The sequence below is a fragment of the Rutidosis leptorrhynchoides genome, chromosome 5 (genome assembly GCF_046630445.1).
Source record: "Rutidosis leptorrhynchoides isolate AG116_Rl617_1_P2 chromosome 5, CSIRO_AGI_Rlap_v1, whole genome shotgun sequence".
NCBI lineage: Eukaryota > Viridiplantae > Streptophyta > Magnoliopsida > Asterales > Asteraceae > Rutidosis > Rutidosis leptorrhynchoides.
In genome coordinates this window covers 461,865,436-461,937,524 of record NC_092337.1, presented here as the reverse complement: position 1 = coordinate 461,937,524, position 72,089 = coordinate 461,865,436, and the positions used below count along the sequence as shown (strand labels likewise).

Sequence of the window (72,089 nt, the reverse complement as noted above, 5' to 3'; positions counted from 1 at the left end):
GTTAACCAAAAGGTTGGTGAGTTCATAGGTTTATCATAACAACTATTTCAATATGTTAATAGACCACAAGATTTCATAATCATAAACATAATACACTCGCAAGTGTATGTAAAGTATTCTAAGTGGTTGAGCACTTGGTAACCATATTTAACATTTAATCAACGTCACATATTCCCTTTATTATGAAATCTCACTACACCGTACCAAGTGTAGTCACCAAAACGAAGTACTGTGCAACCGTTGAATACTGGTCGTCCAGTCCGGTCGGGGTTGTCAGGCCCGATAGATCTATCAACAGGATTCGCGTTTACAATACCCATGTAAATAATAGTTACCAAGCTATATGGAAATATGCCAGTGGTACAACTCAACGTAGAATATATTTTTAAGTACTTTTGTCTATTTTGTAAACATTTATAAAAGCAGCGCATGTATTCTCAGCCCAAAAATATATATTGAAAAAGCAATTAAAAAGGGAGCAAATGAAACTCACTTTTGCCTTGAAGGTATTTAATTCGACTTGGTCTCCGATAGATATCACGAACCTAACCATATATATAATATATTAACATATTTTCTTTTTAAGTAATCGTTACATATATATATACTTTTAATATTTTTCTTAGTCCGTAGTTAGCAGTCCGATGTTAGTGGTCCACAATTAGTTGCTTAAATAAAATAAATAAAGACCCCATCGTATTCGTATTGATCAGAATTAATCTCGACCCATGGTACCATGTTGTCAAATGACGTGTTGCGTACATAAAGTACCGTGTTGTCAAATGACGTGCTGCGTACAATCATGAGGTCTTATGATTAATCTTCTCGTGTTGTTTGCGGGTGGTCCTGAAATATATAAAATCAAATCATAAGTAATTATATATAAAATATCATATTAATTAGAAAAGATATGATTAATTTACTCTTTCTCCAAATATTTTCGTAGCTAAACTAGCTTCGGATACCCAATCTTGTTTTAGTCGTAGTTTCTTCATTACAACTCCGTTTTTGTTGGTTCAACTTGCCACTTCCTTGGATCGAGTCAAATTTTAAGAATATGAACTGAAAATACCTTAGTTTGTATTCGAAATTATAGGATATAGGTCAAACTTTGGTGAAACTTATGAAAGTGATCATTTTCCATCATAAAAACAACATTTAATGATCATTTTTCTAAAAATAATTACACTTTGAGTTAAACCATGAAATTTTTATGTGTTAACATATTCATAAGAAATATCATTTTTTAAAACATGAACTTCTAATTCAAATTTCAAGATGGTTTTTAATTATCCAACCCAAAACAGCCCCCGGTTGCACTCCGACGACGTAGATTCGGTTTTTAAGATGTTCTTTGTAAAACCAAGTTATATCTTGTTAGGTTAGCATATCATTATGATATATTACAAGTCTTGAAGTGTTTTAAAAGTCAAGTTAGAAGGATCTATTTAGTTTGTGAACAAGTTTGAAATCATTCAAACTATGTTCTTGTTGTTAAAATTTTATACCACAAAATAAGATAGCTATATGAATATGAATTGAATAAGATTATGAACAAGGTTACTACCTCAAGTTACTTAGAAAAAGTTACTGCAAAAGATAAGAAATAATCATGGAATCAAAGAGTGGTGGAGTTAGATCAAAAGGTTGGAAGTGAACTTCTTTAAATGGGTGGTTATTTTGATATGTTCTTGAAAGAGTTTTCTTATGGTGTTTAAGGCTTGTAATTGAAGCTAAATGATGGGGAAAATGCTTGGAGATGATCAAGTATGAACTTAGGAGTATTTTGAGAGAGAAATGAGGGTGTAGGTATGAGAAAATGGAGTGAAGAAATGGTGTTCATTTATAAAAACGTTTTTAGTTTATAAAGAAAGAAAAAGATTCCTAATTTTGTTTTCTTACTAATAATTCATACTAATTGACAAATTCTAGTTACCTCATATCTAGGGCAGTAATAATGTTGATTAGGATGTTGATTTGATGTGTATATACCAATAGTAAATACGTATAGAAGCTGGGTATGATACGGGTACATATACCCTAGATATACGTATAGAAATCTTGAGGAAACGGAACGAGAATTCAAATATAGCTATCTTTTGTGAATATACTTATATTGTTTTATGTATTTAAGTCCTTAAAAAGTGATTAAATACATTATATATACGATACATATATAAGCATTATAGATTATAAGTATATATATCAAAGAATGTTACGTATAGTTATCGTTTTGAAAACTTAAGTTAGTAGTTTCAAAATATACTAATAACTCATTGTCATTAGTACACAATGAGATGTTAAACCATCCTTAGATCATGTTAAATATATATAAATACATATATATACACAAACGTATAATTATCGTATGTTATATAGTTCGTGATATCATCGGTCATATTGGACGGTCAAACGTTGTGTAAAACTCTTTTCAAAAACACAAATCTCAACAATTTGGATTGCTTATCATGTTAGTATGGTTTAATTTATGTAAATATTAATCTCATAAGTATAATTTGGTCGGAAAATTCCGGGTCATTACAGTACCTACCCGTTAAAGAAATTTCATCCCCGAAATTTGATAGAGGTTTTTATGGATAACAATAAGAAGGTTTTCATGACAAATATAAGGTGATAATGGAGTTTTATCATCATTGAGTAATGTAGCTAAAATGATTCGATTATGCGAAGAATATAAATGAGACTATCGTAAAAGAGTGAGATGAGTAAAATATATTCGTCTTAACCGATGACGTAGTTATGATTGATTTCCGAGATTTAAGGGATTTAAAGAGAATCTTACGTAATAAGATTTGGTTCTTTGGTGATTAAGGAAATCAGGATCTTCTTTGATTATATGCAATAATCTGTTTCGATTGCTCTGTCGGATATTTCACTATAAATTCACCCCTTCGTTTCCTTATTTTCCACGACTCACACCTTCTATTCTTTCTCCCTTGATTCTTATTTTAAAGCATTCATCAATATGCTCCATCCAGTCCTGATTCTTGATATTCTCCTAACTTTTATATCTGTCATTCTTCTTTTTCATCTACCACCAGAAGAATCTATTTACTTCTACTATACTCTTGTGTTTATAGTGTTTCTAATTCTCCCGTGTCTCTATATTGCTATCTGCATCGATATACACGGTTTGTAATTTCGGGGTTATTATCGAAGTTTATATTCTTCATTATTTTTCGGAGCTTCATGCTTTCGTTTTCTCTTCCCGACTTCGAGTCAAGCGAGTAATGGTCCGGAATTCATAGATATGAAATTCAGAATGAACATAGCTAATGCTCTAAGAAGAAAATGGTAATAGAACGATTTTGATTTGTTAAATTACCAGAATACCCTGGAGAGGACCGAGTCATCCAGAAAAATATTCTCTTGATATGTTTAGAGATTAGATAGAATGTAAGAGTCATGTAAATGGCACATGATGACGGTTGAATCATCATGCTTCATTAGAAACTCAGCATGACTTACTGTAATATAATGACGTTGATCAAGTGTCATTATATTATACTAATCCATGCTTCAGTTCCCAACACTACTTCAAAACATTCATATTTTAAACTCGAAGGTTTCAGAATTTAGAAACTAACACAGTTTCTTTTATGTTGCAGATATTACGGAGAGATAAATGATCTCAGATAAGAATAGTTGTGAAAATATCGCCAGAAATATGGAGGATATTTATAATAGAACATACGAGAATATCTTAGAATTTCTAATATCAATGGATGATGAAGAAGATTTGTCTGTGAAGGTTTAGAATGAGAAATAAGATGTTTGCTAACGATTTCAGCAGGCACAGAATCATTTGGATTCTTTGAAGGCAAACTCATTCTTTGTGATTTGTCCACGGCTTTCTTCATAGTTTCACATAATCCGCTTTTCGGTACTAAATTTTCTATCAAGCGTTCCTAACACTCCTTTCTTTATCATCAAACTTTTGGCCATTAAGATCATCTACAACATGCTGCTTCATCAGCATTTTCAAAGTTAACTGATCTGGGTCATCGGTTATCAAACCGAGGTAGTTTCAGGAGAATTGTGTTTTTAGAATGATTAATCGCTGATGGTAATATTATGGAATATAAAAGGTTCCCCAATAACAATAAAGAGTACGCATATATATCACGGTTATAATAAAGTTGTTTCGGATGAAAAGTCGGAGTTGACTTGCTGGAGCTGTGACAAAATTAGCTACTTTGGAAAAGGATTGCAAAAGGATCTTCGGTAATAACAATGTCAAAGGAACTAGAACAGATACGTGTCAAACGTTTACTCAGTTTCCGAGGGTTTTTCAGGTGCATAACTATATGCATCAATCTTTTCTTCCGTAGATGAAGTGCGGTTGGTTTATCCTCTCGATTGAGGTGTTTTTAAGAATCATGATAGATTTGAACGCTGATTGTAATCGTCGAGATACAATGAGGTTTAAGATGAAATCAAGTGGCAATCTTGAAGAAATGTTTAGTTTCATATGTTATTTTCAATATTTTAATTCATTTTAATTGTCCAATGTCATTAGTCCACAGTCGATAGTCCACAGTAACAGTCCAATAATTCATATATAGTTTAATATATAATATACGAATTAATTAATACGTGTCGTGACCCGTATACCTCTCAGACTCGATCATAACTCAAACTATATATATTATTGTAGAATCAACCTCAACCCTGTATAGAGAACTCGATCATTACTGCATATAGAGTGTCTATGGTGATTCCAAATAATATATATAGATGCGTCGATATGATATGTCAAAACATTGTATACGTGTCCCGATATTTAAAGTGCGTAAAATAATTACAGAAATTAAATGACGATAAATAAAAGTGCGATAATTAAATTGCGATAAATAAACTGCAATAAATAAAATGTAATCAGTTAGCTAGGAACAGTTAGCTGGAATAGTTAGCGTGGATTCTTAACAAAATTTTTCATAGTTAATTTGTTTGTTTCTAACAGATTTTATTTTGTCATATGTTTTCTTCATATGCCACTTGTTGGATTCTGGGAAGTCAAAATCCAAATATGAAATTGAATGAAAATGGTTATTCTGCGGTGAACGGATACGTATATCGGTGGTTGTAAGTAGGATAGTAAATGACTGTTGAATCAGCTTCGACGAATGTATAATGTAACTTATTAAGATGAAATCTAATTATTCATCGGGTATTACCTACCCGTTAAAAAAAAATTTCACCATTAATATTTTGTACAAAAGAACTTTTAATTACAATCTTTATGAAAACATATATACATATATATTTTCTTCAGATGAAATCATGAATTTAATGAGTTAATATGATATTAATCTCATTTGCTTTTTGGTTTGAGCTAGAATAAGAAATCTCTAAAACTTTTTGAAACCACATATTCTTCGCAGAATATCAATGAAGTTATGGATCAAAACTTCATCGTTCATTATTGTTGGTACTCCTTGGTATCTATGGTGCGTATGATGTTGATGTTTGTGGGACAGATTATGATGTCGAGACGTGTGATGCGGATGTTGTTTGTTAGTGGTGATGATGGTATTGTTGATGTTATTGATGGTGGTGCTGATTATGCCGTTGGTGCTGCTGCTGGTGTTTGCAACCTTCGCACCATGTTCTCCAAGCCGTCACGCGAGCGCGAAGTTCATTAACTTCTGCTAGTACACCGGGATGATTGGTGGTTGGAGTGAGCGAATGAACAAGATTTGTAATATGGGATAGTATATAATCGTGACGAGATACTCTAGAAATGAGAGAGAAAATGGTGTTTCAAATAGGTTCGCTGGTAAGTGCTTCAGGTTCATCGCCAAGAGGGCAAATTGGTGGATGGAATGGATCACCTTCTTCTTGTCTCCAGTGATTTAGTATATTACGAACCCATCCCCAATTCATCCAGAATAGATGATGGGAAATTGGTTGATCCATTCCGGTGATGCTGCTTTCGGAGCCCGAATGGAAATCTATATCGGCATAACTGTCGGAATCTGAAGAATTCGAACTAGATGCGGAATCCATCTTGTATAATGGGGAAAATGAATTTTTGGTATGGAATAGATTAAAGGAGTTAGATTTAGTACTCTTCAATACATAATTTACATATGTATATATAATACCAAAATCTCGTAAATTACGGAGAATCTTTGAAAAGATATCAGTCAAAGTTTGCAATAACTGATATGCTAAGATAAGAATTCGTCTATACACTATCAATGCAGTAAATACAGTAAAACGTGTCTAGACTTATGAATGATAAGCAGGTAATTTCCTAAGGATGATAAGCAGATGATTTCCGACTAGAAATGATAAGTAAAACTTTTGACATGTAGACACGGTCGAAGTCCAGACTCATTAATGCATCCTAACAACTACTAGTTAGACACACTAATGCACGACCTGGTTTTCTACGACCACAGCTCTGATACCAACTGAAAGGACCCGTCCTAATCCACCTGGACGAAGTCATCAACATTTGGTCCCATTGCGATGATCGGCTCCAAGTAATGTCCTTATATTGAGCAAATGCACAGCGGAAAACTTAATTCGTACCTGAGAATAAACATGCTTTAAAGTGTCAACCAAAAGGTTGGTGAGTTCATAGGTTTATCATAACAACCATTTCAATATGTTAATAGACCACAAGATTTCATAATCATAAACATAATACACTCGCAAGTGTATGTAAAGCATTCTAAGTGGTTGAGCACTTGGTAACCATACTTAACATTTAATCAACGTCGCATATTCCCTTTATTATAAAATCTCACTACACCGTACCAAGTGTAGTCACCAAAATGAAGTACTGTGCAACCGTTGAATACTGGTCGTCCAGTCCGGTCGGGGTTGTCAGGCCCGATAGATCTATCAACAGAATTCGCGTTTACAATACCCATGTAAATAATAGTTACCAAGCTATAGGGAAATATGCCAGGGGTACAACTCAACGTAGAATATATTTTTAAGTACTTGTGTCTATTTTGTAAACATTTATAAAAGCAGCGCATGTATTCTCAGCCCAAAAATATATATCGCAAAAGCAATTAAAAAGGGAGCAAATGAAACTCACTTTTGCCTTGAAGGTATTTAATTCGACTTGGTCTCCGATAAATATCACGAACCTAACCATATATATAATATATCAACATATTTTCTTTTTAAGTAATCGTTACATATATATATATACTTTTAATACTTTTAATATTTTTCTTAGTCCGTAGTTAGCAGTCCGATGTTAGTGGTCCACAATTAGTTGCTTAAATAAAATAAATAAAGACCCCATCGTATTCGTATTGATCAGAATTAATCTCGACCCATGGTACCATGTTGTCAAATGACGTGTTGCGTACATAAAGTACCGTGTTGTCAAATGACGTGTTGCGTACAATCATGAGGTCTTATGATTAATCTTCTCGTGTTGTTTGCGGGTGGTCCTGAAATATATAAAATCAAATCATAAGTAATTATATATAAAATATCATATTAATTAGAAAAGATATGATTAATTTACTCTTTCTCCAAATATTTTCGTAGCTAAACTAGCTTCGGATACCCAATCTTGTTTTAGTCGTAGTTTCTTCATTACAACTCCGTTTTTGTTGGTTCAACTTGACACTTCCTTGGATCGAGTCAAATTTTAAGAATATGAACTGAAAATACCTTAGTTTGTATTCAAAATTATAGGTTATAGGTCAAACTTTGGTGAAACTTATGAAAGTGATCATTTTCCATCATAAAAACAACATTTAATGATCATTTTTCTAAAAATAATTACACTTTGAGTTAAACCATGAAATTTTTATGTGTTAACATATTCATAAGAAATATCATTTTTTCAAAACATGAACTTCTAATTCAAAGTTCAAGATGGTTTTTAATTATCCAACCCAAGACAGCCCCCGGTTGCACTCCGACGACGTAGATTCAGTTTTTAAGATGTTCTTTGTAAAACCAAGTTATATCTTGTTAGGTTAGCATATCATTATGATATATTACAAGTCTTGAAGTGTTTTAAAAGTCAAGTTAGAAGGATCTATTTAGTTTGCGAACAAGTTTGAAATCATTCAAACTATGTTCTTGTTGTTAAAATTTTATACCACAAAATAAGATAGCTATATGAATATGAATTGAATAAGATTATGAACAAGGTTACTACCTCAAGTTACTTGGAAAAAGTTACTGCAAAAGATAAGAAATAATCTTGGAATCAAAGAGTGGTGGAGTTAGATCAAAAGGTTGGAAGTGAACTTCTTCAAATGGGTGGTTATTTTGATATGTTCTTGAAAGAGTTTTCTTATGGTGTTTAAGGCTTGTAATTGAAGCTAAATGATGGAGAAAATGCTTGGAGATGATCAAGTATGAAGTTAGGAGTATTTTGAGAGAGAAATAAGGGTGTAGGTATGAGAAAATGGAGTGAAGAAATGGTGTTCATTTATAAAAACGTTTTTAGTTTATAAAGAAAGAAAAGGATTCCTAATTTTGTTTTCTTACTAATAATTCGTACTACTTGACAAATTATAGTTACCTCATATCTAGGGCAGTAATAATGTTGATTAGGATGTTGATTTGATCTGTATATACCAATAGTAAATACGTATAGAAGCTGGGTATGATACGGGTACATATACCCTAGATATACGTATAGAAATCTTGAGGAAACGGAACGAGAATTCAAATATAGCTCTCTTTTGTGAATATACTTATATTGTTTTATGTATTTAAGTCCTTAAAAAGTGATTAAATACATTATATATACGATACATGTATAAGCATTATAGATTATAAGTATATATATCAAAGAATGTTACGTATAGTTATCGTTTTGAAAACTTAAGTTAGTAGTTTCAGAATATACTAATAACTCATTGTCATTAGTACACAATGAGATGTTAAACCATCCTTAGATCATGTTAAATATATATAAATACATATATATACACAAACGTATAATTATCGTATGTTATATAGTTCGTGATATAATCGGTCATATTGGACGGTCAAACGTTGTGTAAAACTCTTTTCAAAAACACAATTCTCAACAATTTGGATTGCTTATCATGTTAGTATGGTTTAATTTATGTAAATATTAATCTCATAAGTATAATTTGGTCGGAAAATTCCGGGTCATTACAGTTGTTGTTGTAGTTGTTGCTTGATTGGGGGGCTTCCCATTTTCTTTTGTTGCCACCCGATTTATCCTCGGCCTTAGGTGCCGGAACTACGATTTCGTCAAGCGTTTCGATCAATTGGCGGGCCATGTTTAAGGCTTGTTGTAGGTTAGCGGGTGATGATGTAGCGTGAGGGTACGAAATAGTATTATTTTTAATACAAAATACTACAAAATATGACACAAGTTTTATTAATTTACGGATGGGATATACCTAAACCTTGCTACAACACTATAGGCAGTGTACCTAATCGTAGAGTAGTGTAGTTTTTAGTAAGTCCGGTTCGTTCCACAGGGAGCTGGTGATACTTACTATATTTTTAACTATATTTATACAAAATATATATAATTATATAAGTAGTAATATTATTATAAAAGGGGGGTTTTACTGTTTAATGACCGGTTTGTCGATTCTATATTTTAAGCGTAAAGATAAATGACGATAATTAAAGTGCGTAAAATAATGACAATAAATAAAATGACAGTAAATAAAATTGCGAGTAATAAAATGACAGTAAATAAAGATACGATGAGAAATATAATAAAAGGATTATGCTTATTTAAACTTTCGTAATCATGATGTTTGACGTTTTGATTTTAATTAATTGTTACTCGGGTTAATTGTCCTTTGTTCTGGTTTATTTGATACCTATCTGGTTTTTGTCCATAATAGTCCATCGGTCATAAATATAAAGTGCGAGTGTCCTCGTCAAATTACCCTTATACCCGAAGTCAAATATTCCAACTAATTAAGGATTTAAACTGTGACGCAGTTATCACTTCTGTCAACAATTACACCAGTTATCACTATATGTAATCCACCCCTGTTTTGATTAGATATGAATATTAATTTACCCACTTGATCAGTTTGAATAATCAATTACCCAACCCGAATAATTAATTAAATGATTATAATAGGACAACGTCACTAAATAGGAGAACCATAATCATTATTAATTATTAGGTTAATTAATTTGAAGATAGGTTCGACAGACTCCAATGAGTTGTCACTTAATTAGACAATACCCCCCATCTATTAATAGTCAATAGTCCAATTTTCACAAGTGTCGGTCTTTTGCCCAAACCTTAATTATGGTACAAAGTTCAATAACCCCGTCTTAATATTTTAGCCCAACATCACGATTACTTCGGCTCAAATAAGCATAATAATAACTTAGTTACGAGACATTAATTTAAAAAGGAAGAACATAACTTACAGTGATTATTAATCGTGTAGCGTTACACTGACAGAGTTTCGACTTTAAAACCCGTAAAATATTTCTTACAATAACCCAATTATTATTAAACTTAAATTAAACTTAATATTATAAATATAAATATATATATTCTTACAGAGGGAAAGAAAGAAAAATGAAGTGAAGGTGTTCTTTTTCATTACTACGTGAATTCCATTTTATAGGCAAATGTTGATTTGAAATTTTCACTTATGACCCCTTAACTATGCTCAATTAACAACTTTTTATTATTTATTATTATTCTTATTATGAATTATTTAAATATTATATTATATTCTTGTGCATAGTTGACTTATACTTTCAGCTCCGTTGTGTCGAGCGTTGATAGTTGGCTCGGGTACCGGTTTCGGATTTTCGAACGTCCTTTCGTATAATTTAATATCTTGTACTTTGCGTTTTGTAACTTGTACTCTTGTCATCTTTAGACGTTTCTCATCAATAAATTGAACCTTTTGAATTGTATCTTGTACATTTGAGCTTTTTGGACGTTTTGGTCTTTCAAATCTTCGTTTTTGTCTTTAAATCTTCATTTTCGAGCGATTTGCGTCTTTCGTCTTCGCACTTATTTATTTAACTATTACAACTAAAAATAAGGAAATTACATTTAAAAACTTTACATATTGGAACGATATTGCTACTAAATATATGTTCATTTGGAGCACTATCAAATATCCCCACACTTGAGCGTTGCTTGTCCTCAAGCAATACAGAACTTGAAATAAAAACATACATGAATCACTTTTTTATTCATCACATTTTGTACATCAGTGATTTTGATATAGCGGTATAAACAATGACAGTAATGATGGTTAAAGGTGGGTGTGTCATCCACAGTTGCCTCGGGTTTAGGTCAACGACACTTGCAATCAAATAGCCGATTTACTTTCGGTTTCCAAAGCAAAGTGCACATTTGAAAGGTGGTTTACAGTCCCACATGACTATGAAAATGTAGATCCTTAAGGAAATTGGATCTTTATGAAAACATTTGATCTTTTTGAAAATTTAATCTAGCTTTTACCCTAGATAAGTTTTCCGGAATAACCCTTCACCGGTGTTTGCAAAATATTTTTGTGGGTTGTGTGGGTTTCAGATTTGAAAATTTTAGCTCAACACTTGTGGTTTTGTGTTACCCACTTGCTAACCTTGTATTAGGAAAGCAACACGTCCAGTTTACTTGTCCCGTATATTACCTTTCGGCAAACTACCGTCCGGTTGTAAAGGAAAGCGATGAACAAGAAACTGTTAAGGCAATGTCTAATGACAAGCATATGATTATGGTCTTAAAATGTGTCGGATGCTAGTACTATCCTTTGTAGGAGCAATAGTAAAGATCATCCTATGATTTTTCGGTCTGGCACAAGGTCCTGTCTCCGACCATGCTATGCAACCACCGTTCTTACGGTTGACACCCGATTTGGTTCAGGTGACCTAATGAATTTTAATGAATTCTCAGGATTTTACGTTCAATGGTAATGAACGTATTGAAAATAGGTTTTCAGAAAACAAATCGGTTTTATTTTTGATCAAAATATTTTCTCGTTCAAGCTCGAGTTTAGATATCATTGAATTCCATGAGTTTGTAATTCTCAATCTTTAAGGTCAATCTCAAGGATTGAGTAATATCAGTCTTAAAAGCTGATTTTTAATCTTTAAGGAGATTATCCTTTCTGGGGATTTGATTCATTAGTCTTATCAAGCTAATTTGCACGGTGCTCCCCCCCATTATGCGAGATAAATCCTTCTCATGGTTAGGATAAATCTGACCACATGGCGACCCTGTTTGATGCTGAGGTCCGTGGATTTCCTGCTGATTTTAGAGATGACTTTTCTAGATTTTTCGTCAACCTACCGCTGGTCTGGACGACAACTTCTTGACCTAAATCAAGAAGCGCGTGTCTTTTTCGGAAGACTTTACTTCCTTTTAATGATGGAATTGATTCATCGTGTAGATCCATCTTTCTTTAAAATATATTACAGTAAACCGGGTAAAACTGATTAGTATCGTCCAAAGCAAAAGTACCTGCAATAACTTTACAGAAACATGTGATAGATAGTTTCTAATTGAATAACTTGGTACATTCTCCCCACACTTAGTTTCTTTCTTTGCCTTTTTATTCTCCTTTATTCCATTTTAAATGAATTCAAGCGTTTTAGGTTGTTTCTCAATTTATGCCCTTTCCGAGGTAACGATAATTTCGGTATTAACACCTAGTTTTCACCGTTCATAAATATGTATAAACATAATTTTGACTTCATTTAATTGAAAATTTTTCAAATTTTCACAAAATTTGGCAAATAAACCAAGTGCAAACCCGAAAGAATTTATAACCCTTCCCCACACTTGAGATCTTGCAATGCCCTCATTTGCAAGAAATCAGTAAAAATTTAAATTCATGAGGGTGATTAGTGTATAAAAATGATTAAAAATACCGAGTTTGCAAACATATTGTTGTTATTTCACATTTGATATTTTGTTTCTTGTCGTCAAAATTAGTACCTTTTTCTGAACTTAATGACAGTCTTTGAAAGTGCGTTATTTTACCCTGTTTTGTATATAACATAAAATACAAACATACATAATTTTGAAGTTGGGTATATTACCCCACGTTCAAAAATTTATAAAATCTAATATTTTTTTTTTGGCATACTTTAAATCAATTAAATTAAAAATAATGATAACAAAATTTCTCGTCCCGCCCTCGGTTAAAGTAATTTCGGTTCAACTACCTAATCTTCAACTCACGACGAATTTTAGAAATCATTTTTTTACTTAATGAAATAAAGTAAATTTTGTTTTTAAATTCACACAAAACTTAAATTTAAAAAGCATATTAATTTCATATAAAACCTACAAAATAAAAAAAAATCAGAATGGGGGAAGAAAACTAGTTCTTTAGTGTCTGCTAGCGGAAAAGACCAATCGAATTCCATTCTTGGAACTACACGAGAACAGAACAACTAACTCCAAACAGCATTTTCTTTTTAGAATATTTGAATCTCCTCACACTTAGGTAGATGTGGTGTCGAAATTGTGATTAACTTCATCGTCAATTTCTCTTGGACCATAATCAACTTGCATATCTGTGACTTTTGCTTTAAGCCAGTGACCAGCTTTTTCCTTAATATCCACAAATTCAACTAGCTTCGCCTTTTCTTTAAGCGACAGATTGGATACTAACCGGTTATATAACTTAAAGTTTCCCTTACTTTTAGCATCAATAACCCGTTTAAAAAGTTTCTTCATTGAACTGTTAATAACGGGGTTATTTAATTTCGTATCAACAACGGGGTTCTTTGTTATCATTTCATCATTAGGTGTTACTTCATCTTCCCCACACTTAGGCGTTTTATTATTGTTAAGCACTACCGTTGGAGTTGGTAAAACAACATGGTTCTTACCAATCGTTTTTATTGGTTCAACGGTTTTGGTTTGTGGATATTTAGACTTTCGAATCATAAAGGTGATCGATTTCTCATCATTACTAAGTGTCATTCTACCCTTTCTTACATCAAATAACGCCCCGGTGGACGCTAAGAATGGTCGACCTAAAATTAGAGGAATGTTTGGGTCCTCTTCTATGTCAATGACAATGAATTCGACTAGAAAGGTTAAATTGCCTACTTGAATGGGTAGGTTGTTAGCAATTCCAACTGGGTGCTTAATGGTTTGATCAAGGAGTCGAACACTCATATCCGTTGGAGTTAACTCACCTACACTTAATCTCTTATATAATGAAAGAGGCATAACACTCACACTTGAACCTAAATCTGCTAGTGCATCATACATGACACAGTCACTAAGTAGACAAGGAACAATAAATTCACCCGGATCACCTACCCTAGGTGGAGGATTTGGTGGAACTGTCTTCACCGGGTTTACTTCTACTGTTTTTGTTTCTTGCACTTTTTTATTCTTCTTCTTCTTCTTTCCAGAGGTATCACAAATTTTATTACCTATTACTTGCTCATACTAAACTCCTTTTCTTGGAAACGGGATGGGTGGTCTGTATGGTGCCACCACTGGCTTTACATACTCGGGTGGTGGTGGTGGTGTAACTTCTTCATTGTTACTTACATCTAAAACTTTCCCATCTTCTGGTATTGGTTTTTCAGAATTTGTTGATATCATGTTAACATTTTCATTCCGAGGATTTACTTCATTATTACTCGGTAGCTTTCCTTGTTTCCTTTCACTCATCAATCTAACAAGAGTACCTACTTGTTTTTCTAGATTCAAAATAGAAGCTTGTTGAGTTCTAAATGACTGATCAAACCTCTCATTCATTTGAGTTTGAGTTTCAATAAATTGTGTTTGAGATTCAACTAGCTTAAATACCACTTCTTCCAGATTTGACTTTTTCTCTTCGGTTTGTTGTGGTGGTTTATACAAGCCAGGTCTTTGTTGATTGAAAGTGTTGTTTTGAGTTGGTTGGTTATTCGTACCTTGTTGGTTGTACGAGTTATTGTTGGTTCCATTTGGATTGTAAAGAATGTTTTGATTTCGATTGAAGTTTGGCCTTGGCGGTTGATAATTATTCTGATAACTATTTTCCAGCCTTTGGTTCATGTAGACAACATTCTCACGTTGTTCCATCGTTTGTTCAATGTGACAGTCTTTCATTAAGTGTGGTCCACCGCATTGCTCACAACTAATTCGTATTGCGTGAATATCTTTATTCATCTTTTCCATTCGTCTCTCGAAAGCATCTATTTTTGCGGAAACGGAATCAACGTTATGGCTAGAATCGGCTCTAGCCGCTTTAGATGAACGATATATATCTTTCTCTTGGTGCCACTCATGAGAGTGGGAGGCTGTGTTATCAATAATTTTGTAAGCTTCAGTTGCGGTTTTCTTCATAATGGAACCACCAGCTGTTATGTCGATGTCTTTTCGTGTAGCAACGTTGACACCTTGGTAGAATATTTGTACTATTTGATAAGTGTCTAAACCGTGTTGAGGACATCCTCTCAACAACTTTTCCAAATCTTGTCCACGCCTCATATAGAGTTTCATTTGACTTTTGTGTGAACGTAACAATTTCTCCTTGAAGTCTCACGGCTTTAGATGCCGGAAAGAATTTTTGAAGAAATTTCTCAACTAAAACATCCCATGTGTCAATCGTTCCTTCAGGTAATGATTCTAACCAATCTTTGGCTTCTCCCTTTAAAGTCCATGGAAACAACATGAGATAGATCTGTTCATCCTCAACTTCTCGGATTTTGAATAGTGTACAGATCCTATTAAACGTACGAAGATGTTCGTTTGGATCTTCCTTCGGCGCACCACTATATTGGCACTGATTAGTTACCATGTGTAGGATTTGTCCTTTGATTTCATAATCTGGCGCATTAATGTCTGGCTTAATAATGGCGTGACCTTGGCCCGTGCGTGTGGCTCTCATTCGGTCTTCCATACTTAGAGGTTCCGTTACTTCCATAATTGAATTTGTTGAATACGAATCACTAGAAGATTCTGATTTAACGGTTTGTGGTTCAGGAGGAATGATTAGTGGTTCTGGATCTTGGAATTATCCCTGAATATTCTCCGGATTCTCAATTGTGAGAGCCTTTATATTTAGGGTTTAAAAATTGGATTATCGGAAATTTGAGTTGGAGTACTTGGTCGACTAGATGATGATTCTAAAGAAAAATCAACGGCGATAATATTGGCTAGATGTCTTGATCGAGTTACAGGTAGTGAATGTATGAAAGGTGGTGAACGTTTTGCTCGGTGCATTCACTGAATATCCTATTAGTTTTTAAAAGGAAAGAAAAATTATATAAGTTATCCAATTAATAGACTTTTCTGATTTTGCCCACGTTTCGAATAGCCAAAAGATGCAGCAGAGGGGCAGGATTCGTTTGGTCTCAATATAATTGAGTACTGTTTGGCTCCAATAACCCGGTCCACGTACAAATCCAACTATTACTACGAACCAGAAAATTTTGATATCTATCAATTTAACCACTTAAAATAAATTTTCGTAATTTTAAGAAATTTAGATAAGAAGTAGAATAAAAATCTATGTCCTAAAACTAGAATAGCGAGAAATAAGAAAGAAAAAGATTGCGCGTCGAAAAAGGTCGAAAAATAAAAGGTCGAAAAATAGGCGTCGAAAAATAAAAATAAGAAAGTAGCGCGAAAAACGGCGTCGCAAAATTCTAAAGCACCTAAAACTTAGTCTAAGGAATAAGCACTTAAGGGATTTTACGGCAAAGCCTAAAAATTCTAGAAGTAAAAATAACTATGGCAAAACTAAACTTAATACTAAAAATTGTAACTAGAGTCTAAAAATCTAAAGGTAATAAAACTTAAAAAAAAAAAAAAATTATTATTTATTATTTTAAAAAAAAAAAAAATTTTTAAAATTTTTTTTTTTTAAAAAAAACGAATTTTTTTTTACAAATGTTTTTTTTTTTTTTTAAAACAAATTTTTTTTTCTTAAAAAAAAAACGTTTTTTTTTTTTATTTTTTTTATATTTTTTTAAAAAAAACGAAATTTTTTTTTCTTAAAAAAACGAATTTTTTTTTTTTTAAAAAAACTATTTTTTTTTACAAATTAATAATTTTTTTATAATTATAATTTTTTTTCAAAACTTTTTTTTTAATTCATTTACTATTCATGAATAGTAAATGAAAATAAATTAATTAATTTACTATTCACATGAAAGCGACATGATAGAAATTATTAATTATAAGTTACATAATATACCCCTGAAGTATTTAATAAATACGACTTTTTAAAACTTTACGTATCAAATTTTGATTCTAAAATATTATTATATTATTATATTCTATTTCAATATTATTATATTATTATATTCTATTTCAATATTATTATATTATTATATTTTATTTCAATATTATTATAATTAAAAATATAGCGTTTTAGCGCTCCCCGGCAGCGGCGCCAAAAACTTGATGATGTAGCGTGAGGGTACGAAATAGTATTGTTTTTAATACAAAATACTACAAAATATGACACAAGTTTTATTAATTTACGGATGGGATATACCTAAACCTTGCTACAACACTATAGGCAGTGTACCTAATCGTAGAGTAGTGTAGTTTTTAGTAAGTCCGGTTCGTTCCACAGGGAGCTGGTGATACTTACTATATTTTTAACTATATTTATGCAAAATATATATAATTATATAAGTAGTAATATTATTATAAAAGGGGTGTTTTACCGTTTAATGACCGGTTTGTCGATTATATATTTTAAGCGTAAAGATAAATGACGATAATTAAAGTGCGTAAAATAATGACAATAAATAAAATGACAGTAAATAAAATTGCGAGTAATAAAATGACAGTAAATAAAGATACGATGAGAAATATAATAAAAGGATTATGCTTATTTAAACTTTCGTAATCATGATGTTTGACGTTTTGATTTTAATTAATTGTTACTTGGGTTAATTGTCCTTTGTTCTGGTTTATTTGATACCTATCTGGTTTTTGTCCATAATAGTCCATCGGTCATAAATATAAAGTGCGAGTGTCCTCGTCAAATTACCCTTATACCCGAAGTCAAATATTCCAACTAATTAAGGATTTAAACTGTGACGCAGTTATCACTTCTGTCAACAATTACACCAGTTATCACTGTATGTAATCCACCCCTGTTTTGATTAGATATGAATATTAATTTACCCACTTGATCAGTTTGAATAATCAATTACCCAACCCGAATAATTAATTAAATGATTATAATAGGACAACGTCACTAAATAGGAGAACCATAATCATTATTAATTATTAGGTTAATTAATTTGAAGATAGGTTCGACAGACTCCAATGAGTTGTCACTCAATTAGACAATACCCCCCATCTATTAATAGTCAATAGTCCAATTTTCACAAGTGTCGGTCTTTTGCCCAAACCTTAATTATGGTACAAAGTTCAATAACCCCGTCTTAATATTTTAGCCCAACATCACGATTACTTCGGCTCAAATAAGCATAATAATAACTTAGTTACGAGACATTAATTTAAAAAGGAAGAACATAACTTACAGTGATTATTAATCGTGTAGCGTTACACGGACAGAGTTTCGACTTTAAAACCCGTAAAATATTTCTTACAATAACCCAATTATTATTAAACTTAAATTAAACTTAATATTATAAATATAAATATATATATTCTTACAGAGGGAAAGAAAGAAAAATGAAGTGAAGGTGTTCTTTTTCATTACTACGTGAATTCCATTTTATAGGCAAATGTTGATTTGAAATTTTCACTTATGACCCCTTAACTATGCTCAATTAACAACTTTTTATTATTTATTATTATTCTTATTATGAATTACTTAAATATTATATTATATTCTTTTGCATAGTTGACTTATACTTTCAGCTCCGTTGCGTCGAGCGTTGATAGTTGGCTCGGGTACCGGTTTCGGATTTTCGAACGTCCTTTCGTATAATTTAATATCTTGTACTTTGCGTTTTGTAACTTGTACTCTTGTCATCTTTAGACGTTTCTCATCAATAAATTGAACCTTTTGAATTGTATCTTGTACATTTGAGCTTTTTGGACGTTTTGGTCTTTCAAATCTTCGTTTTTGTCTTTAAATCTTCATTTTCGAGCGATTTGCGTCTTTCGTCTTCGCACTTATTTATTTAACTATTACAACTAAAAATAAGGAAATTACATTTAAAAACTTTACATATTGGAACGATATTGCTACTAAATATATGTTCATTTGGAGCACTATCAGCGAGTTTGGATGACATCACCCCTTGTTTGATGCTCTTTGGAAGACCATCCATATAGAGTTCAACCCTTTGAGATTCGGGGTTCACGAGGTTGGGACACATCAAGGATAGTTCGGTGAATCGTTGATTGTAGGCCTTGAGATCGTTTTCGACCGCCTTTAAAGTTCTTAGCGCTTGTTCGAGCTTTCGGGTTTCTTCATGAGGAAAAAATTCGACGATCAACCTTTCCCTTAAATCGGCCCAAGAGAGGGCGTGAGCTTCATCGGTATCCAACGATTGTACATAAGTGTTCCACCACGTGAGGGCGATACCGGCAAAGGTGTGGGTGGAATATTTGACTTTATCTTGGTCCCGACAACCGCTTATGCTAAAAACGGCTTCCGTTTGTTCGAACCATCGAGTGAGTACAATCGGTCCCCCGGTTCTATCAAAAGTGTGAGGTTTGCACCCCATGAAGGCTTTGTAGGAGCACCCTTCGCTTGAGTTACCGGCCCCTTGATTGTTGTTGTTGTTGTTGTTATTATTATTGTTGTTGTTGGAGGAGTGATCGGCCAGGGCCGCATCCACGGTGGTGACTATCATTCATTGTAGAGCTTGTTCGGGAGTCTCATGGCGTGGCATACGACGAGGAGGCATTGTTCCTTCAAAACACAAGAATACCGTTAATTAGTTTTTTCAATAATACTAATCATGATATGGAATAAGGATAGAGAAAAATTTTCCTTGACTCGCCTTAAATTCTTTATGCCACAATGTCGGAACGTTCATATGAGTCACCGTAATATAATCCCGGAAATTATATTACCCTAATTCATATGTGCATTCGACATTATTTCACTAAGTCAAGGTGGCGTGTCAATTAAATTAAATAACGTGAGATTAAGATTGAATAAGAATTAGATATGATAGAAGAGTTCGAGTATAATGCACAAGTAGTCAAGTAATTCTTACTTCAAGTCTATATGCCGGTTGTAGTCTAGGCTCACCAATGTACCCTATGACTCGGGGTTGACACCAATGAACTCTAAATCCCTACAACCAACGCTCTGATACCATCTGTAGCGACCCGACCAAATCATGTTTGACGGCGCCGACTACTTAGGTCCTGTTACGTGGTCATAAGTCTTTATCATGACGTTTGACCAAAATATGTCGCATTCATTTCATAAGTAAAAGGTTATTTTAAGTTTACAAATGTATTTCAAAAGACTAGTTACTTATAAGGTTACGTACGAATGAAACCTATGCGACACAATTTAAAGTAGTCAAAAGACGCTCCAACTATGCATGTATACTCGACATCCAAGCAAGTATCAAAAAGAGTGCGGAAGCATGTATCAAGTAGCGTTCAAGGACCTGAGAAAACATATAGAAAACTGTCAACGAAAACGGTGGTGAAATCATAGGTGTTTTAATAAACGTTTCATTTGAACCACAAGATTTAATATAAGATGATTATCAAAATCATTTGCATTCCCAAGTTGTTGTTTGTTTCGCGGGCACCCAATTATCAAACTTAACTGTTTTGTACCCTGTTACGTAGTGTTAGAACATACACTATACTCGAAAATATATTTCATCCGCTAACGGTAGCGAACCGTCCGAATGAGGCTCGTCAAGCCCATGTGATCACATAATATAAGTTCTCGTTTACACCCTGCAAGTGTAACTAATGATAATTGAATTGAGGATTTTTGTTCAAACCCGTACGTGAAATGTTCGTTTTCGTACTTGTGTTCAAAGTGTAAAAGTATGATACGTATATGTTTCTCATCCCGTAGTTTAAAGCATAAAAGTTGTTCGAAAGATGGGACTATGATCTCACCTTGAGTGCACGTATGAAAAGTACTTCAAAAAGTAACGTGTGCAAAGGATAATGCTAGTCTTGACCTAAACAAATAGGTCGTATCAATAACGGTAAACACAAAAGGTCAAAGATGTTCAATTAGTCATATGGCTCGTTACGACTCGATTATGTAGCATGTGAATCAATTTGTCAAGTTTCATGCAAGATACAAGTATAGAAACAAGTTAGGAAGATTGCACAATCATTTGGTGAAGTTTGACAAAAAGTCGAACTTCGGTCGGTCAAAGTCAACGAAAAAGTCAACACGTTCGGGTCGGGTCTCGAACTATTTTTCTATGCTAGTTATTCATATATAAGCATGTTAGAACAAGTCCCATGTGAATCGGAGGTCCATAGCATGCCAAACATTTTTCGTATAATTGACAAGTAGGTCAGAAGCTGAACACGTTATATGTCGCGCCGCGACCCAAGACTGCCGCGCCGCGGCATATAACGTGTGCTGGTACCTGGTCAGTTTCAAATGTCCAAGTCTTTTTCCGAACTTCGATCAAACACAAATCACAAACCGTAAAAACTTATGACACGCATCTTATATCGTTGGAAAGGTAATTTGACAAAGAACACAACTAAGCACATTTCGTCAACCAAAAACATCAATTGTAATAATCGACTTTCCAACTTAAATGCCAAATTAATGCTCATCATTTAATGCTCAAGTTCATAAATGCACATTTATGATTTGGGCATTTAATGCATACATATAATATGCCGTTTCGTAGGTAATCAAGCATACAATACAACTAACTACTTACTAACAACAATTCATGGCATTCAATACATTAAATGTTCACACTTAAATCTATCAAACCCTAACCAATATCATCAAAATCACAAATCGAGTTTATGAAGTTTTCTAAAGTAACCTACTCATTAAGTTGAAGCTAGTGATGTTAGGAACACATTTAATACATGCATTTATAACCTTTAACAACAATCAAACAACCAAATCACCAAATCAAACACACCAAAGTTTATGTTCATGCTAGTTACTTCAAATAAAAAAATAGAACATTTAAATCATATATTCATGTTAGACTTGAGCCATAGACACTAATTAACAACTTTATAAGTTAAAAACATCAAGAACACAAAATCTAGTGATTTTAGAAAGTTACCCAAACGTAATGAAATCGGTATGGAATCGAAGAGGAAGTTGCAAGGATTCCAAATATGTAATTTGTTTTGCAAGGCACCCGCTAGCTTGGATTTAGATGATGATTCTTTGAAATGGATAATTGAAAGAAAATGGAGAAGTAGTGAAAGAAAAGGAAAAATGAAATGGAAAAGAAAGAGGAGGTGGGGTTGACTAGTCAAATGCTAGTCACCTCTTTGGCGCTTTGGCGAAACTAGTCCCTCGAGTTCGGTTGCGGGTGCGTAAATTACCTAAACGAGATAATTTAAAAACGCGTATTAACGAAGGATGTTATAATCATATAACGGACTTTAAATAGTTAAACGGAAAAGTAAATGGAAAAAGGCGGGATGTTACATTACCTACTCCTTAAAAGAAATTTCGTCTCGAAATTTAAGTAGGCGTAGTAGTCGTTGTTTCTTCCTCGAAATCTTGCGTTTCCGGAACCGGGAACAAGTGAGGGTATTTCTTTTGCATTTGGTCTTGCCTTTCCCAAGTAAACTCGGGTCCCCTTTTGGCGTTCCAACGGACTTTAACAATCGGAATTCGGCTTTGTTTCAATGTCTTGACGAAGGTGTCTACAATTTCAACCGGTTCCTCCACAAAATGAAGTTTATCATCAATAGTAAGCTCCTCGAGAGGGATGATGATATCGGGTTCGGCAAGACACTTTTTCAAGTTAGATACATGGAAGGTAGGATGAACGGAGTTCAATTGAGGCGGAAGATCTAAACGATAAGCAACGGTTCCAATACGCTCCAAGATTTCGAAAGGACCAATATACCTCGGATTTAGCTTCCCGCATTTCCCAAAATGGATTACACCTTTCCAAGGTGCGACTTTTAACATTACTCGGTCACCGACTTGAAATTCGAGGTCGTTGCGTCTTTTGTCGGTGTAGCACTTTTGACGACTCCGGGTCGTCCGAAGCCTATCTCGGATTTGCATGATCTTCTCGGTGGTTTCGTGAATGAGTTCGGGTCCGGTGATTTGTGTGTCGCCTACTTCGGTCCAACAAAGAGGTGAACGACATTTTCGGCCATATAGCGCTTCAAAAGGTGCGGCTTTAATACTCGCGTGGTAACTATTATTGTAAGAGAACTCGGCGAGAGGTAAGTGCTTGTCCCAAGCTTTTCCAAAATCAACCACGCAAGCTCGTAACATGTCCTCCAAGGTTTGAATTGTGCGTTCGCTCTGTCCATCGATTTGAGGATGATATGCGGTGCTCATGTCTAAACGCGTTCCCAACACTTCTTGCAAGGTATGCCAAAATCTAGAAACAAAACGGCCATCTCGGTCGGAGATAATCGATAAAGGTACACCGTGTCGGGCTACGATCTCCTTGATGTAAAGTTGTGCAAGTTTCTCCATTTTGTCGGTCTCCTTCATGGCGCGAAAATGTGCGGATTTGGTGAGACGGTCAACAATAACCCAAATGGTATCATAACCGCCCGTCGTTTTTGGTAGTTTGGTGATAAAATCCATCGTTATACTTTCCCACTTCCATTGCAGGATCTCGGATTGTTGAAGTAATCCGGACGGTCTTTGGTGTTCGGCTTTGACTTTGGAACATGTCAAACACTTGGAAACATAAGTAGCTACGTCCCTTTTGATGTTCGGCCACCAATATTGTTGTTTAAGGTCGTGGTACATCTTATTGGCACCGGGGTGAATCGAGTATCGTGACTTATGGGCTTCATCTAAAATAAGGTTTCGTAGGTCCCCATAACTAGGCACCCAAATCCTTCTGGCGAAATATCGGAGTCCGGTCTCCCTAATTTCGAATCGAGAGACGAGAATGTTCAAGAGCTCGTGTGAAACGTTTTCATCCTTGAGAGCCTCATCTTGGGCTACCCGAATTTGGCTATTAAGGTTGGTGTGGATGGTGATGTTTAAGGCTCGGACACGAAGAGGCACCGCTCTTTCTTTTCGACTTAAGGCATCGGCTACTACATTTGCCTTTCCGGGATGCTAACGAAGCTCGCAATCGTAATCGTTTAAGGTTTCAATCCACCTTCGTTGTCTCATGTTTAATTGCTTTTGATCGAAGATGTGTTGGAGACTTTTGTGATCGGTAAAGATAGTACTCTTGGTTCCATAAAGATAGTGTCTCCACATTTTAAGTGCAAAGACAATGGCTCCGAGTTCGAGATCATGTGTCGTGTAGTTTCGTTCATGAATTTTGAGTTGTCGAGAAGCATAAGAAATGACTTTCGTTCGTTGCATCAACACACACCCAAAACCAAGTTTTGAGGCGTCGCAATACACAACAAAATCATCGTTGCCTTCGGGAAGTGACAAGATAGGAGCGGTGGTTAGCTTCGTTTTCAAGATTTGAAATGCGGATTCTTGTTCGGTTGCCCAAACGAATTTTCTTCCCTTATGAGTTAACGCGGTTAGAGGACGAGCGACCAAAGAGAAATCTTTGATGAATCTACGATAGTATCCGGCGAGACCCAAGAATTGACGAATGTGAGTAGGAGTAGTAGGAGTCTCCCATTTACTAATGGCTTCGATTTTTGATGGATCGACTTTAATACCTAGATCACTTACAACATGACCAAGAAATTGAACTTTCTTCAACCAAAATTCACACTTGGAGAATTTGGCATAGAGTCGTTCTTGTCTTAAAAGTTCAAGCACAAGTCAAAGGTGTTCCTCGTGTTCTTCTTCGCTTTTAGAATAAACCAAAATATCATCGATGAACACGATAACGAATTTGTCAAGATACGGTTTGCATACGCGGTTCATAAGATCCATGAACTATAGTTTTAAAATAGTTTTAACAAGATACGGGATCAAACTATAGTTTTAACAAGTTCTAAAATTCAAATTACATCAGAAATTGAAACAGAAACATCCCTTAGTAAGTGATTTAATTAATTTAAAACAAAAAAAATATACATATAGAATCGAGCTGTAAATAAAAAGAAAAGAACGATGAACAACTCCTCATATGATTTTGAATTACAGAAGGTTTTAGCTTTGGACTTCTACACGAATTAGATTCTAAATGACTCCTAGAAACTTTTTGGACATTCAATTACACTTAAAACATAACAGAAAGTTTGAATTTCTCAAGAATCAAACCGTTTGACTTTTTAGATTAAAACTTTGACTCCAAAATTGAAACTCGATACTAAAAATTGGACTTTAGAACTTTGCAGATAGTTTGAACATATGATTCCCAACAGAACTGCATTTAAGGTTTTTAAAATTACTTTAGAAATCGAGCTTTTAATAAAATTGGTGAAGAATAGGGCAGTTCCTGTTTTCTTCCCCTTTTCTGATTAATTACGATAATTTGAAAACTGTAAAGGGTATTTGGAGTTGGTAATTGATAATGTATGTCGAATGGTGTCACTTACACAGAATGTAGTCGAGATTATAGCCTTTTAAGGGTCGACAGGAAATATTCTACCAGGTACAGAAAAATATTAAAAAAATAAAAAGAGAATCGATAGCCAACTGATTTTGGCGTGTTTATCTGGATTGGAATCGATTATAGGATAGATTATAGACAGGAAGGACGATAAAATATCACTGATGTTGATGTCAAACGGATTTTTAGATTTCATGGTGTTTAATTGCTTATTTAATTATTTATTTATATATAAGATCGTGTTTATATTTATATATGTATATATATATATATATATATATATATATATATATATATATATACCAATATCTGTATCTGTGTTTATACGTATATAATTCTGTATTTTTTTATATATGTATATATATATATATATATATATATAAATATATATATATATATATATATTAAATTCTTTAATAAAGCAATTAGTAATAATAATTGATAAATAATATTATTACTTAGAAATTATGATAATTTTAAATAATTTAATTATTATTATTAATATTAAAATGATAGTATAACCTTATTAGTTATAATAATGTATATTTTATTAATAATAAATATAGTATAATAACTTTTACATATCAAGTTTTATATATATATATATATATATCTTTTGTATTAAAAATATTAATATTAATTGTACAATTTTTAATATTTGTAAAAGTAATGATAATAATATTAATAATAATGTAACAATTTAAATGTATCAAATTTCATATAATATTATTTATAATACTGATATTAATATTAATATTAATATTTATAATGATAATGAAAGTATTAATATTAATATAACAACTATATATTACTAATTGTGTAATATTTAATAATCATATATAATACGATAACCTTTATTAAATATTTATTATTTATAAATTATATATATATATATTACAATATACCTATAATAATTTAATCATAGAAATAATATATTTTCATATATAGATTCATTTTAAATTTACACTTAATTATTTTTGTATCCTATTATTACATTTTTAAATTCTAAGGTTTATTTTATAATTTTGAATTATTATATATAGTTTCATATATATATATATATATATATATATATATATATATATATATATATATATATATATATATATATATATATACCTAAACAATTATTCGTGAATCGTTAGAAATGGTCAAAGGTCAAATGCATTCATGAATAACAGTTCAAACATTTTTTGTTTGCTTATCGTGTAAGAATCTTATAAAGATAAAGTTTAAATTTGGTTGAAAATTTCTGGGTCGTCACAATAGTGACATGGCTTGGCTCCAGGTTACCAGATACTTGGTTTAACCTTCTGGTGTCTTTAGCTGCCCTTAAGGTTGTCAGTATTTTGTGTGGATGGTTATGGTGGAAGTTGTTTTTATGGTTCAAGGCATGTTGGAGTTCCTATGGTGATGATTGTAAATGTAAAAGTGAAGTGAAAATAGAAATAGAAAAAGAATTAAAAGATTATAGCATTGTGGTGGAGGTTGTTGGTAGTGTGCGGATGAATTTTATGTTGGAAATTAAGAGTCATCAACAAAAATCAAGATTTCAAGATTGTCAAGACTTAAAGTTATAAAAATTTCAAGAGGGTAGATTTATAGGCTTGAAGAAAGGACTTGTTGAAGAATTAAAGATTGCAGTATTGAAGTGTTAAAGTCAACATAGATCTTGCTTCATGTTGCAATTGAAAAATTTATGGTGTTTTATTCAAGTGAAGGCTTAAGGTACAAATTTGATTATGGATATATACTGTTGTCTTTTGTAGGTTTTCAGAGACTTCCTTTTGGTTTTTAGTAGTATTAGATATTGGTATTGGTGGATGTATAAATTAAGAAAGTTTCTTTTTCTAGGCATTTATCTAAATGTATAGATTTTGTTTTCCTAGTGTAGGAAACTTTTTGTTAAAGTGTTTCAGGTGGTCACTTCAAAACACCTGCGGCTTTTGTACTTTTTTATTTTAATGATATAAAATTTGGTCGGTGTACCGTCCGCTTTACAAAAAAACTCTAAACCGTAAACTCTAAACCGTTCGTGTTAAAAAATCAATATAAACCCTAATTTTCAAACCGAAACCATAATTTCTAAACCATAAGCCCTAATTTCTAAACCCTAATTTCCGAACCCTAATTTCTAAACCCTTAAAAAAAACTCAAATTAAAACATTACTCATGATGCGTGTTATCATTTAGTTCTTCGAGCATTTTTGCCAAAATAATAACATTCATCACAAAGTATCTTTTTTTAAATGTTTATATTTTCACGCGATCTTGATGTTTGTAAAAACAAATTAAAAAAAAAATATTACTCCCCCCTAATAAAGTGCTCCCCTCTTTATTAGTGACCAAACAAATGGTCACAATAGTGATCGATTTTAGTTTTGGTTTCTAATCTATAATGACGAGAAATGACCAACCTATTTCACTAACTCGATTTAGTGAACAATTTTGTTATTAGTGACCAATAGCCCTCGTCACTAAAGCTCATTTTTGTTGTAGTGATATTAAGACCATTCCTAACAAGGTGTGACATTTCATCCGTCAGTTGATGTGGAAAAACTTACGATAACTGACATAATATAACAGTGCGTCAGTTTTAACGGACCTTGGGCGTCAGTTGGACTTCTGACGCAAAAAACAAATTGTCACTTCATGCTATAACTAAAAGTGATTTTGCTGATTTAATAATTATTGTTATAAAAGTAATAATTGGATGATAATTTTATTATTATTATAGATATTGCATAGTATATTTTTTTGAGTATAAATAGGTGTGTTGAGTTAGAGTTTATTGTATGTATTTTTTGGTTAACAAAAACACACTCTCTCTCTAGATTCCAAATGCCACCAAACTCTCATTTATCTCTATCTCTATATACCTTCTACAGTCAAGAACCACTAAAGGTAGTTATAAGCCTACTGAATTATAACACGTTATCAGCACGATTATCTCAACATTTATACTAAATATGGTTGGCTCTGCCACCTAACTAATATATGGTCGGTTATACCACCTAAATGATATATGGTCGACACTGTCGCCTAATTTACATTTATGTTATCTAACATTTATTTATGTATACTAACATTTACATTTATGTTATCTAACATTTATTTATGTATACTAACATTTACATTTATGTTATCTAACATTTATTTATGTATACTAACATTTACAGTTATGTTCACTAACATTTATATTTATGTTATTTAAGTTATATATGGTCGGTTATACCACCTGAATTATATTTTCTGTAATCTAACTCTTATTAACTTAACTAACATTTATATTTATGTTAATAAGACCTCATGATTGTACGCACCACGTCATTTGACAACACGGTACTTTATGTACGCAACACGTCATTTGACAACACGGTACCATGGGTCGAGATTAATTCCGATCAATACGAATACGATGGGGTCTTTATATGTTATCTAACATTTATGATTACTTATGCAATTAATCATTATTTATTTCATGCATACTAATGTTTATCCTTAAAAGTAAATCTTAAAAGTTAAAATAAGAAAAAGTAGTTTGTATTTTTATTAAAAGTAAATTTTAAAAGTTAAAATAAGAAAAAGTAGTTTGTATTTTTATTAAAAGTAAATCTTAAAAGTTAAAATAAGAAAAGTAGTTTTATATTTTTATTAAAAGTAAATCTTAAAAGTTAAAATAAGAAAAGTAGTTTGTATTTTTATTAAAAGTAAATCTTAAAAGTTAAAATAAGAAAAGTAGTTTTGTATTTTTATTAAAAGTAAATCTTAAAAGTTAAAATAAGAAAAAGTAGTTTGTATTTTTATTAAAAGTAAATCTTAAAAGTTAAAATAAGAAAAAAAATCTTGTCCTTTATATTACTCATACGCGTTTTGATATAGTGACTTTATTCGTTAACGTCAACTAACGACGTTACAACTGTCATATATACATAACGGTTGTTAACGTCAACTGACGACGTTACAACAACTATATTTTTCAAATATAAAATAAACATCTCCGTTTTCACATTTTCACAAATCAATCTTCATTTTTCAGATTACTACTCTCAAAAAGTTTTTGTAAAAATGATTCACACAAGGATGATTTTTCCTATTGTATTGGTCATATTAACTATCATCATTGTTGCTAATATACCACCGGGTGAACCTATATTCTATCCTGCCCTTGTGGTTTTATTATTTGTAATCATACCATTATTATGTTGTTTGCTACTTATGAATTTAAAATGATTCTAATTTCATTTTATTATTTGTCTATGAATAGAAGTTGATTATGATTATGATTTATGTTATTCATCTTTTTGATAATATAAAATGTCGAATTTGAAAAGGCTTAAATTTGCTCATTTAGAACAAGTGGGAACAACTAATTAACATGGGTTATGAATGTAGAAAAACATCTCGAATCAAACGGTATTTTAGAAACCCTGAATGAAAATAACAATTATTCCGAACAAGAGAAAGCAATAGTAAGTATTTTTCTTAGCAAACATATTGACGAGTCCTTAGAATCTACATATTATATGATCGAAAATCCAAGTGTATTATGGAAAATACTCAAAGATAGATACGATATTAATTATCAAAAAAAAATAATAATAATAATAATAACGGTGATCCATGAAAGAATAAAATTAAAGATATTAGTAGACGCTCTTATAAGAATTCCGTAGATTCTTATTAATGATCTGGTAACGTGGATCATCAGTCTAGTATTTCTTGAATACATGAACATCTTGTTTAGCTCTACAAATAAGTCCCAAAAGAAAAGAAAACGAGAGTGAATCTGTTGACAAATCTTGATTAAATTAACCCTGAGCTACCTTGAGACTTGAATGGTTTGAATTTTCTAAGATGCCTAGTTTTTTTTTTATGTATCACTCATAAATAAATGGTTTTAGACCATAACGCATATGTTTTATTAAGTGTTATCTTTTATGTACTTCAGATTATAACTTGTTTGCATGTAATATAATTTGATTATCTTGCTGAAATATAACTCATTATTTGCTTATCTTATTTGAAGTTTTAGTATGAATCCTGCAGAAATACAACATCAATTAAATGGTAAAGTCCTATGTATTGCAGATAGTAGTAACATACACACTATGATCAAATCTAAGAAATATTTCATTGATTTAAATCAAATGAGGGAATTATAAATACTATATCAGCTCTTGCAAACTTGATATAAGAAACGAAAAAGGCAAAATTTCATATTACCAAATGGTACGAATTTTTTGGTAAACAATGTCTTGTTTTCTCCCAAATCAAAGAGAAATTTGTTAAGTTTCTCTGATATATATCATAATGGATATGATTATCAGTCAATGATAATCGAAAATGAGAAATATCTATGTAACACCGAAAAGCGCATAGGATTAAAAGCGCATATGATAAAAAGCGCATATGATGAAAAGCGCAGCGCATATGATTAAAAGTGCATATGATAAAAAGCGCATATGAAGAAAAGCGCATCGCATATAATTAAAAGCGCATATAATGAAAAGTGCATATGACGAAAAGCGCAGCACATATGATTAAAAGCACATATGGTGAAAATGATATATGATGAAAAGCACATATGGTGATTAATGAAAATCACATATGGTGATTAATGAAAAACACATATAGTGATTAAGGAAAAGCACATATAGTGATTAACGAAAAACACATATGGTGATTATTGAAAATCACATATGGCGATTAATGAAAAGGACATTGAGAAATAATCACCAATGTTTCTTGAAAGAATTCAAGGGTATATATATGGACCAATTCATCCATCATGTGGACCATTTTTCTAATAGACGCATCTAACGCATGGTCTCATGTTTGTGTGTTATCAAGCCATAATATGGCATTTGCAAAGTTTCTTGCACAAATTATTAAATTAAGAACACATTATTCTGATTACACCATTAAAAGGATGAGACTTGATAATGCTGGTGAGTTAACATCTCAAGCTTTTAATGATTATTATATGTCTACAAGGATTGTTGTTGAACATCCAGTTGCTCATGTGCATACACAAAATTGGTTTAGCTGAATCAATAGATAAACGCTTACAGCTAATAACTAGACAATTAGAAATGAGTACAAAACTCTCAATATTTATATGGGGACATGTAAATTTACATGATGTTACATTAATTCGCATTAAATCAAGTGCAAGTTATAAATATTCTCCATTACCAACTTAATTTTGGTGGAGACCAAATATTTTCCATCTTAGAACATTTGGTTGTGCAGTGTATTTTTAATTGAACAACCACAACAAATGGTTCCTCAAAGAAGGATTGAAATATATGTTAGATATGAAACATCTTCAATCATAAGATATATTGAACCCATGACGGGTGATGTTTTTACAGCAAGTTTTGTCGATTGTCACTTTAATTAAACATTGTTCCCTATATTAGGGGGAGAAATGAAATATAAATAAAATGATGCTTCATGGTGTGAACATCAATTAAGGAATATTGATCATCGCACAAAAGAATGCGAAAAGAAAGTTCAAATATAATGCATATGCAAGAACTTGCAAATTAATTACTTTATGCATTTAAAGATACAAAAAATAAGTGACTAAATCATATATACCAGCAGTAAATGCTTCAGCTAGAATTGAAATTACAAAAGTTGGCAATAATGTCACTCATGAGTCTTTGCTACGGCAGAAACGTGGGAGACCAATTGGTTCCAAAGATAAAAATCCTCGAAAAAGAAAATCAGCTGATAATGAGGTAAAAGAAAGTGTTCAACAAGAACCACAAATCAATACTCCTTCTGCAGAGGATATTGATAAATGTAAATACATAAATTGCAATAAATTATGCAATATTATGAAACTGAAATGAAATGAAAAATCTTGATGAGATATTTTCATATAATGTTACAATGACATCATGAATAAAGATGATGATCTGGAACCAAAATCTGTCATTGAATATCAAAATAGACGTGATTGAACTCAACGGAAAGGAGCAATACGAGCTGAATTAGAATCGCTCAATAAAAGAAAAGTTTTTGGATCAATCGTTATCACTTTTAAAGATGTGAATCAATGGGATACAAATGAATTTTTATCCGAAAAGAAATGTGCAAATGAAGTTACAAGGCAAAACTAGACTTGTAACTCAAGATTTCCCACAAAGACCAAAAATGAATTAGGAGAAAAACTTATCCTCCTATAATGAATATAATTACTTATTAGATACTTAATCAACCTGGTAGTTATTTAAATGCATCTCATGGATGTTGTTACTACTTATCTGTATGGATCACTTAATAGTGATATATATATGAATATACCTGAAGGGTTAAGGTATCATAAGCATCTAATGCAAAACCCAAGGGAATATATTCCATTAAATCACAAAGATTTCTAAATGGGTTTATACAATCGGGACGTATGTGGTATAATCGATTAAATTACTACTTGATAAGAAAAGGGTATACATATAAACTTATTTGCATGTGTGTTTTATAAAAACAATGTTCGGATATGTGATCATAGCTGTTTATATCAATTATCTTAAATAAAGAAATCTATGAAGCCATTCAACTTCTAAAGAAAAATTTTAAAATAAAAAAAATCAAGTATTACGTTGATTTACATATTGAGCATATAACTAATGACTTACTTATACATCAAACAACTTATACCGAAAAGATTTTAAAATATTTTAATATGGACAAGACAAAAACCATTAAGTACTCATATGGTTGTTAGATCTTAATATTGATACTAATCCATTTCATCCTCTAGAAGATCATGAAGATCTTCTTGGTTCAGAAGTTCCATATTTTAGTGCAATTGGGGCTCTTATATATCTTACAAATTATACAAGATCTGACATTTCTTTTGCAGTTAATTTGTTGACAAGGTTCAGCTCAGCCCCTACCAAAAGACATTGGAATGGGATCAAACAAATAGTTTGATACCTTCGGGGAACTACTGATTTATAATTATTTTATTCTAACGAATCAAAACAAGATTTGGTTGGTTATGCAGATGCAGGTTATTTATCTGATCCACATAAAGCTAAATCTCAAAATAGATATGTATTCCTAAATGGAGGTACCGCAATATCATGGCGTTCTCAAAAACAAACACTTGTTGCAACATCATCAAATCATGCCGAAGTAATTGCATTACATGAAGCCAGTCGGGAATGTTTTTGGTTGAGATCAATGACACAACTCATTACTGATTCTTGTGGACTAGAACGCAATAAAAGTTCAACAACTATCTATGAAGATAATGTAGCTTGCATAACACAGATGAAAGAAGGGTATATCAAAAGTGACCGAACAAAACACATACCCCCTAGATTCTTCTCATACACTCAAAATCTCATTAAGGACAACCAGATTGAAATGAGATATGTTCAGTCCAGCAAAAACTCTGCTGACCTTTTCACCAAAGCACTTCCAACTGCTATTTTCAGAACACACGTTCATAATATTGGCATGAGGCATGTTCAGAAGATGTAACAACTCAGGCGTTGCCTACTTGAGGGGGAGTCAACTCTATGCTGCACTCTTTTTCCCTTAGCTAAAGTTTTATCCCAAAGGATTTTCTTTAGCAAGGTTTTTAACGAGGCAGTACTAGTTATTCACTAATAAAATTATCATCCAAGGGGGAGTGTTATAAAAGTAATAATTGGATGATAATTTTATTATTATTATAGATATTGCATAGTATATTTTTTTGAGTATAAATAGGTGTGTTGAGTTAGAGTTTATTGTATGTATTTTTTGGTTAACAAAAACACACTCTCTCTCTAGATTCCAAATGCCACCAAACTCTCATTTATCTCTATTTCTATATACCTTCTACAGTCAAGAACCACTAAAGGTAGTTATAAGCCTACTGAATTATAACAATTATGTTTTTTTTATTAATTTATTCTCTCAAACGCAATTTCTAAATAAATTTTTTACCATATCACCCTACTAAATATTTGACACAAGAGTTAAAAAGGTAAGAAACTGACATTGTCATGTCACAGACAGATTGTTTTTTTTTTTAACTACAAAATGCATAAACTGCTCGTGATATTACAATCACAGTTAGAAATGGTCTAAGAAATAATCTTATATACTTAGAATACTTGATCTATTATCTTCACTTTTGTCTTTAACATCATTGAATGTATACCGATAATATTAGTATTTTGTTTTAATATTTACTGTATTATTTTGTTAATTGAAAAAGGTTAGAAATAATAAGATATACTCCGTATTTGACTATAGTTAGTGCTATATTTTTTAAAAAAAAGGAGAATGGGTGTTTGGTAAAAATTTCATGGGTTTGGTACAAATTTAAAGGAATATGCTTCTCACACATCACTTTTGATATATCTACATCTAATTCACTATTATACTTTTAATTATATTTAGAATAATAATATAAGTTTATATTTTTAGATTAATTTATAGGATAATAATAATAGTAAATTTATGAAATAAAACTGTAAATGGTGTATGATAATCAACTCTAAATTCAAATACTCATTTATATAACCATATAAAGCTCTAAAATGATGATGTAATCATTAAACTAATTATCCTTTACTTTTTATAAGGATGATGTCATAATTATATATTAATTTAATTAAAAAAATAATACGAAATCTTTTATAAAAGAAAATATTAATCTCTCCTAAATTGTAATTTTAATTTTCTATAAAAATTTAAAATGCATTTATTATTACTAATAATTATTATTATTATTAAAAATATAAATATAAATATAACTACTCAACTTTGAGTGAACTTTATTGTTATTATTTACGAAATTAATTACGGTACATATGTATGCGAAAATACATGCCTCTATATATTTGTAAAAACAACGACAAACTTCTTAGTCAAACATGTCATTAAAATAAATGAGTTTAGCATTTATATTCACTTAATACCTAAAAAATATTATTAATATATTTCGTTTAAATCAACCAGTGATTTCAAGGGTAATTTAGCTAGTAGAAATTAAAAAAGAAAATAATTGTCTGATAGAGGCCTGTTGTACACAACCACGTGTATTCAGCAAATTCCACCTCAGCACCAATAATATTCAACCACTCCGAAATTTTCGTTATAAAAAGCTTAAAGTTGCCAGCGTATTTCACCAATCCACGTTACTTGCCTCTCAAAACATGACGACTACCTCCTCCCCTTCTTCTTCTTCAGATCTTGAAAACAACTCAATCACCCTTCCTTATTCCTACGCCCCATTGTCCGACGGTGAACAATCCACCAAAAATGTGGATCCCACCCCTAAAACAGCGGCCATCTTTCTGGTGTCTGCCTTTTTGGGTGTTGCCTTTCTAGTTGTCTTGATTGCTGGAAACGGGCCTGCTCTTCCGTTGGAAACCGTGAACAGTACCAATGCCGTTCCTTCTCCGGTGGTCACGTGGTTGTCACGTGGTGTGGATCAAGGAGTGTCGGAGAAATCGTTCCGTCCGAAGTCATTGTTGTTGTTGGGTGGTGAGCAAGCAGACAATTCATATCCATGGAGCTCCAACATGTTGGATTGGCAAAGAACTGCTTTTCATTTCCAACCACAAAACAACTGGATGAACGGTAATATCATCTTCATTTAATTACAACTCATAAAATTAAAGTTGCCTTTGTTGAATATTTCACATGATGAATGTGGTCAGCAACATGGCATTTTCATTTTTTATTATTTAATATTAAAAAAATATATGAGAAAACTGAATATTGAATATTGGGAATGATTATTTTTACATTGTCTAATAAATATTCATTGATTTTGTTCAATTGGGTACGTTGGTGTTGCTCGTGAACGCGATTCTCTCTGCAGATCCTAATGGTAAGTCCAACTTATAATTCGTTTATTTTATTTTTATTACATCAAATCAAATACAATTTGCTCGCCTTTCAAGACAACAATATTAAAAATCATCAATCATTCAAATTTATTTGAAATACATGTTGAAATACATGTTAGTGATTCTTTCTTATTTCGGAATGCTTGTTTCGGTTTACAGATCCTTCATTTATTTAAGCATGTTTTTAATATTCCGAAAAAGGTAAAAAAATAAAATTGAAAGACATGTTTTAGTTGTTTGTTGACTAGAACTCATTTTCTAATTTACTTTTGTACCAATTATATCTGTTGATGTTTGCTTCTGTTATAATGTTATTATGTTATATGTTATGTTATTCTGAAGAAGAAAAAAATATATACCACTAACTCTATACAACAAATTAAATACCAACATTCTTGACTGCCCAATCTATTTAAGTCACTATATTGTTTCTAATTTCTTTAATACAACAAAATTTAATAACAACTATTCTAAATATGTTAAAATTATTTACCATTCGTATCCATTAATTGAACAAAAATAAATATATCGACAAAATTGATATAATTACAGCACAAAATGTTGTCAATATTCGGCAACACAAATCTAACAATTAAATTAATCATCAATATTGATTGGATAGTAACAGAAAAAGAAGAAAGATAGTATACTTTCCAAGCAAGGCTTTCACTTTTAAAAGTACAGTAAATGTTTTTTAAAGGAAAGGGCCCATACCTTAAAAGTGCTGGATCCAGGGTGACCATAAACATATACGGAGTATCACCGACCAACCATATTACTGTATGATATAGACCATAGACCATCCATATTATTGTTATACAGTAAATAATCTTATGCCCAGTAATATATACGTCTTAATACATTTATACATGTAATACATACGTAGTAATAAATAAATAATAATCAGGTTATAATTTTAGACGAATATGTCTATTATATGACTTGAACCGTTACAATTATGAAAAATTATACCCCAATTACATTGCTCTTTATATTTTGGATTATATTTTGGATTATGCATTTCAATCTAACAAATATGATAAAATTTTAAAATAAACGTTTAATTAACAATCAGAAACCATAATTTAATATATTAAGGTGAAGAGTGTTTTGATTATTCATGTTTTGTTTTTATTGGTAACTTCTTTACTGATTTGTTATCTCCAAATTAAATATGTTGCAGCTCCTGTTTTTTACAAAGGATGGTATCACTTGTTTTACCAATATCACCCAGACGCTCCTGTGTGGGGCAAAATTGTTTGGGGTCATGCCGTCTCAAAGGACCTTATTAACTGGCGCCACCTCCCAATCGCTATGGAAACCGACCAGTGGTACGACGAACAAGGTGTCTGGACTGGTTCAGCCACTATTCTTCCCAACGGTGAACTTGTGGTCCTTTATACCGGATCCACCAACGAATCGGTCCAAGTTCAAAACCTAGCATATCCAGCTGACCCATCTGACCCGCTCTTGATCAACTGGGTCAAGTACCCTGGTAACCCGGTCCTTGTCCCACCACCAGGTATCGATAGTAAGGACTTCCGTGACCCCACAACCGCATGGAAGACACCCGAGGGCAAATGGCGTATTACAATTGGGTCTATGCTCAACAAAACCGGTATCTCCTTGGTTTACGACACGGAAGATTTTAAAACCTTTGAGCTTTTAGATGGATTGCTCCATGCGGTACCGGGTACAGGTATGTGGGAATGTGTGGACTTTTACCCGATATCAAAACAAGACGAAAATGGTCTTGATACGTCAGTAGATGGTCCTGGTGTCAAACATATAGTCAAAGCGAGCATGGATGATGATCGGAATGATTATTACGCCATTGGTACTTATGATGCTTATAATGGAAAATGGACACCGGATAATCCTACTCTAGATGTTGGAATCGGGTTGAGATACGATTATGGAATATATTACGCCTCCAAAACATTCTACGACCAAAATAAGGCAAGAAGAGTTGTGTGGAGTTGGATTAAGGAAACTGATACGGAAACCTCTGACATTAAGAAGGGTTGGGCTTCTCTCATGGTAAGCTAGCTAGCTAGTTACAAATAATAATTATTTTGTCACATCCCAAATATTACTTATGAAACAGTTATATAATTATATATAATATAATACATTTATTTCTGGTTTTGTCTTCAATTTACAGGGTGTTCCAAGAACAGTGGTGTTGGATAAGAAAACTCAAAGCAATATAGTTCAATGGCCGGTTGAAGAAATTAATGGACTTCGATCAAACGTAACAGTATTCAGGAATGTAGTAGTAGAAGCTGGCTCACTCATACCGCTCAATCTACCTGCATCATCTCAGGTATACTAGCTAAATACAGTACTTACTATACATTTAATCTTGTTCCCAAAAAAGTTGTACTATCTTTCTTTTTTGTTAATTGTGGTGTTGGCTACTTTATTACTGATTATAAGATATTTGATAACATTTACAGCTAGATATTGTTGCTGAATTTGAACTTGACAAGGCCACTGTGTTGCGACTGAATGGTGCTGATGTTGCTTACGATTGCTCTAAAAATGGTGGAGCAGCTCAACGAGGTGCATTAGGGCCATTCGGATTTTCTGTCCTTGCACACGAGGGCCTCATTGAACACACCCCTGTCTATTTCTACGTTGCTAAAGCAGTCAATGGCGACCTTAAAACTTTCTTCTGTGCTGATCAATCCAGGTTTGTATTATATTTTGTTTCTTCTTATTTTCAACACTAACAAAATAAAAAAATTGCCAACTTTGAATACTAAATGTAATGCACGTTTGATCTCTTATTCCTTTATTTAATTGTAGGTCCTCTACTGCTGGTGATGTTGATAAATCAATCTATGGAAACATCGTCCCGGTACTCAAAGGTGAAAAACTGTCTATGAGAATTTTGGTAGATCATTCAATAGTTGAAAGTTTTGCACAAGAAGGAAGAACATGTATCACTTCACGAGTTTATCCAACAAAGGCAATCTACAATAATGCTAAGTTGTTCTTGTTTAACAATGCTACGGCTGCAAGAGTAACCGCATCTGTCAACGTATGGCAAATGAAATCTGCCCACATTTAATTGTCATCAGATCAGATTTGAATGTATATTAGCGTTAATATATTCTTGATTAAAGCCATTTATCCTTTAATTCTTTTTGTATGTTATTATTGTCATTCCGATTTCTTCATTCTTGTACATGAATATCAAGAAATTCAGAGGAAGGAGTTAATATTACCTTGTAAACTTGATTGAGTTAATGAAATATTTTAATTTGCTGATATTTTGTTCCACAAAATAAAAATCAAAACTGCAGGTTACAATAGTGAAATAATCTACAGAAAATCTTGAAACAGGGGAAAAGCTTCACAAGATTTGTCTCCATAGTTTATGTCAACTGGAATTAACGAGAAGGTTTAAGGCTATCAAATAGCTTTATACTTTTATTTTTGTTCTAATGTAGGCTATATACTCAAAAAAATACCAGTGTAGGTCACATACCTTCAAAAAGTGTTCTAATGTAGGCTATTGGTGACCGGGTACCCGCGTGTGTAGTCCCTAAAATTAACGGTTGTTAACATTTAGGCGTTTTTAGGATACGATTTCTTAACGAAAGTTGTTCTAATTCCATCACATAACACTCGTGAACTAAAATCTAGACCTAAAAATTCGAGAAACGATCCAATTGAACTGTTGACCAAAATCTCATAAACTAAGTTAAAGACCAAATAGGCAGCTACTTTTACTTCCCATCCCTCAATTTTCAAAGAGCTTCGGGTGGTTTCAGTAGCATTATTTTTAATCCTAGGTCCATAATTGCAATCCCATTTGATACCCCTACTGGCAATAGTACAATCTTGATTGGTGATTGGTACATAAGGAACCACACTGTAAGTTTCCGAACTAAAATGCCCCTTTTAATTTGAAGCTTAATTTCCTGTATTAGTGCAATTAATTTATAAATCCCTGTTATTTTGTAGGCTTTAAGAAAGGCGCTTGATGCTGGGCGTAAACTTGGAATGCCTGATGACGTTCTTATTAACGGGAAAGGGCCATATAGATATAATCATACCCTTGTTCCTGATGGCATTGATCATGATACTATTAATGTCAAACCAGGTATATATGCAATCATTATTCATTATAATCTCATACAGTAGTATTTTACAAAAAATTATAGTATTGTATATATTATTTTATTATGGGAAAAACTTACGGCGTTCGTGTCAGCAACATCGGAGTATCAACAAGTTTGAATTTCCGAATTCAAAACCATAACTTACTTTTAGTCGAATCAGAAGGCTCGTACACTGTGCAAAAAAACTATACTAGTTTAGACATACATGTTGGATAATCCTACTGATCCGTAGGATCCTAACCAACTCCGAGAATTGTGGCACAAAATCAGAGTAAAAAAAACCCATCTTTTACTCAAATAAGATCGTGACTTGTGGTTCAGTTAAAAACTGCACACGATGGGCACATGTGACCATTAGTGGAAATCATGTAGAGATTGCTTCTTTTTGCATTATTATAAATAGAATGTAAAAGGAAAGAGTGAGGCAGCCTTTAGTAATTTTGTATTCATACACATACATGTACTAAAGAGAAAACAATAAACAAAGTTTTACCCCATAATTCTTTTGTTGTCCTTAACAGATTCGTTTAGAATATTCAACAACAAACAAACATTAGCATCCTTACGAATTGTGTTTGTGTTCTTGCGTTCGTAACGGATCAAGTGGTATCCAGAGCCGTGTTCCTACCTCGTGTATGGTGCACACTAAATCCGCATATCAAATAACCGGCGAACCTTTGATCGAATTAAAGCAACATCGGAAGATATCAAAGACACAAGAAACAACAGTTTCGATGACTGGAGAAGGAAATTCATCGTCTACGGATGAGTTATCATCTAAAGTAGATCGAATTACGTCTCAGATGGAATCCGTGCTATCTTGGATTCAAACCCAAACGAAACCAAAGGCCCACGCAACCCCTTTGAAGAAAAAAACAGAGGATGAATCCGGAGAGAGGTCAGGCGAGGATGATGATCTGAGTGATGTTAGTACCTCGAGAAGACGGGAGTCAACAAGACCTTTTAAGGTAGAAGCCAAAATTGATATCCCCACTTACGATGGTATCGTAGACGCCGAGAAACTAGACTCTTGGATCGATCAACTCGAGACGTATTTCACTTTGTACGGTTTCAGAAGCGTGGAGAAAGTGACTTTTGCACGGCTAAAACTTACTGGCCATGTATTAGCTTGGTGGAATGTCTACCTAAAGACACAAACAGAAGAAGAAGTGAGATGGACAGACTTCACCCGACTTCTACGACAAGAGTTTTACCCGATGGGGTATTCCCAAGATCGTTGGACGCGTTGGCACAATCTGCGACAACAATCAAACCAACTCGTACAAGAATATACTACTGAATTTAGATGCCTCGCTGTCTCCTTGGGTATCTCAATCGATAGTGAAGAGACCATCACTAAGTATGTGGCAGGGTTAGCACGTCAGATTCGTATAGAATTGAGGTTGCACTCAATTACAAGTGTATCTAATGCCAGTGGTATAGAAATGGCAATTGAACAGAAGAATAAGATGGTGATTTATAAGCAAGATGATTTAGATGAGGGTATTGGATCTGCAACTAAAATAAATTCACAAAAACAAAATGGCAAAACTCCATCTGATCCTACCACATTCTGTGAACATTGTGGGGTAGAAGGCCATGTACTTGAGAAATGTTGGAAGAAAAATTCCTCACTTTTTCCAAACAAATGGTCAAAAGAAAAAGGGAAACATACAATGGTCACAACCGTAAACAATGGAGCCGTATAACTTGGAACGATGGAGGAAGTCGATAAAAGTTTGTCACTTGTGACAAACACCCGAAACAAGAAGACAGTTGCATCTGTAAACATGAACAAGAGAGAAGAATTGTTTACACTGAAGATTCAGGTGAAGCAAGAGTTAATTGATGCTATCATTGTTACAGGGAGTCAAAAGAATTTGATATCCGTTAATCTTGTGAAGCGACTTGGGCTAACTACGACTCCCCACCCGAACCCGTTGTTGGGTTTTTATTTAAGTTTCCAAATATGAGGAAAGCTTAGCCCAAGCCCAACAAATTTAGGCCCAAGATGCTTGTTGACTTGGTCAAGTGTCTTAGGCATTATTTGAATCAATTGTGCAGATGTATTCATTAAGAGAGAGATTACTGATAGAAGTGAGATCAAGAAAAGAGTGAAAACCCCATTTCCGTCTACAGTGACAGCAGGCCAGAAAACCTTCGATCCCCGGAGATCCGACAGTTGAATCTTCACAATTTTTGGGCTGTGTCTTCCTGATATCAGTGCCAACATTTTCAACCGTTGAATTTGTCTAAAGCGGTCTGTAGATCGAGTTACAGCAGGTCGAACAGTAGCAGAATTTTGGGTGAGATAATTCCTCTTTTGTCTTTTAGGTTGTTCATATACTTGTTGATTGTTGTAGTTCAAGAGTATGATGATGTTGTATACCTCTAGATGATCTAGAGAAGATCTATTGTATTGTTCTCTTTGTTGATGATTGTGGAATTTAAGTGGCTTACGAGTCCTGTGGTTTTTACTCTCGATTTTGAGAGGTTTTCCACGTAAAAAGTTTCGTGTGTATTGTGTGTGCTCAATTATTTTGTATTTGCTGATCAGCCCCAGAATTGGGGCTGATTTTGTAGTGACCCGAACTTTTCCATGTTTATATATATTAATTGAGATTGATATTTACATGATTAAATGTTTCCAACATGTTAAGCAATCAAACTTGTTAAGACTTGATTAATTGAAATATGTTTCATATAGACAATTGACCACCCAAGTTGACCGGCGATTTACGAATGTTAACACTTGTAAAAATGACATGATGATATATATATGGATATACATATGGTTAACATGAGATTATGATAAGTAAGTATATCCATAAGTATATTAACAATGAGTTATATACAAGACTACTAACTTAAGGATTTCGAAACGAGACATATATGTAACGATTATCGTTGTAACGACATTTAAATGTATATATATATCATATTAAGATATATTAATATATCATAATATCATGATAATATAATAATTTAACATCTCATTAGATATAATAAACAATGGGTTAACAACATTAATTGAGATCGTTAACTTAAAGGTTTCAAAACAACACTTACATGTAACGACTAACGATGACTGAACGACTCAGTTAAAATGTATATACATGTAGTGTATTTAGATGTATTAAAATACTTTTGGAAGACTTCAAGACATATATCAAAACACTCATACTTAACGAAAATGGTTACAGTTACTTTTCCATTCTTTTCTTTCATCAAGAATTCTAGTCGTATTCTTACCCGTATTATACACAGCTTCAAAACGTACTTACTATGAGTATATACCAATAGGAACTAGCATGGGATTCCACTCTTGATTATGTCATGTATGACTAATCAATTTTAACTTCTACCATGAGCTAGTCAACTAACTAGAACTCTTTTTAACCCCACTCACCACTCACCAATTACCACTCACCATTCACTCCATTTCACTTCCAATTCTCTTTCTAATTCTCTCTCAACACACACATACTATTATGAACGTATTTTTCCAGTAGTTAATCATCATCTTCATCAAAAATCACTTCAAGAATCAAGCTATAATCATCATAGGAAGAACACTTCAAGAACACTTCAAAAATCCCTTCAAGTTTACTAATTTACTTCCAAGCTTTCTAATCCATTCCAAGTAATCATCTAAGATCAAGAAACCTTTGTTATATACAGTAGGTTATCTTTCTTATTCAAGGTAATATTCATATTCAAACTTTGATTCAATTTCTATAACTATAAACTATTTTAATTCGAGTAAAAATCTTACTTGAACTTGTTTTTGTGTCATGATCCTACTTCAAGAACTTTCAAGCCATCCAAGATCCTTTGAAGCTAGATCATTTCTTGTCACTTCCAGTAGGTTTACCTACTAAACTTGAGGTAGTAATGATGTTCATAACATCATTCGATTCATATATATAAAACTATCTTATTCGAAGGTTTAAACTCGTAATCACTAGAACATAGTTTAGTTAATTCTAAACTTGTTCGCAAACAAAAGTTAATCCTTCTAACTTGACTTTTAAAATTAACTACACACATGTTATATATCTATATGATATGCTAACTTAATGATTTAAAACCTGGAAACACGAAAAACACCGTAAAACCGGATTTACGCCGTCGTAGTAACACCGCGGGCTGTTTTGGGTTAGTTAATTAAAAACTATGATAAACTTTGATTTAAAAGTTGTTATTCTGAGAAAATGATTTTTATTATGAACATGAAACTATATCCAAAAATTATGGTTAAACTCAAAGTGGAAGTATGTTTTCTAAAATGGTCATCTAGACGTCGTTCTTTCGACTGAAATGACTACCTTTACAAAAACGACTTGTAACTTATTTTTCCGACTATAAACCTATACTTTTCTATTTAGATTCATAAAATAGAATTCAATATGAAACCATATCAATTTGATTCACTCAAAACGGATTTAAAATGAAGAAGTTATGGGTAAAACAAGATTGGATAATTTTTCTCATTTTAGCTACGTAAAAATTGGTAACAAATCTATTCCAACCATAACTTAATCAACTTGTATTGTATATTATGTAATCATGAGATACCATAGACACGTATACAATGTTTCGACCTATCATGTCGACACATCTATATATATTTCGGAACAACCATAGACACTCTATATGTGAATGTTGGAGTTAGCTATACAGGGTTGAGGTTGATTCCAAAATATATATAGTTTGAGTTGTGATTAATACTGAGATACGTATACACTGGGTCGTGGATTGATTCAAGATAATATTTATCGATTTATTTCTGTACATCTAACTGTGGACAACTAGTTGTAGGTTACTAACGAGGACAGCTGACTTAATAAACTTAAAACATCAAAATATATTAAAAGTGTTGTAAATATATTTTAAACATACTTTGATATATATGTATATATTGTTATAGGTTCGTGAATCAACCAGTGGCCAAGTCTTACTTCCCGACGAAGTAAAAATCTGTGAAAGTGAGTTATAGTCCCACTTTTAAAATCTAATATTTTTGGGATGAGAATACATGCAGGTTTTATAAATGATTTACAAAATAGACACAAGTACGTGAAACTACATTCTATGGTTGAATTATCGAAATCGAATATGCCCCTTTTTATTAAGTCTGGTAATCTAAGAATTAGGGAACAGACACCCTAATTGACGCGAATCCTAAAGATAGATCTATTGGGCCTAACAAACCCCATCCAAAGTACCGGATGCTTTAGTACTTCGAAATTTATATCATATCCGAAGGGTGTCCCGGAATGATGGGGATATTCTTATATATATGCATCTTGTTAATGTCGGTTACCAGGTGTTCACCATATGAATGATTTTTATCTCTATGTATGGGATGTGTATTGAAATATGAAATCTTGTGGTCTATTATTATGATTTGATATATATATAGGTTAAACCTATAACTCACCAACATTTTTGTTGACGTTTTAAGCATGTTTATTCTCAGGTGATTATTAAGAGCTTCCGCTGTTGCATACTAAAATAAGGACAAGATTTGGAGTCCATGTTTGTATGATATTGTGTAAAAACTGCATTCAAGAAACTGATTTCGATGTAATATATTTGTATTGTAAACCATTATGTAATGGTCGTGTGTAAACTAAATATTTTAGATTATCATTATTTGATAATCTACGTAAAGCTTTTTAAACCTTTATTTATGAAATAAAGGTTATGGTTTGTTTTAAAAATGAATGCAGTCTTTGAAAAACGTCTCATATAGAGGTCAAAACCTCGCAACGAAATCAATTAATATGGAACGTTTTTAATCAATAAGAACGGGACATTTCAGTTGGTATCCGAGCGTTGGTCTTAGAGAACCAGAAAATTTGCATTAGTGTGTCTTATCGAGTTTGTTAGGATGCATTAGTGAGTCTGGACTTCGACCGTGTTTTCTTTAAAAATGATTGCTTAACATTTTTGTTGGAAACTATATATTTTTAACATATGAATATTATGTGATATATTAATCTCTTAACGTGTTTGATATTATGTGATAGATGTCTACCTCTAGAACAAGTCCCATTGACTCACCTAATAATAATGAAGAGTCAAATGTAAATTGGAATGATTCGTGGACTGATTCACAAGTTCCCGAAGAGGAACCGGAAGAAGAGTCGGAACCGGAAGAAAAATCGGAACCGGAAGAAGAATCGGAACCAGAAGAAGAAATAGAACCGGTGGGGGAAATAATAAAACGGTTAAGTAAAAGAGAATCCTCAACCAACCGACCAAGGTTAATTATGGTCAATGGTGTTTCCGCCAAGGAAGCAAAATATTGGGAGGATTACCAATTCTCCGATGAATCGGATTCCGACGAGAATTCCGATGATGTTATAGAAATTACCCCAACTGAATTTAAAAAGGCAAAAGAAAATAATAAGGGAAAAGGTATAAAAATAGAGAAATCTAATTCCAACCCCGATGAACTTTATATGTATCGTCAACCCCCGAAGTCCTTAAGTTGTAACAATGACCTGGGAACCTCTAAACCACCAGGTTTTTCTAAACCAATGTGGACAACGACGGCTCGTATTAGGGGAACATCATATATCCCTAGAAACTTGGCAAAACGAACCAAAACCGAACAAGAAGAAACGAGCGAGTCGGAATAAGATAGTTGTATTCGTGTGGTGTAATATATGTAATATAGTGTACTTATGCTTTATGATATATGTAAAAATTGGTTGTATTAATAAGTATTTTTTTTATGAATCTAACTCTTGTCTATTTTACAGTATAAAAACACAAAATGGATAGACAACCCAAAATTTTAAGAGACCTACCCGGAGACATGATTGATGAAATCTTGTCTAGAGTCGGTCAGAATTCCTCGGCACAACTATTTAAGGCGAGATCAGTTTGTAAGACATTCGAAGAACGTTCTAAGAATGCCTTGGTTTATAAAAGGCTTTCGTTCGAAAGATGGGGGATATCACATTGGGAAATCCATAAGTTACGATGTGTTTACTTTGACGCATATATTGCGGGGAACCCAAATGCTATTTTACGCAATGGGTTAAGAAATTATTTTGACTCAGTATATCCGAATATAGGACTTCGTGATTTAGAAAAAGCGGCTAACATGCAACATAAAGAAGCATGTTATGCTTACGGGTTAGTAATGTTCGCTTCTCACCAAAGTGAGAACAAGAACATCAGGCTACAACTATTAAACAAAATGTTCCCACAAGTGACGGAGTCGGTAATTGGGGTAAGAAATGAGGTTTTTAGGTTATTACGAGACTGTTGGTCATTACGTAACCCTCGTCCCTTTGACGACGTTACAACACGCTGTCTTATCAACGGCCATAACGGTTATGTTCCACAAGACCAAGGATGGGAAGTAGTCCTAGTAAAACCAGAATGCATGACTTGTTTCTGGACGTATGAATTACGTGTCTTTATTGCCTTTGCTGAACGACTTGTGTACTAGCTAGAATTATCTTCACAACTATCTTGTATCAAAGTTATTGTGTGCTATATTTCATGCTTTATGTAAAATAAGCGGTATTGTAAGTTTGTAAAATATTGTATAAAAGTTTGAACGCGAAATATTATTACAATCAGTTTTTCATATAGAATTGTAGTAGTTGAATTGTATATTAGCTACTAAGTATGAACTTAACGGGTAGGTACTACCCGAATTTAAACTTATAAAACGCTAATATGAAGAAAAAGCTTTTATAAATGAGTTCATATTATGCTACGAAATACTATTAACTACTCTTAATATTCTGTATGATTAACTTGTTCCATTTGACTATTTTGAAGGAAATGGCACTGACTACTCGACACACCGTGAATATGAATGAAGAGGAATTCCGTACTTTTCTAGCTTCAAACATAGCCGCAGTACAGGCTGCGCTACATACCAACAATAACCTTGGATCTGGCAGTACAGGAAATCGTGTAGGATGTACCTACAAAGAATTCACTGCCTGCAAACCTTTGGAATTTGATGGAACCGAAGGACCGATCGGATTGAAACGGTGGACCGAGAAGGTCGAATCGGTGTTTTCCATAAGTAAGTGTACTGAAGAGGACAAAGTGAAGTACGCTACGCATACCTTCACAGGTTCTGCGTTAACATGGTGGAATACCTATCTAGAGCAAGTGGGACAAGATGATGCGTACGCACTACCATGGTCAGCATTCAAGCACTTGATGAACGAGAAGTACCGTCCCAGAACCGAAGTCAATAAGCTCAAGACAGAACTTAGAGGGTTACGAACCCAAGGATTTGATATTACCACGTACGAAAAACGATTCACAGAATTGTGCCTATTGTGTCCTGGAGCATTCGAAGATGAGGAAGAGAAGATCGACGCGTTTGTGAAAGGATTACCGGAAAGAATCCAAGAAGATATAAGTTCACACGAGCCTGCCTCCATACAACAGGCATGTAGAATGGCTCACAAACTAGTGAACCAGATTGAAGAAAGAATTAAAGAACAGACTGCTGAAGAGGCCAATGTGAAGCAAGTCAAAAGAAAGTGGGAGGAAAACGGTGATAAGAATCACCAATACAACAACAACAGCAATTACAACAATAATCGCAACAATTATCCCAACAATCGCAACATCAACCGCAACTACAACAAACGGCCCAATAACAACAACAACAACAACAATAACAGCAACTAAACAATCATCCCAACAACAATAATAACCGCAACAACAACAACAATCAGAAGCAGCTATGCCAAAGGTGTGAAAAGTTTCACTCGGGGTTCTGCACCAAATTTTGCAACAAGTGTAAAAGAAATGGTCATAGCGCGGTGAAGTGTGAGGTCTACGGACCAGGGGTTAATAGAACGAAAGGAATAAATGGTGTCGGAACGAGTAATGGCGGAGCAAGTAGTGTTGGAGAAAGTTATGCCAATGTAGTTTGTTATAAATGTGGAAAACTGGGCCACATTATTAGAAATTGCCCGAACCAGGAGAACACGAATGGACAAGGCCGCGGAAGAGTTTTCAATATTAATGCGGCAGAGGCACAGGAAGACCCGGAGCTTGTTACGGGTACGTTTCTTATTGACAATAAATCTGCTTACGTTTTATTTGATTCGGGTGCGGATAGAAGCTATATAAGTAGAGATTTTTGTGCTAAATTAAGTTGTCCATTGACGCCTTTGGATAGTAAATTTTTACTCGAATTAGCAAATGGTAAATTAATTTCAGCAGATAATATATGTCGGAATCGAGAAATTAAACTGGTTAGCGAAACATTTAAGATTGATTTGATACCAGTAGAGTTAGGGAGTTTTGATGTGATAATCGGTATGGACTGGTTGAAAGAAGTGAAAGCAGAGATCGTTTGTTACAAAAATGCAATTCGCATTATACGAGAAAAAGGAAAACCCTTAATGGTGTACGGAGAAAAGGGCAACACGAAGCTACATATTATTAGTAATTTGAAGGCACAAAAACTAATAAGAAAAGGTTGCTATGCTGTTCTAGCACACGTCGAGAAAGTACAAACTGAATAAAAGAGCATCAATGATGTTCCCATTGCAAAAGAATTTCCCGATGTATTTCCGAAAGAATTACCGGGATTACCCCCACAGCGATCCCTTGAATTTCAAATAGATCTTGTACCAGGAGCTGCACCAATAGCTCGTGCTCCTTACAGACTCGCACCCAGCGAGATGAAAGAACTGCAAAGCCAATTACAAGAACTTTTAGAGCGTGGTTTCATTCGACCAAGCACATCACCGTGGGGAGCTCCTGTTTTGTTTGTCAAGAAGAAAGATGGTACATTCAGGTTGTGTATCGACTACCGAGAGTTGAACAAACTTACCATCAAGAACCGCTACCCACTACCGAGAATCGACGACTTATTTGATCAACTACAAGGCTCGTCTGTTTATTCAAAGATTGACTTACGTTCTGGGTATCATCAAATGCGGGTGAAAGAAGATGATATTCCAAAGACTGCTTTCAGAACACGTTACGGTCATTACGAGTTTATGGTCATGCCGTTTGGTTTAACTAATGCACCAGCTGTGTTCATGGACCTTATGAACCGAGTGTGTGGACCATACCTTGACAAGTTTGTCATTGTTTTCATTGATGACATACTTATTTACTCAAAGAATGACCAAGAACACGGTGAACATTTTAGAAAGGTGTTAGAAGTATTGAGGAAGGAAGAATTGTACGCTAAGTTTTCAAAGTGTGCATTTTGGTTGGAAGAAGTTCAATTCCTCGGTCACATAGTGAACAAAGAAGTTATTAAGGTGGATCCGACAAAGATAGAAACTGTTGAAAAGTAGGAAACCCCGAAAACTCCGAAACACATACGCCAGTTTTTAGGACTAGCTGGTTACTACAGAAGGTTCATCCAAGAATTTTCCAGAATAGCAAAACCCTTGACTGCATTAACGCATAAAGGGAAGAAATTTGAATGGAATGATGAACAAGAGAAAGCGTTTCAGTTATTGAAGAAAAAGCTAACTACGGCACCTATATTGTCATTGCCTGAAGGGAATGATGATTTTGTGATTTATTGTGACGCATCAAAGCAAGGTCTCGGTTGTGTATTAATGCAACGAACAAAGGTGATTGCTTATGCGTCTAGACAATTGAAGATTCACGAACAAAATTATACGACGCATGATTTGGAATTAGGCGCGGTTGTTTTTGCATTAAAGACTTGGAGGCACTACTTATATGGGGTCAAAAGTATTATATATACCGACCACAAAAGTCTTCAACACATATTTAATCAGAAACAACTGAATATGAGGCAGCGTAGGTGGATTGAATTATTGAATGATTACGACTTTGAGATTCGTTACCACCCGGGGAAGGCAAATGTGGTAGCCGATGCCTTGAGCAGGAAGGACAGAGAACCCATTCGAGTAAACTCTATGAATATAATGATTCATAATAACCTTACTACTCAAATAAAGGAGGCGCAACAAGGAGTTTTAAAAGAGGGAAATTTAAAGGATGAAATACCCAAAGGATCGGAGAAACATCTTAATATTCGGGAAGACGGAACCCGGTATAGGGCTGAAAGGATTTGGGTACCAAAATTTGGAGATATGAGAGAAATGGTACTTAGAGAAGCTCATAAAACCAGATACTCAATACATCCTGGAACGGGGAAGATGTACAAGGATCTCAGGAAATATTTTTGGTGGCCGGGTATGAAAGCCGATGTTGCTAAATACGTAGGAGAATGTTTGACATGTTCTAAGGTCAAAGCTGAGCATCAGAAACTATCAGGTTTACTTCAACAACCCGAAATCCCGGAATGGAAATGGGAAAACATTACCATGAATTTCATCACTAAATTGCCAAGGACTGTAAGTGGTTTTGATACTATTTGGGTAATAGTTGTTCGTCTCACCAAATCAGCACATTTCCTGCCAATAAGAGAAGATGACAAGACGGAGAAGTTAGCACGACTGTATTTGAAGGAAGTCATCTCCAGACATGGAATACCAATCTCTATTATCTCTGATAGGGATGGCAGATTTATTTCAAGATTCTGGTAGACATTACAGCAAGCATTAGGAACTCGTCTAGACATGAGTACTGCCTATCATCCACAAACTGATGGGCAGAGCAAAAGGACTATACAAACGCTTGAAGACATGCTACGAGCATGTGTTATTGATTTCGGAAACAGTTGGGATCGACATCTACCATTAGCAGAATTTTCCTACAACAACAGCTACCATTCAAGCATTGAGATGGCGCCGTTTGAAGCACTTTATGGTAGAAAGTGCAGGTCTCCGATTTGTTGGAGTGAAGTGGGGGATAGACAGATTACGGGTCCGGAGATTATACAAGAAACTACCAAGAAGATCATCCAAATTCAACAACGGTTGAAAACCGCCCAAAGTCGACAAAAGAGCTACGCTGACATTAAAAGAAAAGATATAGAATTTGAAATTGGAGAGATGGTCATGCTTAAAGTTGCACCTTGGAAAGGCGTTGTTCGATTTGGTAAACGAGGGAAATTAAATCCAAGGTATATTGGACCATTCAAGATTATTGATCGTGTCGGACCAGTAGCTTACCGACTTGAGTTACCTCAACAACTCGCGGCTGTACATAACACTTTCCACGTCTCGAATTTGAAGAAATGTTTTGCTAAAGAAGATCTCACTATTCCGTTAGATGAAATCCAAATCAACGAAAAACTCCAATTCATCGAAGAACCCGTCGAAATAATGGATCGTGAGGTTAAAAGACTTAAGTAAAACAAGATACCAATTGTTAAGGTTCGATGGAATGCTCGTAGAGGACCCAAGTTCACCTGGGAGCGTGAAGATCAGATGAAGAAGAAATACCCGCATCTATTTCCAGAAGATTCGTCAACACCTTCAACAGCTTAAAATTTCGGGACGAAATTTATTTAACGGGTAGGTACTGTAGTGACCCGAACTTTTCCATGTTTATATATATTAATTGAGATTGATATTTACATGATTAAATGTTTTCAACATGTTAAGCAATCAAACTTGTTAAGACTTGATTAATTGAAATATGTTTCATATAGACAATTGACCACCCAAGTTGACCGGCGATTCACGAATGTTAAAACTTGTAAAAACAACATGACGATATATATATGGATATACATATGGTTAACATGAGATTATGATAAGTAAGTATCTCCATAAGTATATTAACAATGAGTTATATACAAGACTACTAACTTAAGGATTTTGAAACGAGACATATATGTAACGATTATCGTTGTAACGACATTTAAATGTATATATATCATATTAAGATATATTAATATATCATAATATCATGATAATATAATAATTTAACATATCATTAGATATAATAAACAATGGGTTAACAACATTAATTGAGATCGTTAACTTAAAGGTTTCAAAACAACAGTTACATGTAACGACTAACGATGACTTAACGACTCAGTTAAAATTTATATACATGTAGTGTATTTAGATGTATTAAAATACTTTTGGAAGACTTCAAGACATATATCAAAACACTCATACTTAACGAAAATGGTTACAGTTACTTTTCCATTCTTTTCTTTCATCAAGAATTCTAGTCGTATTCTTACCCGTATTATACACAGCTTCAAAACGTACTTACTATGAGTATATACCAATAGGAACTAGCATGGGATTCCACTCTTGATTATGTCATGTATGACTAATCAATTTTAACTTCTACCATGAGCTAGTCAACTAACTAGAACTCCTTTTAACCCCACTCACCACTCACCAATTACCACTCATCATTCACTCCATTTCACTTCCAATTCAATTTCTAATTCTCTCTCAACACACACACACACACACTATTATGAACGTATTTTTCCAGTAGTTAATCATCATCTTCATCAAAAATCACTTCAAGAATCAAGCTATAATCATCATAGGAAGAACACTTCAAGAACACTTCAAAAATCCCTTCAAGTTTACTAATTTACTTCCAAGCTTTCTAATCCATTCCAAGTAATCATCTAAGATCAAGAAACCTTTGTTATATACAGTAGATTATCTTTCTTATTCAAGGTAATATTCATATTCAAACTTTGATTCAATTTCTATAACTATAAACTATCTTAATTCGAGTAAAAATCTTACTTGAACTTGTTTTTGTGTCATGATCCTACTTCAAGAACTTTCAAGACATCCAAGATCCTTTGAAGCTAGATCATTTCTTGTCACTTCCAGTAGGTTTACCTACTAAACTTGAGGTAGTAATTATGTTCATAACATCATTCGATTCATATATATAAAACTATCTTATTCGAAGGTTTAAACTCGTAATCACTAGAACATAGTTTAGTTAATTCTAAACTTGTTCGCAAACAAAAGTTAATCCTTCTAACTTGACTTTTAAAATTAACTACACACATGTTATATATCTATATGATATGCTAACTTAATGATTTAAAACTTGGAAACACGAAAAACACCGTAAAACCGGATTTACGCCGTCGTAGTAACACCGCGGGCTGTTTTGGGTTAGTTAATTAAAAACTATGATAAACTTTGATTTAAAAGTTGTTATTCTGAGAAAATGATTTTTATTATGAACATGAAACTATATCCAAAAATTATGGTTAAATTCAAAGTGGAAGTATGTTTTCTAAAATGGTCATCTAGACGTCGTTCTTTCGACTGAAATGACTACCTTTACAAAAATGACTTGTAACTTATTTTTCCGTCTATAAACCTATACTTTTCTATTTAGATTCATAAAATAGAGTTCAATATGAAACCATATCAATTTGATTCACTCAAAACGGATTTAAAATGAAGAAGTTATGGGTAAAACAAGATTGGATAATTTTTCTCATTTTAGCTACGTAAAAATTGGTAACAAATCTATTACAACCATAACTTAATCAACTTGTATTGTATATTATGTAATCATGAGATACCATAGACACGTATACAATGTTTCGACCTATCATGTCGACACATCTATATATATTTCGGAACAACCATAGACACTCTATATGTGAATGTTGGAGTTAGCTATACAGGGTTGAGGTTGATTCCAAAATATATATAGTTTGAGTTGTGATCAATACTGAGATACGTATACACTGGGTCGTGGATTGATTCAAGATAATATTTATCGATTTATTTCTGTACATCTAACTGTGGACAACTAGTTGTAGGTTACTAACGAGGACAGCTGACTTAATAAACTTAAAACATCAAAATATATTAAAAGTGTTGTAAATATATTTTAAACATACTTTGATATATATGTATATATTGTTATAGGTTCGTGAATCAACCAGTGGCCAAGTCTTACTTCCCGACGAAGTAAAAATCTGTGAAAGTGAGTTATAGTCCCACTTTTAAAATCTAATATTTTTGGGATGAGAATACATGCAGGTTTTATAAATGATTTACAAAATAGACACAAGTACGTGAAACTACATTCTATGGTTGAATTATCGAAATCGAATATGCCCCTTTTTATTAAGTCTGGTAATCTAAGAATTAGGGAACAGACACCCTAATTAACGCGAATCCTAAAGATAGATCTATTGGGCCTAACAAACCCCATCCAAAGTACCGGATGCTTTAGTACTTCGAAATTTATATCATATCCGAAGGGTGTCCCGGAATGATGGGGATATTCTTATATATATGCATCTTGTTAATGTCGGTTACCAGGTGTTCACCATATGAATGATTTTTATCTCTATGTATGGGATGTGTATTGAAATATGAAATCTTGTGGTCTATTATTATGATTTGATATATATAGGTTAAACCTATAACTCACCAACATTTTTGTTGACGTTTTAAGCATGTTTATTCTTAGGTGATTATTAAGAGCTTCCGCTGTTGCATACTAAAATAAGGACAAGATTTGGAGTCCATGTTTGTATGATATTGTGTAAAAACTGCATTCAAGAAACTGATTTCGATGTAATATATTTGTATTGTAAACCATTATGTAATGGTCGTGTGTAAACAGGATATTTTAGATTATCATTATTTGATAATCTACGTAAATCTTTTTAAACCTTTATTTATGAAATAAAGGTTATGGTTTGTTTTAAAAATGAATGCAGTCTTTGAAAAACGTCTCATATAGAGGTCAAAACCTCGCAACGAAATCAATTAATATGGAACGTTTTTAATCAATAAGAACGGGACATTTCAGATTTGTGGTGATTGTGATATACCTTATTTGTTAGTTTTCTCACGGGTTCATACGGGTCGAGAAATGTTTGTCAAACGGATGTTTGTTTCCGTTTTGTAGATTGTCCATTGTGACTATTTTCCCATCAAATTGGTATCTAGAGCTTAAAGTTATTTGATTGACTTGTGTGAAAGATGGAAGCTAATACAAGTAAGATGGTTAGTTTAAATGGTTCAAATTATCATGTTTGGAAAGGTAAAATGGAGGATCTTCTTTATGTGAAATATTATTATTTACCTGTTTTTACCGAGAGTATGCCTGAGGGTAAGTCTAAAGCTCAATGGAAAATTTTGCATAGACAGGTATGTGGGTATATTCGGTAATGGGTTGATGATAATGCAGTGAACCATATTACTGGGGAGACTGATGCTAAAGCCTTATGGAAAAAGTTTGAACAATTATATGAACGAAAGATTGGGAATAACATGTTGTTCTTAATTAAATAGTTGATGGGTTTAAAGTATCATGATAGGACTCCTATTACAGATCACCTAAATGCATATCAGGGAATTATTAATCAGCTTGCAGGAATGAGTATCAAGTTTGAGGATGAGGTTCAAGGTCTCTGGTTACTTGATACGTTACCGGACTCTTGGGAGATTTTTAGGACATCTTTGTCCAACTCTGCACCAAATGGTATTATCACCATGGAATTGGCTAAGGGTAGTATTTTGAATGAAGAGATGAGAAGAAAGTCACAAGGTTCCTCTTCACAGTTAGATATCTTGGTCACAGAAATGCGGGGGAGAAGTCATAGTAGAGGTCATGGTAAAAGAGGCAAGAATCGTAGTAGCTCAAGAAAAGGAAAGTTTTCTAATGTTAAGTGCTATCATTGTCGTAAAAAAGGGCACACAAAGTGGTATTGTCCACAGTTAAAAAATAAGAAGAAAAAGGCATATGACAAGAATAAACAAAAGAAAAGTGATGGTGGTGATGATGATAAGGTTGAAGTTAACGCTATCACGGATGAGTTCTTTGTTTGTATTGATTATGATATGATCAATCTTACTCATGATGACATGAGTTGGATTGTTGATAGTGGTGCTACATGTCATGTTGCAATATGTAGAGATCACTTCTCATCTTAAACTCCAGGTGACTATGGATTTGCTAGGATGGGTAATTTTGGGTTACCAAAGATCGTTGGTATTGGAGATGTTTGTTTGAAATTTGGCACGGGAATGGAGTTAGTTTTTCATAATGTAAAACATGTTCCGGATATGAGACTTAATGTTATTTCAACAGGCATTCTTGATGATGATTGTTATTATAACGGTTTTGGTAATGGTATTTGGAAACTAACTCTTGGTTCTATGATAGTGGGAAGAGGCAAGAAAGACTTAAGATTATACATAACGCGTCCGAAGATCATCCAGAACATTGTTAACGCAGTGGACAATGTTGATTCTACCGAGTTGTGGCATAAAAGACTTGGCCACATGAGTGAAAAAGGGATGTCTATCTTATTTAAGAAGAATGTGTTGTCGGGTGTTAGTGATATTAATTTGAGTAAGTGTTCTCACTGTTTGGTAGGGAAACAGACCAGATTTGTGTTTAAGAGTCATTCTCCTTTTCGAATGGAGAACGTACTTGATCTAGTACATTCAGATGTGTGTGGGCCTATGAAGACTAGAACACTTGGTGGATGTTCCTACTTTGTTACATTCATCGATGATCATTCCAGGAAGGTGTGAGTTTATACCTTAAAGTCAAAGGATCAAGTATTTGAAAAGTTTAAGGAATTTCATGCACTAGTTGAAAGGAAAATGGGGAAGAAGCTCAAGTGTATTCGGACTGATAATGGTGGTGAATACATTGGGAGCTTTGATGCTTATGGTAAGGAGAATGGTATTCGGCATCAAAAGACTCCACCAAAGACACCTCAGTTGAATGGCTTAGCAGAAAGGATGAACAGAACTTTGGTTGAGAGAGTTTGATGTTTGCTTTCACATGCAGGGTTGTCTGATTCCTTTTGGGGTGAGGCTTTAAATACGACAGTTCATATTATTAATCTAACCCCTTTTGTACCTTTGTGTTTTGATGTTCCTAACAGGGTTTGGAGCGGCAAAGATGTTTCTTACTGTCATTTACGAGTCTTTGGATGTAAAGCTTTTGTTCATGTTCCCAAAGATGAGAGGTCAAAGCTTGATATGAAGACTAAGCCATGTGTATTCCTCGGCTATGGTGAAGATGATTTTGGGTACAGGTTATATGATCCAGTTCAGAAGAAACTTGTACGAAGCTGAGATGTTGTGTTTACAGAAGATCAGATGTTAAAAGATGTTGATAAGATAGATTCAGTTCTTCAACCTAGTGCTGATCTTGTTGATTTGGATCCAGTTACTCTACAACATGTTGGAGATGATGTTCATAATGCTGAACATGGTACTGATGATGATTATGCTTCAGAGCAGGTAGAGATTCCAGTACCAGATGTGTGCCTATTTATCCCACTTAGGTGGTCTACCCGAGACCGTCATCCTTCTGTTAGATATTCTGCTAATGAATATGTACTACTCACTGATGGGGGAGAGCCAGAGTGTTCTGCAGAAGTATGAAAGATGAGCATAAGAAAGAGTGGGGTGAAGCCATTCAAGATGAGATGAATTCCTTACATGAGAACAATACTTATGAGCTGGTGAAGTTACCTAAAGGCAAGAGAGCTTTGTGAAATAAATGGGTATTCAAAGTGAAGACAAATGAGCTTACTTCACAACCAAGGTACAAAGCTAGGTTAGTCGTTAAAGGATTCAGCTAGAAAAAGGGTATTGATTTTGATGAGATTTTCTCACCGGTCGTGAAGATGGGATCTATTCGAGTGGTTCTTAGGTTAGCTGCTAGTCTTGATCTTGAGGTTGAATAGATGGATGTCAAGACTGCTTTTCTTCACGGTGATTTGGATAAGGAAATCTACATGATGCAACCTGAAGGTTTTTGGGTTAAGTGTAAAGAAGATTATGTTTGTAGACTTCAAAAAAGTCTATATGGGTTGAAGCAAGCACCGAGACAGTGGTATAAGAAGTTTGAGTCGGTTATAGGAAAGCAAGGCTACCGAAAGACAACTTCAGATCATTGTGTTTTCTTTCAGAGGTTTGGTGATGATGATTTTATCATATTGTTGTTATACGTTGATGATATGTTGATTGTTGTTAAAAATATTAAAAGAATTGCGCAGTTGAAGCGAGAATTGAGCAAGTCTTTTGCTATGAAAGAGTTAGGGCCAGCAAAACAGATTCTTGGCATTCGTATTTCTAGAGATAGAGGTGCTAAGACGTTACATATATCACAAGAGCAATACATTGAAAAGGTGCTTAGTAGATTCAACATGGAGAATGCTAAAGTGGTTAGTTCCCCTCTTACTAACAACTTTAAGCAAACAGATAGAGATTGCCCTACTTCAAAGGAGGATGTTGAGGAGATGGACAAAGTTCCATATGCTTCAGTGGTTGGTAGCTTGATGTATGCTATGGTGTGTACTAGGCCTGATATAGCTCATGCGGTAGGTGTTGTTAGTTGGTTTATGTCAAATCCAGGTAAGAAGCATTGGGAAGCAGTTAAATGGATTATGAGATACTTACGAGGTACTTCAAAGTTGGGTATCACATTTGGAAATAGAAAGCCGATGCTTGTTAGTTATACAGACTCAGATATGGCAGGAAACAAAGATAACATGAAGTTCACTTCTGGATATTTGATGACTTTCGCAGGGGGAGCAGTTTCATGGCAATCAAGGTTACAAAAGTGTGTTGCATTGTCTACAACCGAGGCTGAGTATATGGCAGCAACATAAGCGTGCAAAGAACTATTGTGGATGAAAAGGTTTCTACAAGACCTTGGGTTTAAGCAATCACGATATGTGGTTCTTTGTGACAATGAGAGTGCGATTCATTTGACTAGAAATTCTATGTATCATAAGCGGACAAAACATATAGATGTGCGGTATCATTGGATTAGAGAACGTCTTGAAGATGGTTCGTTTGAACTTGATAAAGTTCACACCGATGATAATGGTTCCGACATGTTCATAAAGGCTTTAGCAAGTGAGAAGCTCAAGGTATGTTACTCGATCTCCGGGATGGCGATTCCTTCCTCAAAATTAGAAAGGGAGAGATTTGTTGGGTTTTTATTTAAGTTTTCAAATATGAGGAAAGCTTAGCCCAAGCCCAACAAATTTAGGCCCAAGATGCTTGTTGACTTGGTCAAGTGTCTTAGGCATTATTTGAATCAATTGTGCAACTGTATTCATTAAAAGAGAGATTACAGAGAGAAGTGAGATCAAGAAAAGAGTGAAAACCCCATTTCCATCTACAGTGACAGCAGGCCAGAAAACCTTCGATCCCCGGAGATCCAACCGTTGAATCTTCACTTTTTTTGGGCCGTGTCTTCCTGACATCAGTGCCAACATTTTCAACCATTGAATTCGTCTAAAGAGGTCTGTAGCTCGAGTTAAAGCAGGTCGAACAGTAGCAGAAATATAGGTGAGATAATTCCTCTTTTGTCTTTTAGGTTGTTCATATACTTGTTGATTGTTGTAGTTCAAGAGTATGATGATGTTGTATACCTCTATATGATCTAGAGAAGACCTATTGTATTGTTCTCTTTGTTGAGGATAGTGGAATTTAAGTGACTTATGAGTCCCGTGGTTTTTACTCTCGGTTTTGAGAGGTTTTCCACGTAAAAAGTTTCGTGTGTATTGTGTGTGCTCAATTATTTTGTATTTGCTGATTTGGGATAGAATTGGGGCTGATTTATGGTGATTGTGGTATACCTTATTTGTTAGTTTCCTCACGGGTTCATACGGGTCGAGAAATGTTTGTCAAACGGATGTTTGTTTCCGTTTTGTAGATTGTCCGTTGTGACTATTTTCCCATCACCCGTATGATCTCGGATGGATACAACAAGGGTCGGATACGCGGGTTACCTCACAATGTAAGTTGCGTTTTGCTATAACTAGTCAATATATCGATGAAGTGACATGTGAAGTGGTCCCGTTAGACATTTGCCAAGTTATTCTTGGTAGCCCATATTTGTGGGAAAGAAATGCAATTTATTTCTGGAGGGAGCAAAAGTACCAACTTGAGAAGGATGGCAAGAAATTTTTGGTTAGAAATCACAGAATATCACATGGAATCAAGTGCGTAGCATCTGGGAAATCAGTAGGCTAGTTAATACTTCAACGAGTTTTGTGCTACTGTCATTGAGATATATCAAAGAAGAGTCCAAGGTATCAACACTAACCCTGAATTGTGGTGATAGTACTAATGGAATTCGTGACCTCGTAATAGATGTCTCAGGTATGTCTATGTCTGATGAATCGGTTTGTGTACCTCTTGACCGAACCATGAAGCACAAGATACAACCTCTAGTTGATTCGACTCGTATAGCGCCAGTTGGGTGCATTCGTGAAAATAAAAGGGCTCAACAATTTTTTAAGAAGTCGCATGCCAAGTACAAGAAACGTCACGATCAACACCGGGTAGAAGGTAATTTCCAAGTTGGTGATTTAGAATGGTTATACTTGGTTAAAGCTTGTTTAAAAGAAATTAAAGTTGACAAGCTTAAACTATTTGAGCCTTCTATGTTGGATGAGGAGATTCACACATCATTGCCCACTGTTGAAGACTTGCTAACAGACCAAGAGAAGGTACTTGCAAAAGGTATCATACTTGGACGCAAATCAAGTTTCAGGCTATCGAAAACTATAGCTAAAGAACGTTTACCGCATCTACAGTTCTAGGCTCGACGTGAGTCGAGTTTTTCGCCGGAGAAGGGGAGGAGTGATCCGTAGGATCCTAACCAACTCCGAGAATTGTGGCACAAAATCAGAGTAAAAAAAACCCATCTTTTACTCAAATAAGATCGTGACTTGTGGTTCAGTTAAAAACTGCACACGATGGGCACATGTGACCATTAGTGGGAATCATGTAGAGATTGCTTCTTTTTGCATTATTATAAATAAAATGTAAAAGGAAAGAGTGGGGCAGCCTTTAGTAATTTTGTATCCATACACATACATGTACTAAAGAGAAAACAATAAACCAAGCTTTACCCCATAATTCTTTTGTTGTCCTTAACATATTCGTTTAGAATATTCAACAACAAACAAACATTAGCATCCTTACGAATTGTGTTTGTGTTCTTACGTTCGTAACGGATCACCTACTCCTTTTTAGTTTAGACACTTCCGTTATCACTTAACTCATGAATAACTTTGACATGTTTTAACACCTATATGTATCAAAAAATTGAAAGTGTGGAAAAATATGATGTCAAAAAATTGAAGTGTCAAAAAATTATTGAAGGTGTATTAACTTTTTGACACTTTTAAAGTGTCAAAAAGTTTTCTTATGGCAATTTTAAGTGTCAAAAACTGAGTAACACCTATAGGTGTCAAAAACATGTTTAATTATTTACATTTTAAGGCGTCAAAAAATAATGCAAGTGTCAAAAAATGAATTTTTTTTTGTAGTGAAACTACAAAACAAGCCATGGGTGAAGATTAACGGGAAACGCGGGACAACTCTTAACGGGATATCATTTCTAAACCCTACCACACCAATAAGGTTGGCTGATGAATTCAAAGTGGAGGGATCTGTTGGTCCCTTGATAACAACAGGAGTATTGTAGAGGGGGGGGGGTGAATACAATTTCTTTTAAATAACTTAGCAGTTAAACACGATTGGTATTCAAGCATGTAAACTAAATAGAGTCACAGGTAATTTTTAACGTTATTCTTTATTGATTGAATCACAAAGAATCACAACTATCCTTGGCGGAATGATAGTTGGTTGATACAGATTATCTAGAATATCGCTAAGAGGTAAACTAAAAGCTATTACACGTTTTTGACTCTAAATAAATAAACCCACACCACTCATTGTTACAATAGTGGATACAACAATTTATAGTAGTCCTATTAACCGTGTAATAGTTCTATTGTCCACTGGTACATAGGATGTCTGTACTTGTGGGGACAACTGCATCAGAGAGCATGCTCTCCTCTTTCCTCTTTGGTAGCTATTTGCATAAACACCCCAATTCGGTTAGGCATCACTATTTGATTAAACAAATAGAATGTTGTGTTCCCTAGGTGTTGACAAAGTATAACCCATGTTTGCACATGTGTTAAACTTCTGCATTCCCACGTGGTCTTGTAAGGTCACTTGTCAGCCGCCGACGCGTGTCCTTTTCAGTTCAAGTTTGTCTTTGACTTCTGTTGAATAGTACCATTGATGTAGACCACTCGAGAAACTACTATGCTTATAATTGAGCATAGATGTCTTATGTAGTAAGCTGCATTCCAGCTGTGCTGGTTCTTCATTGCTGAGACACTTGATATTCTTGAACTGCTGAGTACACATCCTGTGCTGATTGAAGAACACTGTCTACCTTGTACTGGTAGACTGAGCAGCAAACTAAACACTCGACACAGCAATATCTGCTGTCTATACATAAACAAACTTGTGCTGATTGCACATAACATTTTAGTAAAAATAAATTACAGTTTTATCATAATTAAATCCTTAATTATTTTGGGGACTCAACAATCTCCCCCTATTTGATGATGACAAAACCTATGACATATAGAGAAAACACTAAAGCTAGCACCGAGGTACCTAATGAAAAATAGGCAGTAAATTTGTCCCCTTTTAAGTTTGTTTTTGGGATCTTTTGCTTAGTTATCTATATCTTATAATTTGATATGATGTTGAAGATAAACTCATTTCACTTTCATTACAACAGAGTATATACAGTAATTACAAGAACATCATAATGAAAAATGAAATAAACAAAAGATACAATTTGAGCACTAGAGGGCTATCTATCTTTATCTTTATCTAATTCCTCTTCAGATAGCTCCTCTTGTTTGATTCTTCAGGCTTCAGGAAACAGGATAGGTATATCAGCAGGATCAAATACAGGAATATGAGGAGGTAGAATGATGCGATCTCTTCTTTGTGAGCCTTCACCGGTAGATTTCTTTCCTTTAGGTTTTTGAGAAAGTACTTCTTCTACGTTTACCACTGGTGCATTCCCAAATTTTGTAGCTTTGTTGAAGAGATCTTAGAGTTCTGGCTTCAATGACCTTTTAATACCACTTTCAGCTTTACCAATGAAATACTCCAATATCTCCATCCATTCACTGAATCCTAAAGATCGTAACTCATCATAATTTATCCTTTCTTGAACATTATTTTCCCTGCTGACATTGAAAGCTCTTTTTAAGCCTCTGTGCACCTTGATGATCTTTCTGGGATTTGATCTTCTGTACATCACATCACCATACCTGCTCATATAATAATGATCAGATAGTTCTATGGTTCGAGCAGTTTCTTTAGGAGCAATAGCAGGTGCTTTCTCAGCAGCTTCTAGTTTATCAAGGGCCTTATCCTGTTCCTTGACAATGGCTTTAGCTAATTTGAGGGACTCATCCTCTAGCTTTCTATCAGCAGCCAATTTGTGTTCTATTTCCTGAAGCCTTACCCTCTCAGCGAGTTCAGCATCAGCAGCCTCCCTTCTTTGCATTTCAGCTTGTTAGCCTAACAGATAATCATCAGCAGTAATTTTCAGGGACTTTGCTATTTCAATCATCTTTCTACCCTCTTCAGTTCTAAAGGCAGCACGATACTCCCTTAGATCCATACCCAGCTGGCAAGCCTCTTGAAATTGGGCTTTCTCCTCATCAGTAGAGAGCCTTTGACCACTGTTGTTTAAGTATACACCAATTTCAATGCCATAAGTCAAGGCAGTGTAGAGTGGCTGATCAAGAGGATAATGCACCAATCTAACTTGGCGTATCCTTTCATTAATAGCAGCTTGTCTTTGCTCAAGCAATTCTGGTACAGTGATCTCCAGCCTGTAAGCATCTCTTTCATCTTGATTCATTTTAAATAAGTCTGGCTCACCACGGGCAACTGAATCATCTTCCCAAGTTCTTTGTTTACCATGACATTTTAGGAAAGATGGAGGATACATGATTGATTCACCTATGCCAGATGAACACACTGGAAACTAATTAACACGATTATCCCGTGTTCTGTTAAAATAAGTGAGGGTCCAGGGAGAGATAGGTGATTGAACAAATAAGTGATCTCCACTACCCCAGACTGTAAATTCAGCAGGATTAATCGTATCATCATCTTGATTATCACCCAACACATCCACCTTTGCTGGGTCTTCAACACTTGTTTCACCCAGCAGCACACTACTGGCTGGGTCTTCATTCACAGCACTCCTTGCTGTGTCTTTAGTACTAGCTGACTGATTAGTATTACCTGGCACAACTGCCTCAGTATCTTCATCAGCTGCATCAAATAGGGGTCCTTTCCTTAGGTGGTTGTCTCTAGGAGCAGATTTCATCCTTTGTTTGTCAATTGGCATGGGTTCAGCTGATGGTTCTTGTGTTGATACTAGTTCTTGTGGTGGCAGATAGGGAACAATAGCAAGATGCTCCCCCTGAATATCAACATCTGCTGGCTGTTGTTGTGTAGCTGGCTGAGTAGACGATACTGGTCGAGAAGATGAGCTAGTTTCTAACATTGCATCCAGCCATTTCATAAATACATCAGCTCTAACTCCTCCTGACCCAGTAGAAGCTAAATAGTCTTTCATTTCTTCAGGAGTCATCTTCTTTATTCTATCTGCTCGCTCAGCATACATCTTGGCTTTCTTTTTATCATACTTGATCATGAACTTAGTATTTCTTTTCAGTGTAACCCTTTTATATTCTTCAATGCTGATCAGATCATCATCAATTTCACGCTTATCAGGAGTGAGGGTTCACCTACGCTCCATTTTAAGTCTTTTTAAAGCAGCATAGGCCCCAAACTTAGCGTTGAAAGCATCATCTAATTCCTGCTGTCTCTTCTGATGTCTCTCCATTTTTCTTTTCAATTTACATTCAATGGTTTGAGAGACAGTAAAAGATTCAGCAACAGTCAATTCAGAAACATCACTGGGCTTACTGCCAGAACCAATATCATCCACTGATGTGGCAGACACACTGGGTTAAGATTCACCAGCTGCCTGTACACCAGCTTCAGTATGAGCGTTGCTGGGCTTAGTGCCAGTACCATCACCACCATCATCATCATCATCATCATCATCATCTCTCCTCTGCTGTTTAAGAGCCTTTTCATGCTCATGCTCCCCCTAAGATTGTTTTCTCTTTTTGGACTTTTTCTTAGACTTCTTCTCCCCCTTTTTGTCATCAGCAGGGGCAGAAGGGTGAGTAGGGGAGACCTGTGCATCAAGGTCACTATCTGACTGAGGAACAGAGAAAGCAAAATTGTTCCAGTCAGCATCAGCAGGAGAAAGATGGTCACCAGGATCTACGCCATATTGTCTTAGGCAGAGGTTGGAAGTACGAACTTCATTTCTAGCAACACCCATGGCCATGTTTTGGACATCAGCCCTAACACCAGCTTGAAGATCAGCCATGCGTTACATTACCTCCACCATTTGAACATAAGTTGAGGCAGGAATCATAGTAGCCATTTGCTGTTCTTGCGAATCCAATCTCTCTTCTAACACCCTGTTTTTTTTATCAAGGAAAAGAATTATGCGATTAGCAGCATCCAAATCAGCTTGAAGACGGGCAATATCCTCAGTATACTCATTGTGAGAGATGATTCGCTTCTTTAAATCCTCCTCATCTTCATGTTGTTTGACAATGGCTTCCACAGCAAGATCTGCAAAGGCACACACTTGTTTGAGCTGGTTCTCAATAGAAGAAGTGGTAACCTCCCCAGCTGTGCGTACAGCTTTAGACACTCTTTCAACAATAGCAGATCGAATGGTCTTCTGTAGATCCAGTGTGACTTCAGCTAATGTCTTATAGACAGCCAAAGTGGAGATGGCAGCCACCTCATCAGCATTAAACTTAGTATAGCTGGTTGAGGGGCGATCACTAGCAGCTAACACAGGAGTACCTCCATGGGGTGGTGGAGGTGGAAGGTCAGAGTCAGACTCATCACCATGATCACCATCATTTTTACCTTCACCCAAAGGTTTAGAACCACTGGTATCCTTGTCAGCATCATTATCAGCATCATCAGTGAGATCCACTGGTTTATCTTTGGATCCAGTCACATTATCATGAATGAATGGCTCTTCCTTACCAGTACCTTTATCAGCATCACCATCAGATGAAGAAGATGATGAGGAAGAAGCTGATGAATCAGAAGGTACTGGTGAATCAGGAAGTTGTTGCATGATATATTTACCAGTAGTGGGATCTCTGATGAACTTGAGAGGCCTCCATGTACCAGGCCATGGAGAAACAGCTGGAGCCATACCAAAATAGTGATAGTATGACTGCTCATTGATCTGTTCCAAAGTAGCCAGCCTCTCATATACCTCCTTTCTTGCTGGTTGATCAAGCTGAGATAACATTTCAGTCAGCTCTTCCCTAGCTAGTTTACTGGCTGACACTAGAGCACTTGGGGATCAATAGTCAGCTGATCCACCAGCAAGGCAACTCTGGGAGTGATGGAGGCTCTCCTATAGATGAAGTTATGTACAACTTCATCAGGATCTGGTACCTGGCACACATATGGCTGCTGCTCAGCAGAAGCAGTAGCCTGAGACGAATCAGTATTGGCAGTAGCAGAGGTACCAGCATCCATAATGGGTTTCGTAGAACCAGTAGCAGCAGTAGGTGACTGTGCAGTAGGTGAAGAAGCAGCATCTACAGCACCTGTAAAGAAAGTGTCCGATGTTGAATTAGAAACCTGTAGATTACCAGCGGAATCCACAGTAATAAATTGTCTCGATTGAAGATCAAAAACATCCAGAATAACAGTAGGAGCAGCAGTTGTAGTAACAGTGGGAGTGGTAGCAGCATCAATATCAAGAACCTCCTTAACAATGTTATCAATAACCTTTTCAAATACCGGAGGAGGTTCCATTATCATCTCATCAACCACTTCAGAATCAGTGGTTGAAGCAGCAATACCAGAGACAGTAAGAGGAGTAGCAGATATATCAGCAGTAGCTACCTCCTCATTAACAGTGAGATTAGTGGAACCAGCAACCACATTGTCTCCAGTAGAGCCAGCAACAGTAGAGACAACAGTACTAGTGTCAGCACCACCAGTAGGAAAATCAGTAGCACCAACATTAGTAGCAGTAGCAGAGAGCTCATCAGTAGAAACATTAACATCCTTTTCTTGCTCTCCCTCTTCCTGTTCATCTACCCTGCTAAGAACTGAAACAAAAGAACATTTTATGTTAACAACTGTAGAACCAAATAAATTTGACTCAACAATTGCATCTGTTGTTGGTCTCTGGGGACAGACTGGTGGTTTAGTCAGCCCTTTGATTGAGACAGAGTTAGGTGTCTGTAAGTGCAGCTGTAACTCTGCTGACTCATTGGCAACACATGTTGACCCAGATAGTGTAAGAGTTCTGGCTGGTAATGATGTAGGAGTGAGACTCTTATCATGATCCAAGTAACATATTGACTGTGCAGTAGCCTAAGCTGATTCAACACGATGAGGAGCCAGCTCAAGATTGCTTTGGGGGTTAGTAATGTTCTCTACTAGTTGTACTGTCAGTAGAGGATATTGCATTATGTTCATTTGAGAAAAATGTGGAAGTGTTTGGTTAGAAGAATATGGGTTGCTACTCTTCTTAACACTAGTTTTAAAACCAGTCAGCTTGGGAGCCAAGGTTATACCTTTAACTCCACTTTCATTTTTCAAGTCAACAGTTAAAATGTTTTTAATTAAGTTAGAATTTTCTGCTGTATGGTCTAGAAACGCACCAGGTTCCATAGCCATATCCTTTGCAGGAGCAGCAGTTGAGACTGGTGCAATCTCCCCCGTGGTTTGCTTGGAGCCAGCCTTTGAACGTTTGGATTTGCCTGTTACCAAGAATAGATAAGCAACGGATTCCAATACTAGAATTGGGTAGTCAGTATATAAGACTAGGGCTGCTCTTTATTATCAGAGAGCACTAGATTCTTATACAACTACTGCTTTACCAGTATGTGAGACGGTGGCTGTTCTAGTTGAGGTAGCTGGCTGCTTCCTACGCGTAGCTGGCTTACGCAGAGAACCCTCCCCCTCAGCTGGTGCAGAACCAGAGGTAGTCGATTGGTTAGCTCCACCTCGAGCAGCAAGATACTCGAGCATGCCTGGTGTCAAACCAGTATATGGAGCAGCAGGTGCATCTTTTGGCATACCCCCTTGTTTTAGAGGCAGGTCGTATGATTGATCAGCAATCTACTGGTAAGCTTCACCCAGCTCACTTTCAAAAACCAGGCTTAAGAACCTTGGAAAGGGGATTAAATGTGTTCGTTTAGGTGCTTGCACCATCTCCCTTAGTCTCAAATAAATCTCCCCGGCATAATCAATGTTCCTGTTGAACAATAAACCATGACCAATTTTAAGCTCAAAATCTGAGCACTGGTCAAAACTTCATGATTTTTGGCTGATGCACTGGGTCAGCAGCCCAAAGAAGTAGTACCAAAGAGGTGGCATATGCTCCTCAAAGGTGTATGAGCTATGGGTTGAGAAAACCCAATGATTTCTAGCACCTCCCTTCTGAAGACATCACTGGTTGGTGAATCGACAAACAGTCCATTTGGTAATTGAAGGGCATGGTGGATGGCTTCAGCGGTGATGGAGCAAGTTAGGGTTTCGGTTACCATGCCACGAATACATGGAAAATTCTGGGGAGTGGTGGCAGTATACCAAAATCGTGCCAAGCAGGCAGCATATAATCGTGAAGGTACACCGGTGATAGCTCTAGCCAGAGGAGATTGCCGGATGTAGTCAATTAGCGTTTCATAACCCATATTGGCTTTTGATTTGGGAATGGAGAGTGAATGAGTAGCATTGCCTCTCGATAGGCGAATAGTCATGTGTTCAGGTGCATTAGCAGCCCTAACCAGATCTGGGTGGAGATTGAACAGTGGTCCTTGAACAACCGGTTCCTCTGGTGCCGGTTGTGGATGTTTATCAGGTTGATGTGCCGGTTGTTGTTGTTGCTAATGTTGTTCCTCTGGCTGGTTTTCAACATGTGGTGATTGTGGTTGGTCTGCCATTGATGATATATAAAGATGAAGATATGAAGTTGTGAAAGTTGGAAGATTGGAAGATTTTTGAGAGAAAAAAGTGTGTGAATTTGAATAATGAATAATCAAAGGTTATTATGGAAGATAAAACACTCTTTTATCCGTTATGATTGGGTGAAAAAGTGCAGGAGAGAGAAAATGGCAACTGTCATCTGCAGGCGCGTGGGCAGATTTGACAGACAGGCACGCTTTCGAGGTGACACAGACTGTTGACATGACGTATATACGGCTTGAACACTTATACCTCCCATTCAGCATTAAATGCAGTAGGTTTTAATTCACAATTGATTTAAAGACCACAAAATAAGTTTTGTATTAAATACAAAATACTTTGTTACATTTAATATGTCATAAATTTAATTTAAATCATTGGGAGTAAATGAGTTTCAGTTTTAAGGAATCATTCAATTTTGTGAGTTATTTATTATTTCATTTAAAAACATTTTGAGTAACCAAAGTATAAAAGACCTTGTTGTACTGAGTGTTTGACATGTAGGCAGTAAGTTAACAAATGTGACTTACTGGTTTGCCCTACATGTTGTAAAGCCATCACACCAACAAAAATTGACTTTTATTTAAAGTTCAAGCATACCCAGCTCAGAGATGAGATAGTTAAACGTTTCTCATCTAAGGGCTTTGTGAATAGATCTGCTAACTGCTGGTCTGTTGAAATAAAATGTAGCTCCACATCTCCTTTTTGAACATGATCCCTTATGAAATGATATCGAACGTCAATGCGCTTTGTTCTTGAATGCATCACAGGATTGTTGGTGATAGCAATTGCACTTGTGTTGTCAAAGTAGATTGGAGTCTTTGTAACATGAACACCATAGTCTTTCAGCTGGCTTTGCATTCATAGTACTTGAGCAGTACAACTACCAGCATAAACGTATTCTGCCTCAGCAGTAGATGTGGACACGATATTTTGCTTTTTGCTCGTCCAGCTGACTAGCCTACCACCCAGTAACTGGCAACCACCAGTAGTACTTTTCCTGTCTATTTTACACCTTGCAAAGTCAGCATCTGAATACCTAATTAGCTTAAAATCCTGGTCTTTGGGATACCAAAGACCACGTTTAGCAGTAGCTTTCAGATACCTAAATATCCTTTTTACTGCTAGCAAGTGTGACTCTTTAGGATCAGCTTGATATCTGGCATAGAGACATGTGGCAAACATAATATCTGGTCTGCTGGCTGTAAGATAAAGTAGGGATCCAATCACACCTCTATATTCAGTGATATTGACTGGTTCACCATTGGGATCGACATCTATTTTAATAGATGCTTCCATTGGGGTCCTTATATCTTTTAAACAGGTCAGAGCAAATTTCTTTAACATATCTTTGATATATTTATCCTGACTTATAAAAATTCCATCATCAAGTTATTTAATTTGTAATCCCAAAAAGTATTGCAAATCTCTTTGTAAGCTCATTTCATATGTCTTTGACATAAGTTTTGAAAAATCTTGACAATGTTTCACATTTTTAGATCCATAAATAATATCATCCACATATATCTGTACCAGCAAGAGATCACCATCTGTCTCTTTTGAGAACAGAGTGGTATCAATTGTTCCAACTTTAAAACCTATACCAGTGAGATACACATGAGGTGTCTCATACCATGCTCTTGGAGCCTGTTTGAGGCCATAAAGAGCTTTGTCTAGCTTGTAGACATGGTCTGGATATTTACTGCTTACAAAACCAGGAGGCTATTTGACATAATCTTCTTCTTGCAGCTTTCCATTTAGAAATG

The 72,089-nt window shown here is 34.6% G+C and overlaps 1 protein-coding gene across 1 annotated transcript; it reads left to right on the top strand.

Moving 5' to 3' along the window:
* The first annotated feature begins 36,298 nt into the window (after window positions 1–36,298).
* On the top strand, window positions 36,299–39,650 carry LOC139846764 (acid beta-fructofuranosidase-like). The gene is made up of 5 exons (XM_071836278.1): window positions 36,299–36,385; window positions 37,588–38,444; window positions 38,569–38,730; window positions 38,864–39,099; window positions 39,216–39,650. The coding sequence occupies exons 2-5, from the start codon at window positions 37,719–37,721 to the stop codon at window positions 39,478–39,480; spliced, it is 1,389 nt and encodes a 462-aa protein (XP_071692379.1). The 5' UTR covers window positions 36,299–36,385; window positions 37,588–37,718; the 3' UTR covers window positions 39,481–39,650.
* Window positions 39,651–72,089: the final 32,439 nt, after the last annotated feature.

What these genes read in the sequence shown, in the direction of transcription:
- LOC139846764 (XM_071836278.1), top strand. Translation starts at nt 37,719, where the DNA reads ATGGAAACCGACCAGTGGTACGACGAACAAGGTGTCTGGACTGGTTCA. An exon ending in AGGGTTGGGCTTCTCTCATG is followed by an intron (nt 38,445 to 38,568) that starts GTAAGCTAGCTA and finishes TTCAATTTACAG; the next exon opens with GGTGTTCCAAGAACAGTGGT. An exon ending in TTCTGTGCTGATCAATCCAG is followed by an intron (nt 39,100 to 39,215) that starts GTTTGTATTATA and finishes ATTTAATTGTAG; the next exon opens with GTCCTCTACTGCTGGTGATG.